This window comes from Emys orbicularis, chromosome 2, assembly GCF_028017835.1.
Source record: "Emys orbicularis isolate rEmyOrb1 chromosome 2, rEmyOrb1.hap1, whole genome shotgun sequence".
In the NCBI taxonomy this organism is placed as follows: Eukaryota; Metazoa; Chordata; order Testudines; family Emydidae; genus Emys; species Emys orbicularis.
In genome coordinates, this window is record NC_088684.1 from 41,013,931 (window position 1) to 41,086,019 (window position 72,089).

At 40.8% G+C, this 72,089-nt stretch overlaps 2 protein-coding genes across 2 annotated transcripts; one reads left to right on the top strand and one right to left on the bottom strand.

The window, feature by feature from the left end:
* Positions 1-3,903: 3,903 nt before the first annotated feature.
* POP1 (POP1 homolog, ribonuclease P/MRP subunit) lies at positions 3,904-44,173 on the bottom strand. Its single transcript, XM_065398292.1, has 16 exons — positions 44,104-44,173; positions 41,201-41,347; positions 39,327-39,497; positions 33,046-33,221; positions 31,938-32,186; positions 31,296-31,383; positions 30,714-30,901; positions 28,140-28,390; positions 27,898-27,991; positions 26,830-26,941; positions 26,211-26,330; positions 13,227-13,342; positions 11,468-11,659; positions 10,361-10,515; positions 5,561-5,857; positions 3,904-4,584 (listed from the first exon to the last, which is right to left on the bottom strand). Exons 2-16 carry the CDS (start codon positions 41,343-41,345, stop codon positions 3,930-3,932), a joined length of 3,009 nt encoding a protein of 1,002 aa, XP_065254364.1. The 5' UTR covers positions 41,346-41,347; positions 44,104-44,173; the 3' UTR covers positions 3,904-3,929.
* Positions 44,174-44,406: 233 nt separating this feature from the next.
* Positions 44,407-54,245, top strand: RIDA (reactive intermediate imine deaminase A homolog). Its single transcript, XM_065399485.1, has 6 exons — positions 44,407-44,526; positions 48,116-48,221; positions 49,006-49,060; positions 50,096-50,164; positions 52,758-52,813; positions 53,276-54,245. The coding sequence occupies exons 1-6, from the start codon at positions 44,462-44,464 to the stop codon at positions 53,336-53,338; spliced, it is 414 nt and encodes a 137-aa protein (XP_065255557.1). The 5' UTR covers positions 44,407-44,461; the 3' UTR covers positions 53,339-54,245.
* The last annotated feature ends 17,844 nt before the right edge of the window (positions 54,246-72,089 follow it).

A 72,089-nucleotide genomic window follows, 5' to 3' on the forward strand; every position in this document is an offset into this window, starting at 1 on the left:
AGCAGTACTTTGTGTATCCAGTCTGCAGACCAAGCAAGAGAGCAACAACCTTCAAATCGCCACAAAGCTGCCACTGATGTTGGTCATAGTTTATGCACCTCAAAAGTTGTTTCATGTTGTCATAGGTTTCCTTCATATGGACTGCATGACCAACTGGAATTGACGGCAAAACATTGCCATTATGCAGTAAAACAGCTTTAAGACTCGTCTTCGATGAATCAATGAACAGTCTCCACTCATCTGGATCGTGAACGATGTTGAGGGCTGCCATCACACCATGGATGTTGTTGCAGGCTACAAGATCACCTTCCATGAAGAAGAATGGGACAAGATCCTTTTGACTGTCACGGAACATGGAAACCCTAACCTCACCTGCCAGGAGATTCCACTGCTGTAGTCTGGAGCCCAACAGCTCTGCCTTACTCTTGGGTAGTTCCAAATCCCTGACAAGGTCATTCAGTTCACCTTGTGTTATGAGGTGTGGTTCAGAGGAGAAGGATGGGAGAAAATGTGGATCCTGTGACATTGATGGATCAGGACCAGAAGTTTCATCCTCTTCTCTTCCTCGTCTGACTCAAGTGAGAATGATTCTGGTGCATCAGGAACCGGCAGTCCTTCTCCGTGGGGTACTGGGCGTATAGCTGATGGAATGTTTGGATAATGCACAGTCCACTTTTTCTTCTTTGACACACCTTTCCCAACTGGAGGCACCATGCAGAAGTAACAATTGCTGGTATGATCTGTTGGCTCTCTCCAAATCATTGGCACTGCAAAAGGCATAGATTTCCTTTTCCTGTTCAACCACTGGCGAAGATTTGTTGCACAAGTGTTGCAGCATATGTGTGGGGCCCACCTCTTGTCCTGATCTCCAATTTTGCAGCCAAAATAAAGGTGATAGGCTTTCTTAACCATAGTGGTTATACTGCGCTTTTGTGATGCAAAAGTCACTTCACCACAAACATAGCAGAAGTTATCTGCACTGTTCACACAAGTACGAGGCATCTCTGCTCACTTTGGCTAAACAGAAATGTGTCCCTTTGCAAAATCAAATACTGAGAAATAAGAGAGCACGACACTGTATGATTTCTAGAGCTGATATAGGGCAATTTGTTCAGCAGAGTGATGTAAGCTTCGTTATGATTGCATCATCCATGACTTCTAGGAATAACATGATGCAATTCATATCATGTATGATGCAATACCAGCTTCAGATTGCATCATTCATTGTTTTGCCTAAAAAGCAAGTACTGTTCAAACCCAGTCATAGATTTATTCATAGATCCAGTCAAAGATGTATTTTAGTCATTTCTGGTTTAAATTGAGATCCCTTCCCTTTATAACTCACTTATCCTCCGCCATTCCCAAGTCAAGGGTCGTATATACTGACCCAATAGCATATCTTGAAAACTAGAGCCAATCAACAATTTTAAGCATCATTTTTGTTCTCAGTGACCCAGAATTAGTAAAGTTTGACTACATTTATTTCAGAAGCATTTTGGCTGTAGAGCAGTGTAATCATACTGTGATCAATCAATACGTTCAGGTCTCAATTTATTCTGTTGTTCCCAAGTGATACATACCCAGCTTATAGCAAAAATTCGTTAGTCCCTAAGTGCATGACCTTGCACTTTGCACGATTCCACCCTGGACCCCGCATCCCCCTAGGGATGGCCCTACATATTGGCAATACCTCTCGTCTTTGTGTCATCTACAAATTTTATTAGCACACTCCTACATGATTGTCCATCTTACAATTGTCAGAGCTCCGTAACTCAAGAATGGCTGGAAGTTTAAGGCTGTCATTTTTAAAGGTGAACTGTAATGCCTTAAAAATTTTTCTGTGTGTGTGTATATATATATATATATATATATATAAAAAAATGCTGAAGAGTATAGTGATGCTCATACTGCAAACTTTCCATGCACAACTGCAGGTTCCAGCACATTTCACAGACTAAATTCACATTAAAAGGAACCATCAGAAATCCCAAACTAGCAAAAGAAAAGAGGTATAAAATACAATTATTTGTTATTGGGGCTAAAGATGAACTGAAGACTTTTTAACTTCCAATTGTTGAGTTCAGGGTTCTATTTCTCTCCTGCAACAGCTGATACCCCTTACACTTAGAGCAGCTCTTCAACTATTTAAGGTGTTAAATAAGTTAAATGAAAAAACACAACTCTTTTCTAGGCAGGTGAGTAAAAAACTGATTTTCAGCTAGTGTTTGAAAGTACATTTACTTATTTTTAAGTGTAACCCATGTATTCTCTTTATAGTGGTCATACTAGGTCAGACCACTGGTCCATCTAGCCTAAGGTCCAGTCTTCCAAGAGTGGCCAGATGCTTAAGAGTGAGTTATCCATCCTGTCATCCAGTCCCAGCTTCTCACAGTCAGAGAATTAGACACCCCAGACCATGAGGTTGCGTCCCTGAGCATCTTGGCTAATAGTCACAGATAGATCTATCCTCAATGAGCTTCTCTAAATCTTTTTTTTAAAACTCTGTTATGTTTTCGGCCTTCACAATATCTCCTGGCACAGAGTGCCACACGTTGACTGTGTGTTGTGAAGAAACACTTCCTTAGGTTTCTTTTAAACCTGCTGCCTATTAATTTCATTGGGTGACCCCCTAGGTCTTGTGTTACATGCAAGGGTAACTAACATTTCGTTAATTCACTTTCTCCACACCATTCATGATTTTATAGACCTCTATCATACGCCCCTTGTCATCTCTTTTCTAAGATGAACAGTTCGTCTTTTTAATCTCTCCTCATATGAAAGCTGTTCCATACCCCTAATCATTTTTGTTGCCCATCTCTGTACTTTTTCCAATTCTAATAACTTTTTTTTCAGATGGGGTGACGAGAACTGCATGCAGTATTCAAGGTGTGGGCATACCATGGATTTATATAGTGGCATTATATTTTCTGTCTTATTATCTATTCCTGTCCTAATGGTTCCTAACACTGTTAGCTGTTTTGACTGATATTGGACACGTGTTTTCAAACAACTATCCACAATGTCAACATCTCTTTCTTGAGCGGTAACCACTAATTTGCATTATTTCACACTAAGTGTAGGATCCTAAGTGTCTCATTTAAAGCATTTCAGTGCACCTTTAAATAACATAGTTGAGATTCCAAAGAGTTCTCTTCACACGGTAGGCCAAACCCACTTTTCTTGATAATGAAAAAAATTTTATTCTGAAAAGAAAATGCCTTTTTAATAAGTTCACACTGACCCAGAAAGAAAAAAAAGTTAGCGCTTTGGATGATACAGGTTCCAACACATGCTGCAGTCAGTGTTTCACAGCCTTTAAATGTAGAAAGTTATTATTTATGTTCCATTTAAGCACTGAATTATTTCAATGAAAACAAGTCATCTACACTGTCTAGGCTAGAGGTGGTTACAGAACTTTACTTTGCAGCAGCCAGACCTGTTCAGCTGCAAGACTGAATGGGCCCTGAAAAACTGATTGCTATATACACAGGCCCAGATGGCATGCATGTACCAGAAGCATGAACTGTAATCAGAGTCCAGCAGCCATATGACCAGAAGTCTTTTGAAGTGGAAACACTGTAAAAGTGAAAAAGATCTTTGATATCGTTGGCTTCAACTACATTGGCACAACAACAACAAAATAGTATGCCCATTAGAAAAACCAATATCAGCATAAAGAAAGAAAGTGTTTCTGGATGCAAAAGCCAACGTATGTTTTAAAACAGAAACTGATATAGACATTCAGAAGAAAATAAAACATTTGAGCTATACAAACATTATAAATGATCAATAGCTTAGTTCATTAACAGATTAGTTTGATGGAAAATAAACTGCCCATTGCCGACATGGGGTACACAAGCATTTCTTGAGATTCGAAGGAATAATTTCTTTGGTAATATCTGTACATTATTTCATTACAAATATGATGCTTATACCTCAATATTAAGTCTAGCAAATCTGTACTGCAGAGATGCTGGAGTTCTTAACAAAACAAGCCCTTTTTTATCGGTTGGTTGACTGGATAACATATGTAGTAATCCTGTCAAATTAACAAATCCCAGTGCTTCTCCACAGCCAGCAGCTAATGAAAAATCCCCTTGAGTGACAAACCCTAAAAGAATTCTAGAGCAATGTGAAGTAACATCTGGTAGAGGGTCAGGCCATAAGCCAAGTATTAGTTCTTTAGGCTCCTCAACTGCCTTTGCCTCCAGGGCATCAGAAGCACCACTTTCTAGAGCGTTCCCATTGTTCTTTTTCTTTTTTCTCTCTTTTAGTTTCAGTATCGTGTGTTTGAATATGTCGCTGTGTTTGGGCTCTTGAGGACCACAGAAGAGCTGGTCTTTGTTAAGCTGTAGAAAATCCTCCTGTGTTGGAATACATATCATGGCATGTAATTCAGGGCTACCCTTTCTTAGCAGGGACAAGCTGACCCACACCAGCACCCTTGGGTAGCACTTAAAGATCGATAAGAGGGCATCTTCAGTCATTTCCTTCTGTCCAAGTTTTGAAGCAGGGCGTACTCTCTGACCTTTTCCACAGGTAGGCCGGCACCTCGCTGATAACTGCTTTAATAGTTTTCTGTTCCTGTTTGAAGTTTAAAAGATGCATTAGGGATGCTCAACAAAGTACAATAAAAATTCAGAAGTGTCATTGTAAACTAATGATTAAAAAAAAAAACACACACCTTGGACAGCCTTTGTAAAGCTCTCAAAATTAAAAAAAAAAAACCTACAACAAACACAAACATAAGTATAGAACTGTTCACTGAAAAGGGCACAATCCACTTAAAAATCAGTTACATTATCAGCGCTTTTGGCTTCAAATTTGTTTGAAGCCAGATTTGCTTTTCTTCAGTTTTATCATTATTTTCATATGCTGCGATACAAAATGAGACACCCCCACCCAGGCACTTCTCTTCATGTGTGCTAGCATGGCTTTATCTTGCTTAATCAGTGTTCTACAAGTCATGCGAGATCTCCATTCACTCTATAGAAACATGAGTAGTGAGAGGAACTGTCCATATCCATGCATTAGAGATGGGAATACAAGTAAATGCATCAAGAGTTTTTAAACTGGAGCTTTTAAAATTAAATTAAAATTTAAATCCTTTTTAGATAGGAGCTTTGTAGGTGCATGTTTCCTTTTCTTTTTAATCATTTATACATTTATTAAAATATGCCACTTTCGCCCTACCAATGGCTCTCTGAGCCCTCCAAATATCCTTCCCACTGGAGGCAGGCAATATAGGGCCACTTCAAAGCAAGTACCAACCCAAACTGCTTACTAAAAGAGGCTCCCCACTGCAGTCAGTCACTCTCCATTGAGGAAGGGTAGGAGAATGGCTTACTTCCTATCACAGCAGGTTCTTCTCCCCCCCCCCCCCCCCCCCGAGGGCTTTTTATCTCATCCGCCCACCTGGGTAGAGAGCCACCAGATCAGAATTCACTTCCCATCCCCTCCGGGAGCTGGGGGACACAATTAGACTCATGGCTTGCCAGTAAGTCATCCCCTCTTAACAAGCATGCAGGACAGTACTTACTGTTAAGTCACTCCTACATACCTGAGAACAAAGAACCCACTACTTGTTGCAGCTCCATCTTCTTTGCATAAATTTTGAATCTTTGCCATTTCTTCCATGATGTCACCCTGAGAATCCTCTATAATCAGTCCAGGTTTGGGCTCACAAGGAACCTGTCTTTCAGTTGCACCGCTCTTACTGTCTGCAGATGAAGTAACCACAGATTCTTCCTGAGCTTTGTTTCTTACTTCCCAGTCCCTGGTTAGTTGCCCCCATGGGCAGAGGAAAGGTGCCAGGGTGCCAAGTTTGACATAGTTTGCCCTTTTTGCAGGTGGGCGTCTAAAAGAAAGAAGGAAACAGAAAAAATGTCCCATAACTTGGAAGCAATGAAACAAATGTTCATTACAGTGCACCTCAAGAATAAAGAAAAATTATGATGCCGAAATACTGGATAAAGGAGACTAATCTATTCAGCAACTTGCAAATCATTAGAAAAAATTAAGTGACAGGGCCCAGTTTACCAAATAACTAATAACCGAGCATCTTTTTTCCTTGTATTTTAACATTAAAAAAAAAAAAAAAAAAAAAAAGATGGGCAGTTAACTCTTTAATCTTGTTAAGCAGGAATTCTGAATCTCTGGAAATTTGAGTTCCATACAAAAGTGCCATGTATCTGTACTTCTGGAGTGCAAGGGTTCTGCATTGCAAGAGGTCTACTTTGTTGGCACCAGGGTGGATAAAAATCAATGATTTAAAAATAAATAAAATCGATCGTATTTTTTGGATAAAATGCTTTTTGAGGAAAAAACCTATCAAAAGATAGTTTTAATTAAGATACCTTTGAGCTATAATGTATCTCATCATGGAATAGGGATTATAAATTCTAATCATGAGACAAATTCATGTAATGTTTAAGAAAAGTGGGTAAATGAGTTCCAATAGTTTAGGGACCCAATCTTATGGGGTTCCAGCGGCTTCTGTATAGACTTAGAAAGATTAACTTATCTACTCAATGCTCTGTCTAGAAGATACCATCAGAGATGCTTAGTTTTTCAGTTCTCAAACTGTGGATTTGTGTCTCCAGAGATAACATGCTTGTTAACAGCAAAAATGTTTTAAATAAATAAATATTTAGAGGTGAGAAATAACAGACCTCAACCCTATTGTCCCTCTGCAAATTTGTGTACACAAAGTCAATCCCTTACCTCTCCCTAAAAGTGCAAAGTTTCAAAAAGTTTAATGAACAGAAGATTGTTGGGGGTGGAGTAGATCTGGACAAGGAGAAGAAGTCTGGAGATGAATGTGGGAAGGGAGGGACAGGCAGTAGAAACAAAAGTGAAACTGTTTGTGCAGCGTATTCCAGAAGTCTTGAGGTCTTTCTGAGTGTAGCCTTCTTTGATTTGAGATCTACCATACCATTCTCTCACTAGAAGGGAAAACCTATAATGGCAGCAGGCTGTAAAAGAGACCCAGTTTGGGAATATTTTAATGAAGTTCCTCTACCTGTGGGTAAGACAGGCATGTGTGCAAAATGCAAACAGTGCAACAAAGAAATGCAAGGCCTGGTTGCCTGAATGAAACAACATCATGAGAAGTGTTCCTTCTCAGGAGGAAGCTGCATTGAAGATGATGAAAGGAACATGTCTGAACATGCAGGATCTTCAGGTTGGTAAACTTTTTTATTTCATACTTCTTTCTTAAGGAATGCTAGTCGTCCTGTTGGACTATTCCTGAATTCTCATGTTTGAGCAAAAAAAATAGAGTTGTTACTCTATGGTACTATCATTTTAGATGCAGTTGTGATAAAAAAATTAAATAGCTGAAATAGGCAGATCTTCCTTTTACAATTTGACCTTTAAAGTAGTACTGAGTGTCAGTGAATGCAATGAGTAATACTAAATGAGTAGTATGGTAATAAGAAGTCAATGCAGTTATTTATTTTGTTTAGGAGACTCCATCCTCAACATACAGGATTCTGAAGACTATCCACCTTCAAGATCACCATCATTTTCTATAGTTTCAGAGTTATCTGTCAATGATAGTGTTTCAGTCACATCATGTATGTCACATAGCCACAGTATATAGCCACCAGTAGCAAAAAGAAAAAGAAAAAAACCTCCATTATCCAGAAACAACCACAGGTAAGTTTGTGATAAAAACCAGATTACAAAAAGAGGTAATTGATGAAAAAATGCCCGGTTTGTTTATGCAACAAACTCTCCTTTCTATACGATTGAAAACCCATACTTAATTAACATGGTTCAGTCATTAAGACCAGGATACAGTCCACCCAGCAGAGCTGATGTCGCAGGCAAATTGCTGGATAAAGCGTATGAAAGAAAATGAGCAGTGTGCAAAAGAACTAGAGGGTGAAATTGTTAACCTGAGTCTTGATGGGTTGAGCAATGTCCACAATGATCCTGTTGTATGTGCTTGTGTGACAACAGAAGAAGGGAATGTCTTTCTCATAGAAACAATTGATACATCAGGAAATGCACACACAGCAGAATACTTACAAGAAGTAGCAGTAAAAGCTATAACAAACGGTGAAAAAAAAATTCAAATGTCTAGTATGCAGCTTGGTCACAGACAATGCTGCAAATGTATCCAAGATTAGAAGAAATTTAGACGAGAGTCCCAAGCTAATAACATACGGTTGCAGTTCTCATTTGATGCACTTCCTAGCCAAAGACTTCAGTGTTCCAGAAATAAAGGCTAATGTTGAAATTGCAAAATACTTCTGTAACAACCACTTTGCAGCAGCTGCTCTGAAAAAAGTGGGAGGAACCAAGCTAAATCTCCCACAAGACATGCAATGGAACTCAGAAGTGGGCTGTTTTGAGCACTATATCAAGAACTGGCCTAATCTGATGACAGTTTATCAACAAAATCGTGAAAAAAATAGATGGCACTGTCACAGCCAAAGTTCTCAACATTGGGCTTAAGAGAAATGTTGAACACATGCTGAGTACCCTGAAGCCTATTTCTGTAGCCTTGAACAAAATGCAGGGAAATAGCTGTTTTATTGCTGACACTGTTGAATTTGGAAGGCACTGAGTGAGATCTTAAAAAGAGAAATATGCAGTGACAGAGTTAAATTACAAGCATTACAAAAACCAAATGGGACAAGCACTCTCTCCAGTTCATTTTCTTGCAAATATTCTCATAACTCGGTACCAGGTTCAAACCTTAACTGCTGAAGAAGAGGAATTAGCTATGACATGACATGGTCTATGACATGGACATTCAGCAATCATCCCTCCATAATAAACTTCAGAGCTAAGGGTGAACCATTCAAGAAATATATGTTTGCTGATGCTGTTTCAAAGAAAGTCACACCAATGAACTGGGGGAAAGTCACTTAAGCACATGGATTCAGAGACTGTTGAAGTGACAATTTCACTTTTAACAGCAGTAGCTTCTTCTGCCAGTGTAGAAAGAATATTTTCTTCCTTTGGACTAATTCATTCCAAATTGAGAAATTGTTTGGGACCTGAAAAAGCAGGAAAGCTTGTTCTTCTTTTCCAGATTATGAACAAACAGGAAAATGAAGGTGAAGACGACTGAGTTAGCTGCAGAAGCCAATAGTTTAAGTTTCTCATGTTGACCTGGCTGACATAAGTCTATTTAATTGATGGGTTTTTAAAAAAAAATATTTCATTTAACTATTTTAGTTAAAAACAATTTCAACAAAAACAAACCTGTTTTAAAAAAAATTGAATGTTTAACTAAATTCAAAAATTCATGTGCTTGTTTTGTTAAAATATTATATGTTTGCTGTTAAAGAAAAAAAATCCAGAATACAGTAGTAGTTTTACTTAAATAAAACAATTTAAATGTCTGTCTGGTGATGTTCTCCTCCTAATACAGCATGGCAAGAAAATCCTCCAAATATTAATGATTAACCTGTTGAATTGGAGCTAGTTCACCTCCCAATGACTTCATAAATACCTGCTTCCGTTATCTTTGGTAAATGAAATAACCAAACAATCATTCATTCTCTGATAGAGCTGTAAACCTAATCTGAAAAGTTTTCAAAATGAATCTCAGTTTAAAAATGGATAGTGTGTACCTTCTAAAAATGAAACCTACATCCATCTCGGAGCAGTGGAAGACTATGTATTAAGGTTATAACAACCAAGAAGAATGCACTTTTATGTAGAAATTCATGATTAAATCAAGTCTTCCTACCTAGTGATTTAAATCAATTTGATTTAAATCAAATCCACCCTGGTTGGCGCTGTTGTGCCTGATATTACTCAGTCTTTTCCCTAGCCTCTCATCCCCGGCAGCAGGCAAAACATCTGACAATTATTTGCCCAGAAAGAACTTCTGCTTGTCCCACATTCCGAAGCAAAGAATTAGAATATAAGCATTCATTTACTTGGGAAAATAAATATACTCAAGTGCTTTAATGGGCTTAATTGTTGTGCTCTCTATAGATCCTTGCACCCTATTTAATAGATGATACCAAAATGTCTTGTCACCAATTTTATCCTTCTCCATTTGGCGGACACTGGTTTTCCCCTACAAGTTGCTAATGGAACTTGAAATGTATGGCTTTATTTACTTTGATGTATTATGCACAATTATATTACAGCTTTTTTCTGAACAGAACTCTGGAAATAGGGTTTTAGTTAATTTATGCACCCTATTCAGGGGAGAGCACTTAGTCTACATAACATGGATTTTTGTTTTTTATTATAGTGGGGATTTAAAACACTAATAAAACTCTACCACAAATCACAAGTCTAGAAAATGAACTGAGCAACAGATAATTTTAAGGCATATCAAGTTTCGATTAAAGTGGCAATCAATCAATCTTGGAGAAATTAACTTCACCTCTTGAATTTTTCAAGAAGAACGTTTTCTAGTTCTTTGGCAAACTGGATTCCAGCAGGACAGTCTGGGAAGTCATTTGGAATGTGAGGTGTTCTTTTATATTCGGAATGTTTCAAACCCTCTTGCAAGCCGCCTACTCGTGCACCTCGATATATCTGTAAGGTAAGAACATTAGTATTTTTCTAATGTTCCTAACTGAAGTATCTTGGAGAACCCCTTAGGCGACACTGTCAGAGTACTGAGCTTCTATCACCTTAGTTCTGAAGATGTGATTGAAGTATGGCTATCACATTCTAAAGAGTCATTTGAATGAAATGCTAGTTATGCTTTATTAGTTTAATTCTCAAAAGCCATCAACAAATCTAGAGAATGATTTCAAAAAATTTTACTACAAGTATTGGCACAAGTGTTAGAATATCTCTGCAAAGCTGTTGTTCAATTACCTTTTATTATACAACAGATCACCACAATTGTTCCGTCCATAAGCACAGAACTATATAGCGAACTGCAGACAAGCATAATAAACCATCCTCTTTAAATTATAAGAGCAGAATGTTCCAAACAGCAAGGTAAGAGCATTCAGCATAATTTAAACTTTGCTCTCCTGTTTCAGGTCCCATGAAATCAGAGATTGCCAACCTGTGTTCAGCAAGACCCCTCAGCAGGCAGCATGCTGGTGAGGTCGACCTAGGGCTAGTCTATATGGATGGCAGTAAGAGCCAAATAAGAACATTTTTCCTTAAAATTTTGTGTTTATTTTATCTTTTAAAGAAATATACCCTTAGAAACATGAAAGCTGAAAAACTATAAAGCAGCACTGGCCTGCTCACTCTGCCCCCATATAAAGCTTCATTTCATGCTCTGTCAAATGTCCATTATTGGTGCAATAACTGAAGTGGACACAATGGTGGGTTGTTTTAAATATTTTTAAACACACACCAAGTCACTTTCATGACAATATTCATCTGCTCTCTTTAAACTGAAATTTTGACCCAGTAGTTGTAAGTGGGTTGCACAAGGACAAGTTTTCCCCAATATGTATGTATCAGAGTAAATGAATTTATAACCTGTCATATTTGCCTGCAATTTGTAATGAAAGCCACTTACGAAAGGAATCCAGAAAGCCATGCCCCAGCCCTTTGGGAGATAGATATCCCAGCCACTTCCCCATCCTGGTCGATCTTCACCAGCCACTTTCCCTGGCTGCTGAACCAAGAGTATAGGAATCTTGGATTCACAAGGACCCAAGTCAAGCTGTGAGCCAGGTACCAATAGTTCACCTCTCATATGGTTTAAATCCTGAGATGGGATAAAAGCAGTTGGAAAAATGCTCAAATGAATAGTCATTTTTCTTTTTTCTACAAGTTATTACAGTTACACACACACACACACACAAAGTGATTTCCTTATAATAGGCAGTGAAAGTAGGTAATCTGAATTCTGCACAGGTTATTCATGCTATTGTATTGCAGAGCAGGTACCGAAGCCGAAGGTAACAAAGTAGAAATGCCGACTTCTGAAGAAACCCCATTAGTAAACAAGTTGTGAAAATCTGACTACCAGACAGCTTGTATGAGGGAGAGAAATACTGTACCATAATTTAATATTTAAGGGCTTTTCCCATGAGTGTTTAAATTTTTGCTGTGTAACAGACTAGCTGTTTTCAGACAATTTCTCACTCACTACACCGAGCAACATCTGAGTTGTATCATTTTTAGGATTCAATAGCTACAAGAAAAAGGAATCTTTGGTTCCAAGCATTGCTTTATAACCAATTTCACAACCAGTGGCATAAACGTAAATCAAAATGGCACCCAAGAATTCTCAATCATCTCTTGCTAGAACCCCTTGTTTCCAAAGGTCAAGGAACGAAAGGTATACTTAAGCCATTTTCAAAAACATGTAAGGCTACAATCTGTTGACATTTCCTTTCTGCTTTAATAGCTCTACAGAGTAGTTAGCACTCAAGTTCATGGCAGCATGCAGAAGGTCACCAGGTTCATAATGGTTATTCTGTTTTGCCTATATGCAGTTATTTCTATTTGGCTACACAGGTCATGCTTTAGAAGAGCTTTGATTATTTACACAAAGGTAGTCATCTGAAGGAATATGATGCCAATTCACACAGAAATTAGTCACAAATATTTTTACATTTCAAAAAGGAGGAGGAGTCCAGAAGTTGCAGCCCAGAGGGAGTGGGAGCTAATGTGACTTTAAGCCACCTTTTTGCCCTCCAGATCCTGGGCTGTTCTACAGCCCCTGGAATGAGAGCCTAAATTATGGCAGTTTATCCCCAGCTGTCTGAAGATTACAGCACTGCCCAGAATCTCCACAGCACTGGTGCTATCAATATCACCGAAGCGTGTTCCCTCCGTATTTTGAGGAGTACCTTGTGAATGAGCAAAATGGGTGGAAATGTGTAAAGGAGATGGTCAACCCTGCTTCAGGCATGACCCTCCAGTCTCCAGAACGCCCCTACACCAGGGTGAGAGAGGCAAAGCCTTGGAAGGCAGCCTTAGAGCTATCTTGCTTAGTTCCTGCACCCTGGGAATCCTCGCCCAACCAGATCGGAGGCTTTTAGAGCCTCTGACCCTTTTACCTAGTGTAAAGGCACCAGAACAAGAGTAAGATATTGAATTATTTTATCCTAATCACAAGCCAGCAAAACTATATTTCAAAGCATAAATTAAGTAATGAAAATGCATTACTGTAATGGTTGTGCAAGAAAATTGCATACAATGACTCCAGGGAACTGGAGAACAGACTCTTCATCTCAGTAACATAACACTCTTATATACGGATTATAGGGGAGGGCAGTAAGATGTTAACCCACAGTTTCTTTAGAGTAATCCATGCTGTTAGTTACCTGCTCCGGGATTTTATTTTCAGTAACGTTCTTACAGATAGTCTGGTCCCAGATAAAGCTGTGAGCACATTCCACAGGCACACCTTCCAAAAGCAGCTGCCTAACTTTCTCATTATCTGTAAGAGAGAGAACCTTCATACAAAACCTACATTTCTCAGCTTAAGCTACATAAAGGAAATAGACAATTAATATGAGCAAAATAAGTGGACAGACTATAGCTATGGAAATGGACATATTAAAGCCTTTGATTTTTCATATTAAGGCTTCCAAAAGAACTCAGGTACCTTTTACTTTGTGCCAACAGCATCCACATGGGGCAGTTACAGTGCAACACTTTGGTGTGTGCATTTCACAGTCCCGCAGTCTGAACTGTGGGGCCACATAGACAAGTCCTAAGGCTCCTTTAATTCTGAAGGCATCCACACAGAGGTTTAATGCGGTTTAACTAATCCGCTTTACATTCACACCTTTAGTTAATTCGAATGAACTTTCATCCCTTTGTAAACAAACCCTTAAGTATTTTAGCTATATTATTGATTTAAAAATCTGTTTGTAGTTTGTCTGAAAAACCATTTTAGAGGATTGAACAAGCGGTCTCATCAAAAGCAGTTTCATAGCATGAATTAGGTAAGCATATGTTTCTAAATTTGGCAAAATCAATCCTACAGATCTGTAGTATATAACCTGTAGCTCTTTATAATTGGTTTGTGGAATCATCCATTAAGTGAAATTTACTGGGCTTGGGAAGTCGGCAGAAGCAATGTTACCATGAAGCCTACAAGCTGCTACACATCCCATGTCAACAAACTTGTATGACAACTGGGGATGATCTTGATAATATTTTAATAACGTATTTTAAAGTTATCAGTACCAAATCAACCACCACCTGGCCACTTACTTTGTTGTTCCCATGCACCCCTCAGTCTCTCTTTTTAGAGCTCGTAGGGGCAGGGACCGTGCCTTTTCCAGGTTTGTAGTTTCTAGATAGCTGTGGGTGCCACCAGAAACAAACATAATATTTTTAGCTCTGCCATGGACTTATTGTGACACCTTGGGCAACTCACTCAACATTTTTATGTTTCAGTTACTCCCATTTGCAAAATGGGGATAACTATGTTTGTGCACCTTTCTAAATCACCAGAGGAAAAGCAATGTACAAGTACTATTATTAAATAAATACATAATACTGGTGCACAAGTTGCAATGTATTATCCTACCAAAACAAGATGGTCTCAATATAGTGAGGCTATCAATTGTTCTCTGACAAACAAAGCAGACCACTGCTCTAGGTTTTCTATCTATGGCACCACATCTTAAGATGAAGATCAGTTAAAGGAGCATTCAACATGAACCTTTTTAAATTGCTTAGTTTACAAAATTCTGATAGAATACACTCAATTTTTGAAGAAATCCTTCAAATGTTAATGATTTCCTGCTATTCATATTTATAAGTGTCTTTTCAGTAAAGGAGAAACTGACTATTTAGAGGAAAACTGTAGCACAGCCTATATACAAAACGCTGTCAAGTAAAGGTTTTTTAATTGCGTGCATTTTTCAGCTATAGTCATTTTAAGATGCTACTTGTAACCACAGGAGTTAAAAAATTCTCAGACAAATGTGATTCCCCACCCCAAACTTGACAGTGTCCCTTGAATACCTACAGAGCTATCAAGAGGATACCTCCAAAGCACTCCTGAAGTTAGGTTTTCATATAATCACAGAAGGCAGACACAAAAAATAATGATTAGATCTTCCAGAAGTTAGGATTCCTTAAACTTGAGAGCATAAATCTAGAGGATTCTGTTCTAGATGTAAAAAGCGAATATCCACAGGGATTTGAGAAAATAATTTTAGTAACAGATACATTTATTTCTTTCATCTGGTGATGATGCTGAAATAGGAACAGTATTCAACTATGATCACATAAGAATGACAAAGATAAGCAGCTAAATACAAGATTAGATAGTTTAGCACAGTGGTTCTCAACCAGGGGTCCAGGGCTCCCTGGGGAGCCACAAGTAGGTTTCAGGGGGTCCGCCAAGCAGGACCAGTGTTAGACTCACTGGGGCCCAGGACAGAAAGCCTAAGCCCTGCCATGCAGGGCTGAATCCCGGGGCCCTGAGCCCCACTGCCCGGGGCTGAAGCAGAAGCCTGAGCAACTTAGCGTTGCGTGGGCTCCTGTGGCATGGAGCCCCAGGCAATTGCCCTGCTTGCTACTCCTTAACGCCAGCCCTGGCTTTTATATGCAGAAGACAGTTGTTGTGGCACAGGTGGGCCGTGGAGTTTTTATAGCATGTTTGGGGCGCCTCAGGAAAAAAAAAAAAAAAAAAAAAAAGGTTGAGAACCCCTGGTTTAGCATAAGTAATTAGTGCACATTCTAAGGAACCATTCAAGTGAAGTGGCCCATTAACACCCCTGTAGTCAGAGGACTAAAAGGGGGTTTAGTGAGTTACACTGTTGTAATAAGCCATAAATCTTGTCTCTCTCACCAACAGAAGTTGGTCCAATAAAAGATATTACTTCACCCATCTTGTCTCTCCAGTATCCTGGAACTGACATGGCTGTAACAGCATACAAGAATAAGCAGACTGTCTCCCTCCATATCCAGTCTCTCTATAATCTGCTTCTCTCTATATTATCCAAATGTGTCCTAGTTAACCCCTTTGCTCCATTACTGTAACTTTCTCTTCTTTGGCCTCTCCTCTTTAATTGCTCAGTTAAAGGCATGAGAGCTCAAGCAGTTACATCCATGCCCCATCCTTGAAACTCTTCACAACTTTCTATATTCTACAAGAAGTTAAAGTTTCTCATGTCATTTTCAGGGAGCTATCACTACTGCTGCCTATGTCTGTAGTGTTAATTCCCTCTACTCCCGCCCTACACGCCTTCCAATCTTCTCCTCACTGACCCATACCGCTTTCTGCTCCTGGCTTTGTGCAGACTCTCTCATTGTTCCCTATGTCTGGAAGAATCCTATTTGTCTGCCAAATATCCCAAACCTAAATCTCCTCAGCAATGACCTCTTTATAACCACCCTCTCCTGAAGGGTTCTCCCTTGCGGTTTTGTCTAGAGTCTGTAAGGTCACAAAGGAAGGGATCATGTCCTAAACTATGTTCTTGTAAAGCACTGTGCACATTCAATTCAATGGCACTTGGGCCCCTAATTCCCATGTGGCCCTTTGGAAAAATCCCATCTTAAGTCTTCTGTCCCTGTCCCCGAAAGTCAGTAGACAAACCCTAAATGTACAGGGAGATATAGGAAAAAAATAATTTCCTTCAATATAATTAGCATGTTTACAGGTGTGTGAGTGTATTCAATATAGTTTTATAACAAAGTTGTGGTGCTAGCCAAAGTCAGTCAGTCAAGCAAAGGAGACAAGAGAAGGGGGAAAAGATTGGACATTTTACTAGGGGCCAACAGTTCAAAAGCTAGGTCCTTTTGATAAAATCTATGTGCAGAATCAAATCAAAACCTTTAGAATGGGCTCAAGTTACTGTACTTCACAGGAAGCCAAGTTTCAAGAACAATCTGGTCAGCAGTTGTGTTTCTTGGGCAAGCACAGATAGTAAGCCAGGAGACTTAGGGTTGGCCAGGGGAAAGGTACTACATTCTGTGGCTCTCTTCAATATCTACTACAGGGCAACAACTGCTGCTGGAAGAAAACAGAATTTTAAAAGGAAACATGGAATCCATTTAATAAGGTAGAGGATAGCACTCACTCAACAAGCCTAGACTTCCCTGGAGTCCATCCCTTTGGGGATCACTCCCTGGGTCCTCTCCTTTTATTGGAATGATGGCAGAAGTCACCTCTACAGGAAGGAAAGTATCTAAACACAGGTAGTTTTGAAAGGATCAAGTTATTCTCAATGTGTTCACACATCACCTACAGGGAAGAACTAGTCAAGAGCTATTCAAAACATACTCTGTTGACAAATAAATGGACAGACATGCACCATACCCACTTCATAACACAACACATTAATCCACAAATAAAGACTAAGACAAGAAACGCTACTTATTTACACTATTTACCTTGGAGAGACTGCAGAGTCTTTATGAATTCAAAGACTTGCTAAAAATGTGAATAAGATCTTAATACAAAGTTAGAGGATGAAAGACTAAAACAAACATGACTTCTGTTAGGATATCATTTCAAACACTTACAAATATCTCCTTCATTGGGGCTGGAGTTTCCAAGAGAAGTCAAAACGCATGTGACAAGTAAAGCAAGTGTTTCCTTACTGTTAAGGTGACACCAGGTGCCATTAATCAGCACAAATCAATATGACCACAATAGTCCCTAAACAAGGAAGGGTTTGTCAAATCCCAAAAGTTAAAATATCTGGCTACTAATATAAAGATCAGGACTTAGACACAGATTTGCTCTTACCTATGTGGTTCTAGGACTTGTATTAGACAATTATGGTTTATTTAGGATGCTATCTTATAGAAGGAGAAAATGCAGATGATCATGGGGCATTCGTAACTTTGACCTAGATTAAAAGATCACAGCTTTATACTCAGCATTGCAAAGTCCTGAAAGGAAAAGTGTTAAAAAGTACTACATGCTCCAAATTGTGAATGTTGCTTTGGGAACACTCAAAGCACCTTTAGCGCAGGATGTTCCACAGTGGGGTTGGCTGAAAAGGGCTCACTGCTTCACTAGTAATAAAATTATAATAGCTTTGGGGCTTCTTTCATGGGTTGCTCCTGTTGAGATGGGCAGAAGCACATTTCTGTTGCCCACTGGTGTGAGGTAGGTATGGGCATTCAGCACTTCTCTTTTGGAATTTAATGTACTCACCCTGAACCCACCTACATCATATATCATTTGAAAGCTTATTTTATGTACGTTTAGATGAGTTCTGACGTGGAGCTGTCCAGTGATGCCATAAGTCTGTAGACAAGGTGAAACAATGGTACCCAAAATAAGAAAGTTTCATTTTTTGCACAGTTCTAGAAACATTGAAAACATGACTATAACCACAGTTTTTACTGTTTAAGTTAATTTCAACACCTTAATGTACTGTTTATTGGTCAAAGTTATAAAACAACCATATACTAAAAGATTTATCATCTGTTTTCATGGGTATTTTTTTTTCCAGAAATGATGAAGCTATTTAGCATGTGGCAAAAATGGAAATATCAACATTTTTCAGTATACTAACATGAAACGTTTAACAAGTCGGAATATGCAAAGTGAAAAAGTACCTCACAAGTTTTAGTTATAATAGTTTTCAATTGAAATTTGCTGACCAGATTAGCCTCTCACTGAAGGTTTGCACCAGTAATAGTAGATTGCATGCGCACAGTTTGTACTGTATAGTGATGAGAATGTACATGAATTCCTAAGGTAGAGTTTCTCCATGTGTAAGCTTTTGTATATACAATGTAGCATCTAGTCTGCTTGGAAAAAGGTTTTAATTTGTAATTGCCTATAAATGCAGTACGAGCCTTTGAAATATTCTAGAAACTAGCTTTTTAATTCAGTGACACGTATGCACAGGTCAGTATTAGTGTTAGAAATGACAATACACAGCTTCACATTATGAATATGCAAAAGCTATGAGAAGAAAAGTGTCCTAACAAGAAGTAGTGAAGACAAAGTCCACAAACAAGTTCTTGCCTCTGAAATGAAGAGGAATGAAGAGCACGTTACAGCTCTTACCAACCAAAGTCATCAACAACAGGACAAACACATATGACCCTGAATCACAGCCAGAGGTCCTGTAGGTATGGTCCTGTTGAGCACTATGTACAGATGTACAAGAGTCTCTGCTGAAAATAGCAGATGTTGGTGAAGAACAAATGGAGAGATTTGTGAGAGGTCTTCTGGATTCAGACGACATAGTTCTTCAGCCCAGTCAAGAAATCTAGCATGAAAACATTTGCTGACATGGCCAAGACCATCAAATTTAAGTCTGGCAAGGGAGGGAAAAAAATCAGAGCAGCTATCAGTCCAGAAACTGTTTTCTGCAGAGCCCTATTCTTAAGGAGAGGCAGACATTATGTCTCAATGGCAACTGTTCTTAGCCACCCAATAGGACCTGTTCCTATGTCCCTTTTCCATGATGATGGAACAATGAGAAGAACAGAGAAAGGTGAATTAGGGTATCAACTGGAAGCTCAAGCTAAAAGAATTCATGACCTAAGAGCATGCAACAAAGACACGAAAGCGTACATCTGAAATGCCAGGGCTATCATACAAACGATGGCTGGAGACAAATTCCACACATTTGATGAACTGGCTGCTGAATAGCTGAGACAGGTCCTAAAAAGATCTGACAAAGCTAATTCTATAATCCAAGTGATCGACAGATATGATAACAGTAACTCCGTGAAAACCACCGAAAGACAGCGCTGGACAGGATCAAATGTTGGATGCAAGAAATACCAGATGATTGGTGCACGCATTGTGCATCCATGGAAAATGTTTCTAAACGTGGCATCCAACAGGCAGTCACTTATAAACACATGGTTCAAAATGCACCTGAGAGTGTAGGAGCACACCCAGCACAAACATTCCATCTTGCTTGAGGTTTTTCCAATGATGAAGGAACAAAGTCCATCACCAGCAGAGGTGTTGAAGAAGCCCAAGGCTTGGACAGTACTCAAGAGAAAGTGGACACAAGGATGCTTCTACATGTCAAGTATCAGAGGGGTAGCCGCGTTAGTCTGGATCTGTAAAAAGCAACAGAGTCTCCTGTGGCACCTTTAAGACTAACAGATGTATTGGAGCATAAGCTTTCATGGGTGAATACCCACTTCGTCAGACGCATGTGTATGTATCTACATGCTGTATGTGCCAATATGACTTTTGGGTAATTTGGGATATGTCTATACAACAAAGAAAAACTCCACAGTCGCCAGCCGACTTGGGATCACGGGGCTACAGGGCTGTTTCACTGCTGTATAGACTTCCAGGCTCGGGCTGGAGCCCAAACTCTGGGACCCTCCCACCCCGCAGGGTCCCACAGCTCTGAAGTCTACACAGCAATGAAACAGCCCTGCAGCCCAAGCCTGAGTCAGTTAGCATGGACCAGCAGCCGGTGTCTAGTTGCTGTGTAGACATACCCTCTGTATCAAAGGAACCCTAACAATTAGGTCACCTGACACAAATGTTTTAGTCCTTGCTGTTCACTACTTTCCAAAAACGGAACACAGAGATAATGGTGCCTGTTTCAATCCACATGTTATCAGCACAACTGAAGAGCATTGCTTCAGATCTGTGCATGCAATTTGTGATGCATACACTCCTGACTTCTGCAACATACTTCCTGCCGTACACACTAACAGGAGGTGACTATCATCCCTATTTGGTATTGAGGGAAAAATGTGTGTAAAAATGCTGTCAAAACAAAGTGAGTTTAGTGCTTCAGAGATCTTCCCAAACTGGGAGAGCACACCAGAAAAGCTGCAATTTCTGAAGCAAGGAAGTTGGTACCAATACTGTATGATCAGAGCATGAAAAAAGTAGACCCACAGAAACCTGAATTGCTTGCCCTTTAATTTAGCTATCAAAGAGGACAAATCACTGGCCAAACTCCCACCATGTGAGGACAGTTTTGAAGAGCATGTCAAAAAAGCATCTTAGCAAACATTTGGATGTCTTTGCACGCAGGTAAACCAGATATTCTATCACCATGGATAGAAAAAAAAAAAAAAAAACGTGGATGATGAACTACTTTCTGTATGCAAGAGCTCAATGACATGTGAGCTTCTACAAGATCTTATAAGTGCCTATACTTGTATGGGTTATTGCATAATCAACTGTGTCTGTAGTCAAAACAATCTTCCCTGCACAGAACTGGGTGCATGGCAAGGCAATGAAGATTGTGGTAGCCCACACACTTGACAGATCATAATGATGAATGAGAGGATAATGATAAGAAATGTTACCTGTGCTACTACATTTCAACAATAACCTGTACAACTGTATTAGATTTTATTTTACCCTTTAGATTGTTTTGAGGGTTTGAAGTCAAAGAAATCCAATTTTATGTCTTGAAATAGAGTAATTACATTAACAGAACTGATTGCAAATATTTCAAAGTGGTCATTTTAACATGATGGTGTAATTGTTTATCCCCATTTCCGTGGTGATAGCACCTCTTAACAACTACACATCATACTTCAGCTTAAAGAGGACATAATAAGTTTTCAAATGATGTATGACATGAATGTGTGGAGAGAGGGTACAGTAAGTCAACCAAATTGGTGTCTGCTGCTCATCTAATATGCCCACAGAATGCTCCACTGAAGGGGACTTCAGATGTGGCAGCAATCATAGGACCACTGTAGATTGCCATTGGCGTGCCCCTATCTGCAAAGGCTTCTGTACAATTAATAGGGTGGGGAAGGGACAGTAATTCTTTTACATTTTTGGCACATGCTTCTGTTTTCAGTGGGCTAAGGGGAATCTAAATGTTTATATAAATATGTGTTTTGTGACAAGTGAATTAGAGGTAGTGATGTTTTGCCTCCAATTCAAGCTGGGGGTAGAAAAGAGATTCAATGTTCACACTTGGGGAGCTGGTAGAGAAAAAAACTTGTTGCGTTAAAGATGCTGGGAGTCATCTTTTGCCATTGCTCCTCAGAAAGGCATTAAAGAGACACTTAAACTTCAAAGTTGCTGGTTTGTCTCAAAGCTATGATTGCCATTATTTCTTTAAGTGGATTTTTTGGAATTACATTTTACCTATACATAATCCTAAATTACCTTTGAAAAATGGTCGTAAACCCTTTGTTGGGGAACAAGTATGGAGCCCGTTATTTAGGGTAATTTAAATTTACAATCAGACAGAGACCTGTTAGCAAATGCACTTTTTAGTGTCTGTATTTATCCACACCAATATGGCCTACCGGGTTAAAATATATTAAGGACTTTTTTTTTTTTTTTTTTAAATCAGTGTTATAGAGGGTGAACAAGTTATGAGTTTACCCTGTATAAGCTTTATTTGAGCTTATTGGAAGCTGGGCATCTGAGTGCTGGAGACAGGAGCACTTCTTAAGCTGTTTTCAGTTAAGCCTGCGGCTTTTGGGGGACTGTAGTGAGGCGGTGTGGCTCCCCGCCGCCCCAGAGGGGGAAGAGCCCATCTGGAGGCCAGAGTGGGCGGAGCTAGGGAGCGCCGAGCCCGCCCCTCAGAGGGTCAGGCGGCGACCCGGAAGTATAAAAGCTCGCCCCTCTCAGCTCAGTCAGGCCCCCGCCGCCAGAGAGACCAGATGTCTCCAGCATAGCTCGTGACTGGGAAGACCCCACGGCCCAAGGCAGCTGCCAGGACTGGCCAGGCCTGCCCTGTGCCCGCTATCCGGAGGAGCCGCCGGGCCTGCCCTGTGCCCGCTATCCGGAGGAGCCGCCGGCCCGGCCGATCAACCCCTGCCCTGACGAACCCATGGTCTTGGATCCCCCAGAGGCCGACACCAGGACCCAGATAGGCCCCGAGGGGGAGTGTGGAAGTAGCCCGGGGGCAGCCGACCCCAGTCTGGCTGCAGCACTGCCAGAGTCTATGTCAGTGTGTTGTGGCCAGGATCCCCACTGACTAAGCAGCGGGCCTTCTGCCGCTGCTAGGGCCCCGGGCTGGGACGCAGTGGAGTGGGAGGGCCTGCGTCCCTCCTGCCACCCAACCCGTGGGTGGCAGTCTCCCCCTCTCCCAGGCCTTTTGAGGCTTGGGCCTACTATTGTTGCTCAGCCCTGACTGAGGGTCTGAGCTTCTGACAGTCTTATTGCCCGCCCTGAGCAGGGCCAGGCTTACCGTGTTCTTCCAGCTACAGCAAGAGCTGCCGAGGGAGATCCACGGCCTGACAAGTTTCCCCAGCTCACCGGTATGTAGTGAGCTGGTGTGGCTCCCCGCTGCCCTGGAGAGGGTCGAGCCCCGGCAAACTCTTGTACAGGGACGTAGTTCAGACCTGGGTCTGTGTTTGTAGCAGGCTAGCATGTCTGGCTCGAACCAGGCAGGGCACTGAAGTCCCAAGCTACCAGGGAAAACAGGCTCAGAGGTAGTCTCAGCACATCAGTTGGCAGTTCCCAAGGGGTTTTCTGTGATCCAACCCATCACAGGGGGCTCAGAAGGTTAGTTAGTGGGATGGAAGGGTGGAACACAAGGTTAGAGGTAGAGCTGGTTGTAAGTTTGAGGGAATGTTTTTCTGTTGGAAAATGCTGATTTGTCAACATGGAGATGTTCCAGGGGAAGGTGTCTATTTTGACAAATTTAGGGCACCAAACTGGCTGGCCTGGCTTCCTGCCTGCCTGCTAGCACGCCAACCAGCCAACCCGAAGCCGCTGGTGTGTGCTGCAATGATCTCAGCCTATAGAAGCAACTAAACATGTTTTTTCCTAGTAGTAGTAGTAATAGTAGTAATAATAATAAATAGAAAGACAAGATCCAAGCTACAAGGAGAACACAAACTAACTTAAGTAGAACACAATTTGACAACATATGTTGTTTGTGTGCAAACAGAACATATAAGATGCTGTATTTTGATATAACTGGATTATGTTCTGTATTCTTTTCCATCACACACGTAACATTCTTATTTTGAAGAATTATCAATTAAAGACTTCCATGAAAGAGGTGGTGAGTCCAGCAACTATAATCCCAAACATATGTATTTTCTAAAAAGGAGTGTTAGTGGGAGGATTTGGATTGTCCACCTCTATTTCAATAAGAGGCCCAGTTCTTTATAAGGGAGGCCCACCATGGCAGAAAAAAAAAAAAATAGGTAGCAAGAGGTACCCATAGCTGCTGCAGAGAAAAGCTCTTCAGCATCTACAGGGTAGGGTTGGGATAGTAATAATGTCCCCTACAGCTATCTTAGGGGTAAGGATCAACAGTTCCCTCCCTAACCCAATGTCTAGCCAACAACTGGTGGAGAGGCAGGAGGGATACCAGTGACTATTACTCCAGTCTTGAGTAACCCAGACAAGGGAGGAACAGGAATCTCTGGGGTTTCCCTTTCACAGCCACAACAGACAAGCCAACAGAGGCTGCAAACAGCTCCTCAGATCTGCCTGTCTATGGAGTGTGCCTGTCCCAGTCATTCAGGATGGGGAGCAGGAAAGCAACAACCATTTTCACTGCCTAGCATTGAATATTCCCCATTCCCTCCTTAGTGCTACTGGCAGGATTGCCACTGGCCTCTCTGCCCCTTGCTGGGATGACCTTTCTGTCTTCTCCCAAGAGAAGAGCGCTGTATCTGGCTACCTCCTCTGTTCCCGAGTCTACTCCCCTTTATTGGCATGGAATTGTTTGTGTGGCCATAGGGCGGGTAGTGAAATCCTTTGAGTGTGGTCTGGGGGGGGATCAAAAGGGCTTACCAGATACAGGTTACCTTCTCCTCAGCAGATAAAGGACAATCCCCAACAGGGGACAGAGGCCAACTGCATTAAGAAGTGGGTGGAAAGAATAATCAGGAGCAAAGAAAGCAGCATCTGTTTTCCTGACTTCCTACGTGACCGTGACTTTTTTGGGGAGAAACTGGCTCACCTACTAGGGAGGTGAAGAGGGATAGGGACCTTTCTTCTGCCTCCTTTCCAATTTGTGGGGGCAGGAGGTGCTCCTTAACCCTTCACATTATGCTGGTCCCTGACTCTCCTTCCTGGGCAGGGAAGGGCTCTAGTTCTAGTCTCCCTTACCTTGTAACTGATGAACTTCTCTTCAGCAGTGGGATGGTGTCCCACTGCTCCTGCCATCTGGAGAGCACCCTCTCAGACATTGTAAGCAAGATGCAAGCCTTATTCCTGGTGACAGGCATGGTGGTGGGGGTGGCCACTCAGAACAACTAAATCCCTTGCCTTTCCAAACCAATTTTTTGTTAATTGATCCATATTGGGTTATAGCTGACTTGGTTTCACTTTTTTAAATATAGTAAGGGTCAGGGATACAGCACATATTAAAAAGGGATGTGAATGAAAAAAAAAAAGGTGGACAAAATGGTAAACGAGGTAGACTGTTCCAGGCACACGAGGTAGAAAGGAAGACGGATACAAAGGGGAGGCTTGTGGAATGAAGACAGCAGACATAGGTAGGAAGGGAGTTTTGTACAGCCCTGACAGGAACCAGATGAAGACTGAATTTTCCATGGAAGGTTTGTGGATGGAATAGGTAACAGTCTAAGCAACAGGAAGGGAAGATTGTTTTAGCAATATTCTGGAGGAAGTCCATCAAAGAAAAGATTTCCAAGTCTCTGGGGCCTTATAGTTTTCCTATTCTCTGCTATTAGCTAGCTTACTGCTATGTTCCCCTAAGTGGACAGAACAACCATGGCAATATTATATTATTCCTTAACTCAACATGCCTACATATTACTAAACTTATATAGTTCCCATTGTATGCAACTGCTTTCATTTTGAGATACTCAGATTAGTCTATACTGGACTACTGTGACGTCATTTTAATAAACTTGTGAAGACAGATACATTAGATTATAAAGTGTGCTTTGTGTTTTTCCTGTCTAACTTCATTAGTTCCCCTTTCTCAAGTAATAAGCTTTTGCAGTTAAGTTTTAACCTCCAGCAGACAGGGAGTTTAAAGTGGAAACACTAGATCTTTTCTTGTACAGATACAAGCAGTGCCACTATGATCAAAGCAGAACAGAAACTGGCAGTGTTACATCTTAACTTTTAGCACCTGGTTGGCCTTGCCAGGATTCGAACCTGGATCATCTGTATCGTTAGACAGAGGCTTCCACTGAGCACAAGACCAGCTTCGGTGCAAGTCCCTTCCTTACAACTGCTATCCTTAAAGCTAAATAGTTTTCAAGCAGTTTCTGTTCTCACATGCAGCAGCAAAAAAAAAAAAAAAAAAAAAAAAAAAAAAAAAAAAAAAAAAGTGTTTGGAATTTGAGTGTCATCAGGAAAGAATGACAACAACATGCAATACACAGAAGGGTGGACTAAGTGGAAATAACAGAAAGTGCAGGGGATAAATTGGATCTCATACTCTATTTTGTTTCATTACAGTCACAATATGAATTAAACTCTTTACCTTGATATTTTTCTGGATTTGGCATGGCTTTTGACCTCTTTTTTGGCAAATTCACTCGAGGATCCCCAACAGTCAGGCCCAGTATTGTACCTGCCGCAATTTCTGATGGAGAGTTTATGCCTTTAAAATACACAAATGCACATCACCGTGAAACAGACATTACCAACAGGAAAAAACAATGAACTGAAACAGTCTTCTCTGTATTCTTTACTTGATATATTTTTGCCTTGGGATCGGATAACTTTGCAAGCCTCAGAGGCAACATACAGTTTAATATATATTTTTGAAGAATCACTAATAGTTTAATAGACACCCAGTATTGTGGATAGACAACAGTAGCAATGTTAGTTAAGGTTACATCAAGATTTGCAGTTAGTGCAGAAATGAAGTAACTGTTTCACACTTTAATGACTGAATTTATTCTCCAATTTTGGCACAGTAACTCTAGAGGACAACTGAATTTTCCATGTGCTTTTTTTTTTTTAAACATACAAAATGTCAATCAACTTTTTCAGAGGAAATAAAAGGCACGAGACCTTTCTACAGAGTTCAAAGCGTTACTAAACTGTATCATAGTTTGAAGATTTCTGTTTCCTTCCTCAAATCCCCTACTACATACCTTGCAACAACTCGAAGATGGCTTCTTGACGTTGATGAAGAGACGCCTTCTCAGAATTCTTGCAGTTTTCAACCCACCAGTTGTTAAGTTCTGTTTCTGCATCTGCCATCTCCTGGAAAACAATGATTTCCTGTGAGGGACGCTAAGTGGCCCCTGAAGGGTTTTGTAGATCCAAATGCCGACTTAATTTTCCATAGTGTTTGTATGTATATGTACATCAGATAATTGTCACAAAACATGCTTTTCCTCCTCCTCAAATTTTGAATGGAAACTCCATTTTTACTGATATCTAAACTGGAAACTGGAGTTTAATTCCTATAATACTGCATTTTCCAGTCTTCTTTCAGCAAAAAAACAGCCAGCTTAATTCTTTGACCCAAAACTGAAGAATTAGTAACAGTCTACAGTGTTTCTCAAACCTTTTTAGGTTGGTGACCCGTTATTCATGTCAGAGATTTGTGACCCCCCTTTATGTTTACTATAAAAAAAAGTATGTTAAAAATAAGAGAAAAACAGTAAGCCTGTTTGTGTGTTTCAAGAAAATACTTGACCTTAAAGGGTAAGGGTGTGCATGAAAACATATTTTTTGCTTTAGATTGTAACAATTTTTCAATGGCTCGCAACCCCTTTGATTGCCTTTCATGACATCCTCTAGGGGTGGTAACCTGCTGGTTGAGAAACACTAGTCTACAGTATGACAGAGTGAACCTCGAATCTGCCTGGCCAGCTTATGAATGTTGTAATACACGACTATTCTCAAAACTTGAGTGCTTGCTCCACAGCAATGCAGTTTTGTTGGCTTTATTTTTTTACTCTTGATTTCTTCAGGAGCCCCCAAATAAGACACTTGAATGGAAAGTATGCTTTAGTCAAATACAAGTTATTGGGCTCAATACAGGGATAGTAACTGGATGAAATGTAATGACCTGTGATAGGAAGGAGAAGGTCAGACTAGATAATCTAATGGTCCCTTCTGGTCTTAAAAAGTCTAAGTATGAATTACTGGTATTACTATTCTAGTGGTATAGCTTGTGCATCACAAGACGTGTAAATTGCTGATTTCCTTACAGTTTGGATAGAAGCAGTTTTCAGTGCCTCTGTAAGGACACAGTGCGAGAGCGGGCCAATCAACCGATATCGGAGAATCTCCATGGTCAAATCACTGAAAAAGATAAAAATACAGAAGTGAAACTTTAAGTGTTCATTCATGCAGTTTGTATGAATAGCACATCAGTAAACAGGATTTTAAATCAGAGATTCTAGCTAATTTCAAGTTCTAAGGTTAATAATTTCTGGTACTACGGATGTACCTGATCACAACGCCAGTAGTCTGTGATGTCCAGCAGTATGACTGAAGTGGAACTCTGGTTCCATCACCAATGATTTTTTTCACTGGCACAGCTTTTTCTCCTTCATTGTCTTCCCTCTTCCTTTTCTTGCCAACAATCATAGCTACATCTGTTTGTTTTTCTTCTTGAAGCAATGTGACAATTGGTTCAGGGGAACAGGTTTCTACAGGCTCTGAACACTGAAAGACTGTTTTTAGCTCAGTCAGTATGTCCTAAGGAAAAAATTAATATTGAGTTTGCATTAGCAAAATTAGCAATTTATTTGTAAGATACAAATCTAAGATACAGTTTTATAATTATGATGTGCTGCTTTACTTTCCTTATAAGGGCTATATTCACCTCACTGCCATTTTACATGTCCAAATCCCAGAATCAGGCCCCACTGGAATTCATAAAGCCCCTGCTCAGCTGCCCTCAAACCCTGTAGGCACTTAAACTCACTTGGCGCTGCCTACATTTTTGCAGTGAAAGTTCCCTGGGTACCTATGTTTCTGCCTCCGAGCACATGCACTGCATGGCCACACCAGGTGTCCAGATACCTAAGCCTCAGAGCAATGCACAAACTGAGAGAAGACAGGTGTTCTTCCACCTAACTTGCCTGTGGGGCCTGATCTGGAAGCAGGTTCAGACCTCAACTACTGGATCAGGCTGCTGTAGAGAAGCATACATAAAATGCTGGGTTGGGGTAAGAAAGAAGAAAACCTCCATCATAATGTTTAGCCCAGTGGTTAGGGTACCGATGTGAGAGATCCCTGGTTCAAGTCTCCTCTCCACCAGTGGGGGGAAAAAGGGACCTGAACTGGGATTGGCCACCATTAAGGTAAGCGCTTTAGCCACTGGGCTTTGCGACAGTCTGAAGTGGGACTCCCTGTCTCTCTTGTTGAAGCTGTTCCAGTCTGGATAAATAAATGAATTGCTCTTTTTCCCCCCCCAGTAAGCATGAGAACAACTCTATAGTCTGGTGGCTAGAACACACCTTTGAGAGGTGAAAGATTCAGGATCCAGTCCCTCTGCTCCAATGACTTTTTGGACAAAGAATGTGTGCTAATTACAGAATTTTAAGTTATGTAGTTAAATGCCAGACCACAAAAATCTACAATAAAGATGTTCCTAGCTCAGCTTGTTACAGGCGGGGAAAAACAGTCTTCAAGCATACAATTAACCATTGCATTAGGAGACACTGCAACAAGCCAGAAGGAATAGAGAAAATAATTCTAGTAAGAACTTAGGTTTTGTGCAAGATCAGCAACATTTATAATTCGTAATAATAGGGTAGTAATTATAGGGTTTTCAGGACCTGAGTCAAATGCTTAATTGATATTTAAAGTCAATTTAATTAAGGTTGTTTTTAAGCCTCACTGCCACTTAAAAAAAACCAAACAAACACAAAACAACTTTGTTTTATGGCTTTTATTCAACAGCAAACCCATCTACAAGGTTAATTAATGTATTGTACTTCCCTAAAGTACTACACAATATGAAAATTGAGATTACAGTTTAAATTAAGTTATTTTAACTCCTTGGTTTGACTAATACAAATTACAATTGATTAACTAAAAAGAGAACAACTTGAGATCAACAATTGGTAAAATCATTGCATGAACACAGTCAGCAATCGAATCACAAGTTAACATAACACCAATGATTAAATAGCTTATTTATAGTCTCTATGTAGTTTACTTAGCAGTTTATATTTTCCTTTCTGGAAACAATGGGAAGTTTAGAATATTTATGTACCCAAGATTACCACAGATCATTAGAGGTGAGATTTGCATTGAATCTGTACTAGGGGCTTATGCACACATGCTATTACTATCTCTCTCACACACACACACACACACACACACACACACACACACACACACACCCCTCCCCAGCAATCCTTACCCACAGGACCTCCCCAACAATCTTCTGATTTGAATCAGGGGAACACAAGTTTCACACCCCCAACCGCATTGTCCAATCCTGGTCAAGTGAGGTCAGTCTGACCTTTGGTCCATTCTTGCAGCCCTCCTTCCTTGGGTACTGGTTCTTTGTCACAGCCACAAGTTCAGATGCTTTTCCAACAGGAAATGGCTACACCACCAAAATGATTCTGACTCCCTTAATTTAAGTCAACAGCTAGGGCTCCCAAATGGCTTCTTGGCCATTAGGGCCTGGCCATTTCCCTGCACATGACTTATGATCCATTGTTCCCTACCCATACACACATCTCATGATTATACTTTCTCAAGACCTGAGACCTCATGACCACAGTAAGAAATTATAGAACTGTCATCCTGTCTGGGAAACTCTGGGAAAGTTTATTTCACTATCAAAGCTCAAAGCCCAAGCTGCTTCAAAAGCTACTTATTAAATCCCATTAATGTAATTGTTTTACTTTTTCTTTGTGTGCCCATATACCACATCCAGCTTTCCCAAATGTTACTGCATTTCAGATTTCCCCAAGAGAAGATTGCAGAGAGATAAGAAGCCTGAAGTTCAACTATGAAGGGGGAAAAAAAAAAAAAAAAAAAAAAAAAAAATCAGATATACCTGCTTAAGGGATGGATGTGTCCAGATCCACAGCTGTCTAGTTTCAGAAGTAATACCAGACCCATCCTTGGGTTTCCAAATGAAAGTAATAGGACCAAGCAAATCCTCAGGGTAGCGATCAGCACGGTAAAGGACCAGAGAGCCCTGGAGCCTTCCAGACAGACAAGGCACAGCTGCAAAAGTTGGTCCTGGAGAAAAACATATGCACATAAAAACAAAAAACAAACAAAACCCACACGAAACATCTTCTATTTCAAAACCTTTCTACAAATGGACCACCAGCAAGAAGCTGCAACCCAGAAGGCCTGATCCTGGTGTAAAAAGACAAACTCTCCCAACTGACAGCTGAGATTCTAACAAGACTCTTATAAGCTATCCCAGCTCTAGTACCCACTACTTTCCTCCAATCATCTCCACAGAATGATTTTTCAAGTACTTAATATAACCAGAGCTCTGTAGTAGCTTTGTTACAAGGATTCAGTTTATACTGTATTTTTATTGTACTGCATTTTTCTGCACCATGAGTCAAATTTTAGTCTCTATAAGCCTAGTTTCATTTTAAAATATTTATGGAAGTTTTACCTGTATCTATACTACACATCCGAGCAAGCACCTTCAGAAGCACTTCCTCTTTTCCATTCAGCTCCAGGCAACAGTAATATGATAAATCCTGAAATAACAGAAGATACTGAAGTTAGAATAGGTTTAAAAACAAACTCTGATAAGGAGATGCTACATAGATAACTTTCAAGACTTTGATCAGACACAAGAGCTTAAATAATTAACATTAAAGTCAAAGACACATAGTAATTTGAATTTTGCTTACTCTGTATTGTTTATTTAAAAGAAAAGGTTTGACCTCCTTTGCTAAATTGCCAGTTTTGATTCCGCCAGCATTTCTTATGTAAGGCCCAAATGGTCTGAGGTTAGACCAACAGAAGAAACAAATCCCGTGACAATGTTTGCCATTGAGAACACCCTGTTTGAGATGCTATCCTAGGAATTAGTTTCCTAGCTTTTATGGTGACAAAGTCTGTTTGCCTCATTCTCTTTCCCACCAATCATTCTCCACCTCACAGACATTTTGTAACATCAAATATTAATAGCTAGTAAATCGTTATACATGCTTCCCTACAAGAGTGCTCTAGTGAGATATATTATAATTTAAAGGTAAACTGCTTAATCATCTTGGCAAGGTAAGTGAAACTGTTGCAATCATGATACCTGAAGAAGGCAGTGTTTTGTCATGGCTCGGTAGCAAGCCCTATAGCTCTTAGTTGTGGGTCTGTCTCCTAAGCAATATCCCCATTTCTTCACCATATGAAATCTCTTTGCATGCCAAATATGTGTTTCCAACCAAATATTCTTCTTCTGCCTGCGGTTAAACTCCACCACCAGGTTTACGTGACGCCTTCGAGCTTTTCGGCACTTGTTCTTCGAATGCTCTTTTTTCTGATGCACAGCTTTCTCTGCCTATGTTTTCAGGAGAATGGAGGATATTTTCAGTGGCAAGCTTGAAAGCACAAGTAAGTTTCTATAGAAGAGAATGGCTGTTCTAGATTAGAGGACATTGAACACTGCTAACACATTTATAGCTTAAACATATGGTATATAATATGATTTATTGTTCATCATTAAGATTTTTTTAATTTTGGGGAGAGAAATCTCATTTTACACACTTACAAAAAAACCAAAGCCTGCTAGTCTTCACCCAAGAATATCGAGGTTAAAAGTTAATTTTAGAATTTTATCAGGGAAAAAAAAAAAAAAAAGGCGTTTGATTGCCTATTGTCCAAATTTTTGCACAAAAATTCAAATATACTGCACATTGATAACTAATATACAGAAAGACCGAGGGTGTTGAAAATCAGTCTTCAAGTGCACCAGCAGAGTTGAACAGAGAGTCCTGCACTATTCAGGACTGTGTATTTAATACAACATAATAAATTAGTATAAACATTTGTATTTTGGAAAAAAATTACTTGAAATTATATTCAGAGTTCAGAATCTTTGCAGTGACAAGATCTTTTGATTTCAGAACCAGTCATTTTATCAAATACAGATTTGTTTAAAGAAATAATTGATTGCTTTAAAGCAATTGCTGAGGGCTACCGTGCATTTCACTGCCGTTTAGTCAGTCACCCTTACATTACACAGAATACACATTAGGAATACTAGGCTTGGCAGTGGTAGTAACAACAAGTTTGAGGAACCATGCACACACTTAAGAGCAGGAAGGGAAAAAACAGACAAAACAATATTTAAAATTAACCGAACGATGGTTTGTAGATCAGTCATATTTAGACACCAAATGCTATAAGTGACCTTGTACCTCTTTTCTGGCAATCTCACGGAGCCGTCTAGGTAGGCGCTTAATATTGTGACTCATGGCTCGTCTTCGCATGTGCCTAGGCAGAGTCTGAAAAACTAACGAATTGGAAGACTTCTGTGTAACTGCCTTCAACATAGCATTGATTTCAGCAGCACGGGCTTGAGCAAAGGTAGATGCTGAAATGAAGGGAAAAAAAACAAAAACCATGCAGAGGTGCTATAATGGAAACAGAATTAAATGAGAGGCTCATCTTTTGCTTATTTTGTTTTATAACACAAGCAGATACAAAAGTTTTGCATCAATAAAGTTTGCACTTTTAAAATTGTGTAACTATGGAATTTTAGTATATTGTTGCCATAACTCCCTAATGACTCTTACAATATTAACTTTTGTTTTGTTTAGTAAACTACTCAAATAGTTGTACCCTATTACTGAAATAGTTTGTTATTTCAGTATTTTGATGTTCTCAGCAGAAACCAAACAGTCATGCAGCACATGATTCTAAAAGCCTTGCTGAATATTTTCCTGAGATCACATTTAATTGAAAATAGAATTTATATAATTTGTTTTGAGTGTTCAGAGCCAAAAAAAAAAAAAAAAAAAAAACTAGCGATGGAGATAGCCAAAAGGGCAGCAATTATGGTATTGAAGAATGTTTAAAAATTCATTGACAACAATCATGCGTGGCTAACTGATAGCTCTGATTTAAGTTTACCAATTGACGCACTATTGCCAAATCATGTAAATTAATGTGTTTTATTTGCCCCTTTGCTTCCATATACGAAGGTACCTTGTCAAAAGATTTTCAGAAAGCCAAGTACACTATATCCACTGGATCCCCCTTGTCCACATTACTGTTGACCCCCTCAAAGAAATCTAATAAATTGGTTAGGAATGATTTCCCTTTACAAAAACCATGTTGACTTCCCCAACATATGTTCATCTGTGTCTGACAATTCTGCTCTTTACTATAGTTTCAACCAATTTGCATGGTACAGAAGTCAGGCTTACTGACCCGTAACTGCCAGGATCGCCTCTGGAGCCCTTTTAAAAAAATTGGCGGCACATTAGCTATCCTCCAGTCATTTGGTACAGAAGCTGATTTAAATGCTAGGTTACAAATCACAGTCAGTAGGTCTGCAATTTCACATTTGAGTTCCTTCAGAACTCTTGGGTGAATACCATCTGGTCCTGATGACTTATTACTGTCTAATTTATCAATTTGTTCCAAAACCACCTCTAACATCTCAATCCAAGACAGTTCCTCAGATTTGTCACATAAAAAGAATGGCTCAGGTTTGGGAATCTCCCTCACATCCTCAGCCGTGAAGACCGATGCAAAAAATTCATTTAGTTTCTCCACAATGGCCTTATTGTCTTTGAGTGCTCCCTTAGCATCTCAATCATCCAGTGGCCCCACTGGCTGTTTAGCAGGCTTCCTGCATCTGATGTACTTAGCAATTTTTTATTTAATTATTTTGAGAGTCTTTGGCTAGCTGTTCTTCAAATTCTTTTTTGGTCTTCCTAGTTATATTTTTACACTTCATTTGCCAGAGTTTATGCTCCTTTCTATTTTCCTCACTAGGATTTCACTTCCACTTTTTAAAGGATGCCTTTTTGCCTCTCACTGCTTCTTTTACTTTGTTGTTTAGACACGATAGCACTTTTTTGGTTCTGTTTTTTTTAAATTTGGGGTATACATTTAAGTTGAGCCTCTATTATGGTGTCTTTAAAAAGTTTCCATGCAGCTTGCAGGGATTTCACTTTTTGCACTGTCTTTTAATTTCTGTTTAACTAACTTCCTCATTTTTGTGCAGTCCCCCTTTCTGAAATTAAATGCTACCATGTTGGGCTGCTGTGGTGTTTTCTCCGCCACAAGTTAAATTTAATTATATTATGGTCACTATTACCAAGCAGTCCAGCTATATTCACCTCTTGGACCAGGTCCTGTGCTCCACTTAAGACTAAATCAAGAATTGCCTCTCCTCTTGTGGGTTCCAGGACTAGCTGCTCCAAGAAGCAGTCATTTAAGGTGCCAAGAAACTTTCATCTCTGCATCCTGTCCTGAGGTGATATGTACCCAATCAATATGGGGATAGATGAAATCCCCCATTATTGAGTTTTATTTTTATAGCCTCTCTAATCTCCCCGAGCATTTCACAGTCACTATTACCATCCTGGTCAGGTGGTCGGTAGCATATCCCTACTGCTGTTTTCTTATTTGAGCATGGAATTACTATCCATAGAGATGCTATGGTACAGTTTGGTTCATTTAAGATTTTTACTTCATTTTATTTTATGCTTTCTTTCACACACAGTGCTACTCCCCCACCAGCATGACTTGCTCTGTCCTCCTGATATATATTGTACCCTGGTATTACTGTGTCCCATTGTTTATCCTCATTCTACCTAGTTTCTATGATGCCTATTATATCAATATCCTCATTTAATACAAGGCACTCTAGTTCACTCATATTTAGACTTCTAGCATTTGAATATGAGCACTTTAAAAACATGTCACTTTTTAGCTGTCTGCCATTACTTGATGTAATTGAATGGGACACTCATATCAGATCCTACCCGTATTTTTTCCATTTTCCATCCTCTCCTCCTTACTAGGACACAGAGAATCTCCATTAATAGTTCCTTCCCTAAGGGATGTCTCTGTCCAAACCATGGGCTCCTTCACACCCGTGAGCTTCCCCGCAGCCCTCAGTTTAAAAACTACTCTACAACCTTTTTAATTTTAAGTGCCAGCAATCTGGTTCCATTTTGGTTTAGGTGGAGCCCATCCTTCCTGTATAGGCTCCCCCTTTCCCAAAAGTTTCTCCAGATCCTAATAAATCTAAACCCCTCCTCCCTACACCATTGTCTCATCCATGCATTGAGACCCCGCAGTTCTGTCTAACTAGCCCAGCACGTGGAACTGGAAGCATTTCAGAGAATGCTACCATGGAGGTTCTGGACTTCAATCTTACCTAGCAGCCTAAATTTAGCCTTCAGGACCTCTCTCCTATCCTTCCCTATGTCATTGGTACCTACATGTACCACACCTACCAGCTCCTCCCCAGCACTACACATAAGTCTATCTAGATGTCTCGAGAGACCTGCAACCTTCGCACCAGGCAGGCAAGCCACTGGACATCGCAAACCCAGCTAACTATTACCGGTCTCTTCCTAATAACTGGAGTTCCCTTCCCCAGAGAGGTATCCTCAGTGCGAGAGGATACCACATCATCATCTGGAAGGAGGGTCCCAACTTTGGGATTGTTTCCCTCAGCTCCAGTTGGATGTTCTCCCTCAGACTTTCATCCTCCTCAACAGCAGAGACTGTCAGACTCAGGGTGGGATCATTCTACTGTGTCCTGGAAAGTCTCATCTATGTACTTCTCTGTCTCCCTTAGCTCCTCCAGTTCAGCCAATCTGGCCACCAAAGCCCATACACAGTCTCTGAGGGCCAGGAGCTCCTTGTACCGAATGCACACATACGCCACCTGCCCACGTGATAAGCATAATAAACAGACTCGCTGATTACATTAAGGCAACGTTTACACTGTACACCACTGGCAGAACCTCACAGGGTATGTGTAGCTATCTTCTTCAGCTATCCCCCGATGCAAGGATGATGTCTGCCAAGGGGGTTCATTGGGGTGGGTTTTTAAGTGGCTGAGGAGCCCAATTCATGCCCTGCAGATTTCCCCCCAGAAGTGACAGGTGTAATCTTGGAGGAGACAGTTGTTGGCTGGACTGTTGTGCCCTTTCTTTCCTCCTTTGCTTCTCTGTCTCACAAGCACGTCTGTTCTCAAAGTGAGCTGTGGCTTGGTGTATGGCATGGCGCCACGGTGTTCTGTTCTGCACCAAATCCTCCCAGTTTGTTGGGTTGATGCCTCCCTTTTTAAGGAGTACTTTCAGTATGTCTTTGAAGTGCTTCCGCTGGAGCCCTTCTTCCCTGATTTAACTGAGAGAAGAGTACTTGCTTTGGGAGGCGAGCGTCAGGCATACACACACAGTGGAGTTGGTGTTTCATGACCTGCGCTTCTATACTGCTGATGTTGGCTGCAGAGAGAACACATTAGTGTGTCGGTCTTCCCAGCTAATCCTCCTGAGGTAGTGCTTTTGGAACCACTCAAGCCATTTAAGATGTTGTCTGTAAGTTACCCAGGTCCATCCCTCTCTGATGGGCTGCAACCTTGTTATGGTGGAGAGGTTTGTGTGTGCTAGAGACCCTCAGAGCTACATTGTCCGGAGCTTTCATATTCCTGGTAGGGTCCCTCTTGGCAAGCAGGTCTGAGGCGAGGCTCCTGACTAACCACAGTCCAAACTTCACAAGACCCTAATGGTGGATCAGGCGCATATAGAGGACCTTTTAGTACTCTGTGACTGTGAAGACGGATGAGAACTGCAGCAGAAGGGAGGCCCCCCTGGTTGTCTTGGATCTCCTTGCCACTGGGTCAGGGTTTTCCTCCTGTCAAGTTTCATGTGGTTACCGTCTGCACATGGGTTTCCCCATGTTAAAGATTTCATACGCAGGCCTCTGCCAAAGGACTCTCACCCGCACAAAGCCCTGAGGTGATGGACGAGTGATCTCTTGGAGTGTTTAGTCACAAATCTGCACGCAGGCGACAGCCATGTGACGGTCGTCTTGTGCTTGGATGAGACAGAAGTGCATTTTGGCAGCAGCGGCTGTGACTAAGCAGGCCTTTTTAGGATCCCCTCTGCTCACCCCAAATGGGGAGGGAGCTAGAAAAGGTGTCCCAAACATAGGCGGTCTCACACTCCTCTGACTGGATGGCCGCATACAGTGGGATCACTCAACTCTGCGGCCGAAACAGGAGATATAAGACAATGAATTTCGCCACCTGGAAAGTCAGTATCCTTACGGACTCTCAGCACAGTGAATGTTCAGAAAGAACTGCCATAATTGCCAGAGAACTGGCAAGACTCAACATTGACATTGCTGCTCTTAGTGAGACCCGCCAGGCCGCTGAGGGCCAATTAAAAGAGGATGGAGGTGGCTGCACCTTCTTTTGGAAAGAAAAGCCACCCTAAGAGACGCATTCATGGGATTGGCTTTGCCATCAAAAATAAGATCACCAGTCAGCTTTTGGAGTCTCCCATGGGGATCAACAAGTGCCTCATGACTCTTCAGCTTAAGCTCTGCAACAATCAATCCACCATGGTCATCGGTATATACACCCCCAAGAGCAGTTTTATACATCGGTATATACACTAAGAGCAGTTTTATAGCACTCTTGATGCAGTCCTCACAGCCACACCTAAGGCAGACAAACATCCTCCTGGGAGATTTCAATGCCAGATCGAACGGGACTCCCAATTCTGGAGTGGCACAATAGGCAAAGAAGGGGTGGGAAATGTAAACCCCAATGGTATTCTCCTCCTCAACAAACAAGTGGAGCATGACCTGCTCTTCACAAATACCACCTTCAGGCAGAGTAACAAATTTAAGACCACCTGGAAACATCCTCGGTCCAAACACTGGCACCTACTTTGTTATAATCAGAGCCCAAGATTATGCCGACATCTGTATAGCATGAACCATGAGAGATACAGCTCACTGTTGGACAGACCATTGATTAGCAAGATCAATCATGTACCTTAGGTGTAGCTATACGTCACAGTGAAAAAACAGGCTGTATGTGTAGCTACACATGTCAGTGAAAGGTACCCGCTGCTGGGGCCTTTCCCTGCTGCTGCAGGGAAAGATTACAGCAGCAGGGAAGAAGCAGGACACTACACTGCTAAAAAGAGCAGCATAGACGGGGAAGGTACTGCTTGGATAAGTAGGGTATGCACCTACAGGGTTCAGGCATGTTCTTACTCTACGTGCCTAAGCAGTGCCTCCCTATCTACACTGCTGTTTATATCAGCGCTAGAGGATGTGTAGTGTATGTCTTCTACATACTGCCGAAAGTGTGCAGTGCAGACATCTTAAAAATGTAGGTCCATTGACAGCATTCATTTTTCTAACCTACAAAAATCCAGAATATGTACATCTTTGTGACTAAGTATGTTTAAATCCACAATACTGAAAAAAGTGGCTTAAAGATTTAATGTTAGTTTCAATCCAGAAGAGTACTTCTACTGAGGGGGGGCGGGGGGGGGAACCTGATAAAACGGAAGTCCATAAGTGTATATCAAATAAGGTCTCAGTTCTTCCAGATTTTACTATCATTTAAAAACAAAAAGCCATGGACCTGAACTATCAGTCCATGGTAACTTCTAGCAAAAATTTCTCTGGACACTTCTCTATGGACACTTACCTGTTACGTATTTAGGCATTTCTTGAGAAATATTTTGGCGTCCTCCTCTCCAGCCTCCTCTTCCTCTACCTTGCCCCTTAGAAAAATATTGTTCTTTCCTGTACGAAGGTCCAGGAGACTGATGTTGATGTCTCTGCTGCTGAAACTCCTGTGAACTATCAGGATGGAGATCTGCTAGCATGTTGAAAAAAGAAACAGAGGAAGTGAAAATGCTATTAGACCAGCCTGAATAAATGAGCAAATAACGTTTTTCTAGCATTTGACTAGATTTTGTATTGTTTTAAATATTAAGTTATCTACCCTATCAGTTTCTATTTTAAAGAAGTCAACAATGGCATAAAAGTGTTCAAATATATATATATATATATATATATATATATATATATATATATATATATATATATATATATATATATATATATATATATAAAAAAAATACTGAAGAACCTTATGAAAACAATGCACTATATGTACGAAGGTAAAGGGCTGCAAAAAAACCTTGCTCTGTTCAACAGCAAGCCTCCAGCAGATTAAGAAGCTGTTTTTACAGGATAAAAGTGGAGTCCAGCCCATTCTTTGGCCTCAATACCACATTAAATATGCCAGCATGGAACCTTCTGCCCAGTCCCATTGACTAGAATAAGATTGTGCAGGGGGTCTGCGGTGATGGCTCCCAATGCAAGATCCAGGCATCTGACTGGATGAACTGGTGTTTTTCATACATGGGGTTCTAGAAAGACAAACAAATAGTATTTTCCCCTTAAACCCATGATTGTGTGCTATGTAAATTAACTGGGTTTCCTCACATAAGCTATGGAGATACATAAAGGTACTTTTCTAGGTTCTTTTGTCTACCTTAAATATATTGTTACACCTGTGTTTCTGTTAAAAGTACTTGTGTTTCACATATACAGTCTTATTATTTTTAAGAAAGGTATTAATTTCGTGCAACAAGTTAAAGCATGTTTTCGACGCTGGAGATCCGAGCCAAGATTTTTCAGTAATGGGTGTCTGAAATTAGGATCCTAAGACACAGGTGCACAAATAAGTGGCCTGAGTTTTCAAGTGAGCTGATCACACAATAGTATCCACTGAATGTTTCAATATGCCTTCAACTCAGGAGACTAATTTAAAAAAAAAAAAAAAATCTTGGCTATGGTTATAAGCACATCTTAGGTCTCAACTGGCTAAGAGTTGAGCGCTTTCAGCATAACCCTCCGTGATCATTTACTTACATCAAACATTCCTCTTACAATTAGCTGCCTCCAAAGAGACCTAGCAATGAAGCAGCAAGAAATCAAGAATGAGGAACATTAAGATGACACCAACAACTTGAAACCTAGTCAGTTTCTAAAGAAAATTAGAAGTTGCTTCAGGTACTACTTCGGACCATAAGGCCCTCTATTAAGGTTTGTGGTTTTACAATCACAGCTTTCTTTTTTTTGAAGAAGTGTTTCTCTCTTCTCTGTGAAAGGCCTATTCAAACAGGAACATCTGAAAGCAACAAAGCCAACTACACAAAACAAAATGAAAAAGAGAAAAGTCATTTTTCTATTCAGATCCAGTTTCCGTAAGCTTATGTGATCTCTTTAAGAAGCAGTGTGTTAAAAAAAGAAATCAGAACTCTCACTTCTTAAGTTGATGGTATCCCTTTAAAGAAGTGCACGAAACCTTGCACAAAGCTGGCCCTAAAAACCATAATGCGATCAGTTCATCTGTTTAAAAACATTTAAATTTACCTAATTAGGTGAAGAGAGGAAGTAGTACCATTGGTTCCAAAGCACTAAACACTGATCCACATACAAAAAGATGACAGTCGGGAAAAAGTTTATTTGTATTCAATAAATGTTGAACGAAATTCACACATTTCACACCTTGTTTTGGAGTTTGAAAAGATCTACTTCCCCCATTATGGTGCTGTATTCCACTAGGACATGGTCCACAATCAGAAGATAAGGTGACACTGGCAGGCTGATTTCTCATTTTCTTGGCACGTTTCTTCTCTCTTGCATTAGACATTTCTGACAAAAACGAAACAAAAAAAATTCAAAAAGGAGATCAGCACATGTACTCTTCCACTTGGCATCACAAAGCAATACCCAAGACCTTGTCTATGCACACAAATTGTACCACTTCACCTATACACCAGTACAGTTAAGTGGTACAACTTCCCCACATGTTGCTGCAGTTCTGTTGTTATAAAAGTGCTTTACACTGGAATAGCTAATCCTGTAAGTCAGGAGAAAAGCAACAGGCTACAGTGGTATAAATAGGCTGAGCAGAATTCAATTTTTTAAAGTATTTCAATAGATAACATCCATGTTAATTTTTAAGCATTTTTAAATTTTATCAATAAGTTTTCAGTTAAACGAAATTATGGAGGGGGGGGGGTAAGAGACAATAATGTAATAAAAGTTAAAGCTTTATAGCCGTTAAAACACAAAATAATCGCCACCACCAACACCACACGTCAAAATAAATATTCTTAAATCAAAATAATAAGTTCTCAATCATCATTTTTCTAGCTTTTGCTATCTATAAATTTCAGTTATCAATGGAAATATTTTTTCTCCATTTGTGTGTGTATGGTAAAATCAACACTTACTGACATTTACAGATATATCTAAGCTTGGAAGGATTAGTTTTCTAACGCACCTTTACACAGAGAAATGCATCCACACCAGAAGTTAGACCAATTTAATTATCAAACCCTAGCAGAATAGTTTCACTAGCACAAAACCAGTGCACACCCAAGGCATTAAGGAAATAAATAAATTAAATGGAAAACTGCAAGTAGATTCCTTAAAACAATCCAGGGTAGTGCTCAATGGCTCCATGTCTAGTTGGCAGCCGGTTTCAAGCGGAGTGCCCCAAGGGTCGGTCCTGGGGCCGGTTTTGTTTAATATGTTTATTAATGATCTGGAGGATGGTGTGGACTGCACTCTCAGCAAGTTTGCAGATGACACTAAACTGGGAGGCGTGGTAGATACCCTGGAGGGTAGGGATCGGATACAGAGGGACCTAGACAAACTAGAGGATTAGGCCAAAAAAAACCTGATGAGGTTCAACAAGGACAAGTGCAGAGTCCTGCACTTAGGACGGAAGAATCCTATGCACTGCTACAGACTAGGGACCGAATGGCTAGGTAGCAGTTCTGCAGAAAAGGACCTAGGGGTCACAGTGGACGAGAAGCTGGATATGAGTCAACAGTGTGCTCTTGTTGCCAAGAAGGCTAATGGCATTTTGGGCTGTATAAGTAGGGACATTGCCAGCAGATCGAGGAACGTGATCATTCCCCTTTATTCGACATTGGTGAGGCCTCATCTGGAGTACTGTGTCCAGTTTTGGGCCCCACACTACAAGAAGGATGTGGGAAAATTGGAAAAAGTCCAGCGGAGGGCAACAAAAATGATTAGGGATCTGGAGCACATGACTTATGAGGAGAGGCTGAGGGAACTGGGATTGTTTAGTCTCCAGAAGAGAAGAATGAGGGGGGATTTGATAGCTGCTTTCAACTACCTGAATGGGGGGTTCCAAAGAGGATGGAGCTCAGCTGTTCTCAATGGTGGCAGATGACAGAACAAGGAGCAATGGTCTCAAGTTGCAGTGGGGGAGGTCTAGGTTGGATATTAGGAAACACTATTTCACTAGGAGGGTGGTGAAGCACTGGAATGCGTTACCTAGGGAGGTGGTGGAATCTCCTTCCTTGGAGGTTTTTAAGGCCCAGCTATACAAAGCCCTGGCTGGGATGATTTAGTTGGAAATTGGTCCTGCTTTGAGCAGGGGGTTGGACTAGATGACCTCCTGAGGTCCCTTCCAACCCTGATATTCTATGATTCTATGAATCCAGCCATTGCACAAAATATTTATTGACAGGTTTGACTGCATGCTATATAGAAACTGATTTACAATCTATGCCAATCCAATCCAGATCCCAAACTGAACTTCATCTGCTGCTGAAATGGCTGAAGCAAGGCACAAGGCGTTTAACAGATGTGTTTCCCATGGAGTGAACTTACTGAAAGGGGTAAGGGGAGGGGGGCACAAAATGCAGGTGTCTGACCTTCGCTTCCTGACTCAGCATGTCGGATGGTACAGCGCACAGCCCGCGGGCGGGATGACTGCTAGGGAGCCGGCTACTGCCACATCCCTTCAGGGGCTAGCGCTGCAATGCAGGGACAGGATGCCCAGGGAGGGTCCACAGTACCAGCATACAGCCAGGGTTGGGGTGATCGGCACAGGGCCAGGGCAGCCAGGCACCCCCCAGGGAGAGCCGGGCCGGGCACCAGCACGCGGAGGGATGGGAGGGCCAGGCACCCCCCTAGGGAGAGCCGGGCAGGGCACCAGCACGCAGGGGGGGGGGGGATGGCCAGGCACCCCCCCCAGGGAGAGCCGGGCAGGGCACCAGCACGCAGGGGGGGGGGATGGCCAGGCACCCCCCCAGGGAGAGCCGGGCAGGGCACCAGCACGCAGGGGGGGGGATGGCCAGGCACCCCCCCAGGGAGAGCCGGGCAGGGCACCAGCACGCGGGGGAGGGGGATGGCCAGGCACCCCCCCAGGGAGAGCCGGGCAGGGCACCAGCACGCGGGGGAGGGGGATGGCCAGGCACCCCCCCAGGGAGAGCCGGGCAGGGCACCAGCACGCGGGGGAGGGGGATGGCCAGGCACCCCCCCAGGGACAGCCGGGCAGGGCACCAGCACGCGGGGGGAGGGGCGGCCAGGCACCCCCCAGGGAGAGTGGGGCACAGCGCTGAGGCCCCCATGCCCCCTGGCATTACCTGAAAACGGATTGGTGCGGATACCCCGCGTGAGAACAGGCTTCTTCGGCCTCTGTCCTACCAGGCTCTGCCCCTCTCCCCGAGAGCGGAGCTGCGTCCCGGCCTCTCAACTCACCGAAACCATGCCGGACACGCTGCCACTGTAAGAACCGCGCACGCGCATAAGACCCTTTCAGGAAAGACTACATCCCCCAGCATCCTCCTTGGCAGGCGGGCCTGTCCCCTCCGGAGACGCATGCGCAGTTCGGTGCCGTGCCCACACGTGGGATTGGGGGGTGGAGCCCTTATCCTTGGGTAAAAGAGCGAGACTGGGCGCAGGGAGCAAAGTGCAGAACCTCGCGAGCGACAAAGGACAGCTATGGCCACCCTGATAAAGAGAATAATCAGCACCCCGATGGCACCGGCTGCAATGGGCCCCTACAGGTAACGTGCCAGCCTCATTCGCTCATCTAGCGGGGGCTCTCTCTGCCTTGTAGAGCGATGGCCTCGATGCTGCAAAGAGAACCACACGGATACCTCCGTGACTGCGGTGGGCTTCCAAGTCCGTGATCCGTATGGAGCTCGTTTTATGAGTGGGGCCTGTAGACTAGTCAAGGCAGAACATACTTGGGAGGCTAAAAGGCGAACAACGTGGAGGAACTTTACATTGAAATTGGCAGCTCGTGTGGTCCTTGCAGAACAAGTGAGACTAGGATGGACTTGAAGGAAAAGATGGTTGAGGCTTAGTGAAGTGGGATAAGGTGAGATTCCACACGTTGGGAGTTGTGGGGGACAGACACGGAGATGGGAAAATTGCAGTGCCTGTGTACTGTAGACATCTTGCAATGAGGAAGTGTCCATAATATTCTTTGAATTTAAAAAAAAGTAGAATTATCACTGAAGAGATGTTAATCGTGGCTGTGTAATGATAGGTTTGTCAACCTGCATTATGAAATTCTGTTTAAATTTTCAATCTCTTTATTGCAGTGAATAGAAGCATTATTACTGGGCAACTCTATTCCAGTAAATTTTCTTTTGGTATTTACATAATGTTTTGCAATTGGCTTTGAAGTCTTTAATTGTATGCTGTCCAAAATGACTGGGTGTTGTGCCAGCAGCCGTACTGTCAGTCAATGGCAATCAAAATATACTGAGAATGGAGCATAAAGGTCTAAAGTTAGCCCATCAGCACATTTCAGCAATACAGCCAGAGAGCAGGTGTGCAGATTTTTAACCTCGCAACTGTAACCAACTTGTAGCTGATTTGTCAAGCAATGGCCAACTGGTGACTAAAAATGTGGATTTAATTGACTGTTTTAGATTTTTTCCATTACTTATATTACTGTTGAATGTTAAAGGCACTTCTTTTTAAAGCTCCTAGGTCACCAACATTAACAAACCCACGCACTCTTATAATAAAGAAAAATAATCCAGGAAGTTTCTAGAAGTCTTCCATGATCTATGTATTTTTGGAATGACATATTCTTAACAATTCCATGTTGAAGTCATGTGGCTTTAAGTAATCTAAACCCTTGGTGTGTCCAGTAAAAATTAAAAAGATATCAGCTGTCTTAGTCTACTTTTTGTAAATCTTTGGCTTGGCATTTTATTTGTATCACTAATATCTATGAGATTTTTAATAAGAATAGTTATATTTTAGTAACTGCATATTTTATTATAGCTTTTTATTTCTTACCTCATTTTGAATAGGAGGGAGGGAAACAAATTCCAGTTCAGGCAATTACAATCCTCCAGTCTTAATTCATCTTGATCGATCAGTCCTTCAGCCCTCATATAGATTATGCTGATCACAACACGTCTTCCATTCTTCTCTTATTCTGGCCTTCCTTCTCCATGTGCGGCCATATCTTTTCACAATGAAATCTCCCCATCTCTTTGGAGGTCGGCCATGGTGCTAGTACCAGTTGGCAACAGCTGCAGTCCATTCTCAGTGAGCCTCGCTATATGCCCGACCCATCACTTTTTACTGTACCTGCTTTCAACAACAACGGCCTGCACTCCACTCTGCTGGTTGATCACTTCATTGGGGACTCAGTTGTGGATTGAAATCCCCAGAATTCTTCTTTCCATCGCCCTCTCCATGACAGACAGTTGCTGCTCCTCTGTCTTCATTAGCATCCATGTTTCACTGCTGTATAACATTGCTGGCAGTATTGAGTTGAAGAGGTTGGTGCATGTTGCCTTGTTGACTTTTTTTTTTTCCCCCTTGGCAGACATCCTTGATAGAATTGATGTGCGCCAACCAGCTTTCTTTCTTTGTGAGAATTCACCTTCCTGATCGTGGCACATGTTAATTTCTTGGCCCAAATAGACGTATTGCTCAACTTCTTTTTTTCTTCTCCCTTGTCTGTTATTTGGGCCTTTTGGCAAGGCATCAGACCGCATACATTTTGTTTTGGAGCGGTTCATTTTCAGTCTGACTTGGCTGCTTTTTGTGTTGAATTCTCGCAGTATTTTCTGTAGTTTGATAGTATTTTCGGCAATCAACATGATATCATCCACGAATCTCAGAGGTTTAACTGGTCATCTGCCTCATTACCATTTCGAGGCAGGCTGTGAAGAGTTTCAGTGAAACAGGGTCTCCTTGTTTCTCACTTTTTTTTTTTTTTTTTTAACTGGAATGCAAAGGGGATGTCAAACAGAGTTATATCTCTAGTGTAGTCAGAATTTGCTTCCTTTAGTAGTTTGATGTAGTTTGTGTCAATGCCCTGCTCTGCAAGAGCTTTTAACACTGTTTTGATCTCTACGCTGTTGAACGCTTTTTCATAATTGACGAAGGCAATGCATAAAGGAAATTTTGTATTCCCTTAAGCATTCCCATAGCTGGTTTATAGTGAAAATATGGTCCATTCTGCTGAAATTCCTTTGAAAACTTACCTGCTCTCTCGGCTGCTGCTCGTCCAGACTCTGTGAGAGTCGGTTTGTTATTATTTTGGTGAACAACTTGTAGACATGTGAGAGCAGGTATATTGGACAATAGTTCTTCAGATCTTCACAATCCCCCTTCTTGTACAGCAAAATGGTGTTGGACTTCTTCCAGCTAGACGGTATCTTCTGCATTTCCAAGTAATGGCTAAACCTCTGAGCAAGGGTTTCCCAGAGGTCTTGGCCTCCAGCTCTTATCATTTCAGTTGTCAGTCTGTCTTTTCCTGGGGTTTTTCCTTCCTTCATTTGGTAAACTGCATGTCGAACTTCGCAGACAAGGACTGGGAGTCTAAATTACCCTTTTATTTTCAAAGGGATAAAGTAGTCTTCATTTCCTGCCCTAATCTTTTCTGTACTGTGTCTGTGCACTATTAAACAGCTCTTGTGTTTCGCTTCAGTGACTGGTGAAGTGAGCTTTATAATAACACTTGTAGATCTCAAAACTTCTTACAAAGGAAAGCATAATATCCATTTTAAAAATGTTAAAACTGAGCCACAGAGACATGGAGTAACTTGCCCAAGGTCACAGTGCTGATAGTGGCAGAGAAGAAAATAGAATCCAGGTCTCTTGAGTCATAATTTAACACTAGACCACTGGTCCAAGCTGCCAGTAATGTATCTCTTACCTGAATCTTGGTGGTGTTGAGACATAACAATGTTTGTAAAAGAACTTGGAGAGCTTGGGATGTAAAGCACCACTTTAATTATTATGGGCAAGACTTTCGAAAGTGAGTAGGGGGGTTGTTGACAGTAGAAATATATCTTTTTAGAAGCTTGAAAGTGACATTCTCTTTGTTACCAGGTTAACTTTTCTCTTTTCAGTAAACTCTGACTCTGCCTTTTCTACTACTAAAAATAACTGGCCCTATGATTCTTACACAGTACTTTACTTTCCAACGAGGTGGTATAGTCTGTTGCCACCTTCCCAGTCTGAGTTTTCTACCCCCATAAAATGTTATAAATTAATGGGGGGGGAGGGAGGTGAAATATTTCTTCAAGAGGTTTGCTCAAAATAGTTCTGAGTGGTTGGATGGAAACAAGATTTTTCTGGATGAACTGTAAATATATGTATGACTTACAATTGCAGTCAAGCAGTGCTGATAGACCGGACCATGTATATCGCAGGACAGCTAGGCATGGATCCTTCTAGTGGTCAGCTTGTGCCTGGAGGGGCAAAAGAAGAAGCTAAACAGGTAAGAAGTTATCCAAAGTCTCCTAGCAATAAACTTAATATTTGAGTGTCTTAATCTTTGGCTTGTTTAGGCCCTGGAGCTACTGTATTCACAGAGAACAGAGGCCCAAACATGGAGGCTGGAGTATTGGAGACCATCCCGCACAGCAATCCAGGGAGCTGGGGGAAGATTAAAGAAGAGTGCCTCCTCTCCATCCTTGCCTTCCCCCACCCAAATAATGGGAGGTTGGGTAGAAAAATAGTGAGAAATCCTTATTTCCAGCAGGGTGGGGGAAATGGTGCTTTAAATTTAATTGGACAATTGCTGACTGTTTGCAGTGTTGTCGCCTGAAGAAGAGCTCAAAAGCTTGTCCCTTCCACCAGCAAAAGTTGGTCCATTAAAAGATATTACCTCACCTACCTTGTTACTCATTCATTAGACACTTATAACAAAGACTGAGCCTCCAAGCAGACCCCAGGGAGGGGATCTAAGTAAGAATCCTAGGGCCAGCTGGCCTACTTGTCAGGGCATTGCCTCTGGACCTTGCTGTTGCGCAGTGGGGAATCCCTCATCTTACGTATGTGCCTTTTCCTGAGTTAAATCAGGAATAAAAATGGAAGCCCTGCTGGAAGTGCAGTCACTGTGGAAGATGATTCGTAACCTACCTTGTCTAATGAAAAGGTTGGCTACCATCTGAAGTTGTCTGGAGTAAACTTTGATAGCTACATCTTGTGGTGCTGGTATGTAGAGAAGCTATAACTTTAACAATGTCAGTACCTCAAGGCTCTGTTTTTCTTCTCGATAGGCACTAAAAAATATAGGGGAAATCCTGAAGGCTGCAGGCTGTGACTACTGCAATGGTGAGTGCCTACATAACAATAGTAGAGATGTCCAAGTACTTTATTTAGAGAAGAAAATAAAGTGACTTTTTTAAGAGAAACTTTTGTTGAATACACAATTGGTGCTTATAGCTGTGATACAAAAGAAAATATGATCCTAGACCCAAGGATTTTAAAATTGAAAAAGACAACCCAGTACACCTGGGAAACCCAGGGAAAGACTTTTATTTGAGGGATGTGTACACTAGGCTGTCCTTGCCCCAAATTTCTGAATAGTGATGCTACTGTTTTCAGCCCCATCTGTAGAGAGGGCTCCAAATGGTGGCTGTCACTTTAAGCATCCTGTCCTCTAACCCAACTCCGAGCAGGTCTACAGGAACTGGGGTGAGATTCAGAAAGGTATTTAGGTTCCTATTTCCCATTGGCTTCAAGCTGCCTAAATACCTTTGTGAATCCCACCCTTGGGGCTTATAATGCTGCCAGCACTAGTGCTATAACTGTGGAGCTGAGACAGCAGTAGCAATGGGAAAGGCGAGGGAGGGCTTAAAAGGGGGTTTAACAAAAAATCATAGTGTAGACAATGCCTTGGAAAGGCAGTGGCTTAGGGTACAGTAACACGTGCGCTTCATGGAAGAAATGAGCTTTGCAAAGGAATTTAAGGTTACGATTTTCAAAGCTGCTTTAGGGACACCCAGTTCCCATTAATTTCCCTTAGGTGGCATTGAAAGCATGAAGTGAGTCTATAGGTGTGTGCCCCTTTGAAAATTCCTGACACTGCACTTAATTAGGAAAAAAAATGTTGTGAAAGCAGTAGTGCATGCTGCGTTTCAGGGCACTTCACTGTTTCTAAAATGTCATGATCTAGTGTAATAAGTTGGTATGAGTGGATCTAACTTCATTTTTATTTTAATAATAGATGTCAGTGTTCAGAGTGGGTGAGGTTTATCACTTGAGGTAAAATGAAGTATATGAACTGAATATTAAAGAAATGCACTGGGATTTTCATGCTGCATACAACCCAGCGCTCCATAATATCTGTATTTGTGTAACTTCTAGTTGTAAAGACTACTGTGTTGATGGCTGACATGAAGGACTTCAGTGATATTAATGAAATCTACAAGCAGTGTAAGTGGATGTTTTGTTTCCATTTTAGCAGTATCTTGTACAGTTTTATTGCTCACTAAGAGCAAAACTTAATGACAATCTATTTTGACATTCTTTAAGGTATGGGTTGAAACTGGATAGTCAAAACAAAAAGGAAAGTGACTTAGAAATAAGCATAGTTCATATGTAACTTTAGTAGGAATATTAGTCCTTCAGAAAAAGATGTCTGTTTCCCAATGACTCAGGTGTTCAGATTATTCCTGCTAGCTAAATCTCTGCCTTTCTCAGTTTAATGTGCTCTTAATAGTCCATAAGTAAAAAGGACTATGAATAGGATTCAAATTCCATACCTACGTTACACAAATCATAGGGCCAGATGACAGTGTCAGTCATACTGTAGCTCCACAAAACTTGGTGTATGAGAAGGGCAGCTTCAGCGTTTAACTGACACTGCTATACTACTTCATCCTTCAGTGAGGCAGATCTCCCAATGTACATGTCTTCCATGCTTTGTAGAGCCCCCCCTCCCCCGAGGGGTATGGCTTTATCAAAAGTGGATGAAATTGGAACTGTATACTTACTTTCATATGACAGCCAAAACAGATGGATCAGAAGGGAAACTTGCACTCTGAACCTGCTCACATATGTAGTTGATAGGGTGTCTGGTCTTACAGTTCTCTCAGATAAACTGTATCAGAGGGGTAGCCGTGTTAGTCTGGATCCGTAAAAAGCGAGAGAGTCCTGTGGCACCTTATAGACTAACAGAAGTACTGGAGCATAAGCTTTCGTGGGTGAATACGAAAGCTTAATACTCACCCACGAAAGCTTATGCTCCAATACTTCTGTTAGTCTATAAGGTGCCACAGGACTCTTTCTGGATTACCAGTTTATCTGAAAAAAGCGAGAAACAAAATTTAGCACTCACTAACGTTGTGGGATTCTAACACTCTGTGCATAAATTGTTTTTTATAGACTCAACAAGATAAAAAAAAAAAAAATAGCCCTCACATAACACTTTAGACTTCAGCTAATTCTTCTTACAACACCACTCTGAGATGGGCAAATACAATATTGTCTGTGATATAAACTTGTAAAGAGGGGCTCTCTCAGAACAGAGAGCTCAGTTCAATGTGGCTGAATAATAAATATGAAAATTAATTTGGTATGTTCTTGGCTTTCTCTCTCTCAGCAATTTAGAATCCATATGAGAGGAGGAGATGGGGACTGTATATCTTGTACCAAATGAGAACTAGCAGTGTTTGAGCATAGCTTAATGGTTTACCAGAGCCCAAAATGGTATGCCTCTTAAACACTGCAAAGGCTAGTAAAAATCAGGTCCTTTGTATTGCTGGACTCATAGAGCCAAATATGTGCAGACTTTTTACAATTCTACATGCACACCATTGTATTTTCCCTAATGTTATGCTGCTGTAGGCAGCCTTCAAAAGATTAATTTGTCGGGTTATCTGGGGTTGTGCATGTTTATCTGTTGCTGTCTTGAAATAATCTGTTGAATTCTTCGGTGGGAGGCTGGTTGTTTAGTACAAGTATTACAGATGACACCATTCCTATTTGAGAACATAAAGGATAGTTGGTAAAATTTAGAGTACATTGAGGTAGGAGATTCTTAAGGGCCCAATTCTGCATTTTGAAACAGGAACGTGGGACCCTGAATACTTATCTATATAATCCAAATATGTGTTGACTCAATTTTTAAATCAATAGCAGCTTCTGGCCTCAAATAACTGTTTTTCTTTTATGGTAGATGTGGTTTCTGAATCTGAAGTAGTCTCTCTTTTGTATGTCAGAATGCAATTCCATGGGCATATGTACAGTATGCAGAACAGTTAAATACCTAGTTGCTCATTACCAGGCTCCCATGTAGCTGTAATTCATTAACACATTTGGTGTTTGCTCTTTCATTGTGACTTATTAACCTGATTCAGTAACAAGACCTTGTTATCAGGTGCTGATCATAGAATTAAAACTTACTAGTAAAAGCTGTCTACAACAGCTGAATTTGCACAGTATTATACCTTACTCAGATCTCTTACTCTGTTAGCTAGGTATCCTCAAAGTAGGAGCCTAATCATGGAGTTCAATTAAACTGCATGGAGTGCAAGTTAGAGCATACTGTATAAAGGTGGCTGAAAACTCCCCTTTGCTCTCCATTGATCCTGGTGCTGCTCTGTGCAGGGCTGGCTCCTATGCTGGGTGAGTTTGTGTGTGTAATGCAATGCCATGCCCATCCTTTGGCTGGGCCCCTTTTCCTTGCTCATCTGGATATAAGAGCCCCCACATCAACTATGTCTCTGGAAGATCACCCATATACTGTGGTGACCTTTCCTGGGGCAAGTAAGCTGGTGCTCAGGGCCATTCTGTGCCAGTGGTATAAACAGTGGCTGCATCATACAAGAGAAGCTGATCTATGTTTCTTCTTGATCATGAAAAAGTGAATTACTGAGATTGTATAACAGGCAAAAAAAAAACCCCAGCAATTTTTGTCTCCTAGCTATTAAACTGTAAATGTTCTAATGTGTATATGTATCTCTATAGATAATTCTGAACTGTGTATTGCAGGGCAAAGTTAAACTATTTATCTTTTAAACTGTAGTTTTCAGGAGTAACTTCCCAGCCAGAGCCGCCTACCAGGTTGTTGCTTTGCCAAAAGTGAGTGGCAATTGTTCTTCTATAAATATTCATTCTCTCTCTTTCAACTTCCTGCAGCTGGAGGATTTTCATTCATAGCTAACTCCTCTGAATAGTTTGTTTTTAGTGAAAGATTTTTTTCTTATGTAGTTAAAATATGTAATCTTTCTCTCACTCACACACACACACACACACACACACACACACACACTGTAACATTAAAGGGGAGGAAACGTCTCTTCAGGGATAAGGGATTATTCTGTGTGGAAGAATGATTAAAAGAGAGCTTTCAATTTTCATTAACATTGCTGAAGAAATTACTAATACAAAAAAATTAATCAAGATTTGTAGAATAAACCTCTTTGCAAAAGCAAAATCCATGGTTTTCCAAGGTGTTTTTTTCTAAAGGGCACTATGCTCAATAAAAATTTTTTAAAATGTAGGTCTCTAAATTCCTGTTCTGCTTCAATGTTTTCTCCACAGGATGCACGAGTTGAGATTGAAGCTGTAGCCATCCAGGGACCAATCCAAGAGGCATCCGCATGACTATAAATACAATACTCTAATACCCTACTAATTGTGTCTGAGGCTTAGGCCCTGTTCCTGCAACTGGCTGCCTGTGGGCTCACCCTCATGGAAGCTCCATGAAGATGCACCTTGCACAGTCAATTGCAGGATCTTATGTTCTCTAAAACGCCAATCATGTAATGAATTCTATGCAGGCAGATCCCTGTGCCCTTGTGTTGCTCCATTATCAATGGGGCTCTGCTGGTTTCAGGGTTTGTCTGTGCTCATTGCAGGACTGGGGCCTTAGTCTGTAGTGGTGGCTGGGTATTGTTAACTTCCTAAATGGTTGTTTCAGGTAAGGTTATCCAATAATGAACAAACTCTCAAAATATATGGAGGCAGGGAATTACATTGGTGGTAACTTGCAGAACTGACAGCATATGCTGTTACTTTTAGAAATCCTGCTAGCACTCTAGCTATAAATCATAGACCTGGGCTTTTAATACATCACTTAATATTTTTATAAATGAGGTGGAGTTCATGCATTTCTAACTATAAAACCTGATTTGCTGCAGCACAGAGGTGAAAATACATATTTGGGGATTCACTGTATGAACTTTGAACACCTGAAGTGTTGATTTAGATCCTGGACCTATATATCTAGATCTGATTTATCTTGGAAGTGACTCTTTAGAAAAAAACTAACACACACTATGTTGCAGAAGTATGAGTAACTCATGTAAATCAGTTGAAAATTAATTTGTTTGAACTTTAGCACAGCTTCAAGTATCTGAAAGCTTACAAGTATAATTTTGAATGACCTTGTTTTAATTAAAGATAATTAGTACATATTTCCCCCAAAGCTAGATTTTGTCTATCTAAGGGGAATAAACCATAATTTCATGTATTAAATATGGTGGTCTCTGATTTTTGGGAATAAATCTGTTTTTTTCATTTAAAAATAAATGCTTATCTTTCTTGGTATGACAACATGATGTCCGGGGAGGTGTGCTGCCTGCCTCCAAGATGTTATGGATAGGTTGCTGAAGCATATCTGTCCCGTTCACTACTAACCCATGCTGCTCATCCAGTTGGGCACTAGTGATATTGCCAGGTCTCACTCCGAGCAGATCAGCAGCGACTTCAGGGCTCTGAGAGCTAGGGTGAAGAAGTCAGGGGCACAGGTTCTGTTCTCCATCTCCAGACTGAAGTTAAGGGTGCAGGCAGGGACATGTGCATCCTGGAGATGAATGCATGACTGCACACCTGGTGTTGGTAGGAGGGCTTTTGCTTCATTGACCATGGAATGCTGTTGGAGAAGAAAGTCTGCTGGGAAGAGATGGGGTCCACCTGACCAGGCAGAGGAAGAACATCTTCATGTACCAACTTGCCAACCTAGTGAGCAGGTATTAAACGAGGTTGAAAGGGGGCAGGTAACAGCCCACTGGTAACCATAACAAAAGACTACCTTAACATGTCTACAGATTGGGAGGGACATGGGAAATTATAATAGAGTCATAGGAGCAACAAGAGGGAAGGCTGAGGGGGGGAGTCTGCTCGACATCTAAGATGTCTCTACACAAATGTACGGAGTATGGGGAATAAAAGGAAGAACTTTTAGTTAAATTTTATTAAAGCTCATGTTAAAAAAAAATTAGAGTACACAGGTTAAGAAAAGAGTGTCTGTTCATCTGGGTATAGGACTTAGCTTATCCATAATACAAAATTTGTTTTAAAAAGTCATAAGATACATATAGTGCTTAATCAGCAATAACCCAAATTAAGGTGAATACATTTAACAATACAGTTTAGATATTAGAATCCGAATACTTGGGTACATCACTCATGAAAAGTTATACAGAGAGTTGGTTGTAGAAAGCAAAATATAGGAATGAGTGTAGATTGTCCCTCAGTAATTGAGCATTTAGAGTAGATTGTCCATTTGGAAAATACAATCCATGAGGAAAGTATTTCAGTTACTTTTATTACTTAATTGGCAACAGCAAGAGAGAAATCTCATGATTGGACTATTGGTATGAAAGGGTAGAGCTTGTTCAAGGGGGGGAAAGGGAAGTGCTTATCACCCACTGGCAGCCAGCTCTCCTCCCCCACAGCACCTCCTATCCACCAGCACCCCTGCTGATCAACTATTCCCCCTCCCTCCCAGCACCTCATGCCTGCCATGATCAGCTGTTCCACAGCATGCAGGAGGCACTGGGGGAGGAGTGGGGATGGGGTGGGAACAGGTGGAGTGGGAACTTGGAGGAAGGAGTCAGGCAGGGACTTGGGAAAAGGGGTGCAGACAGGGTGGAAGCTTGGAGGAGGGGGTTGGGGTTGAACACTTCCAGGCCTGGAGGAAGCTGATGCCTGTGTATTGCATTATACATCAGGAATATGTACATTTATTCTGAGATCCAAAAGGAGATGAGTGGCAGCCCAGTTTAAAGTTGCTGGGTAAAGAAAAAAAGTGGGGGGAAATGGGATTGGTCATGATAGGGTTTACCATAGACCATCAACTCTAGAAGAGAATGAGGCATTTCTAGAACATAACAAATATCCAAAACACAAGACCTGCTACTAATGGGGAATTTTAACTACCCAGGTATCTGTTGGAAAAGCAATATGGCAAAACAACATTTCCTGTAAGTTCTTGGAATGTATTGGGGACAATTTTGTTTCAAAAAGTGGAGGAAGTAGCCAGGGGGACAGCCATTTTAGACTTGATTCTAACCACTAGGGAAAATTGGTTGTAACTCTGAAAGTAGAAGGTACTTTAGGTGAAAGTCACCATGAAATGATTTCAGGGAAACCATGATTTTAAGGAAAAGAGAGAGAGAGCAGCAGAATAAGGACAATGGACTCCAAAAAAAGCCAACTATAACCAACTCAGAGAACAGGTAAGTAAGGGCTCATGAAAAGAAAATCTAACAGCTAAAGGAGTCTAGGAGAGCTGGCAGTTTCTCATAGTTTGTAGCTGTGCCTTTAATAATCTCAGTGCAAATGAAAGGTAGGAAGAATAGTAAGAGGCCAGTATGGCTCTGGCAGGAGTTCTTTAATGACCTGAAAATCCGAATGAATCCCACAAGAAGTGGAAACAGACAACTTGCTAAGAGCATGAAAGAAGGTACACATATGTAAGGATGAAATCAGAAAGGCTTAGGCACAAAGTGAGTTACACCTAGCAAGGGATATTAAAGGCAAGAAGAAGAGGGTCTATAAATACATTAGGAGCAAGAGAAAGATGAAAGAAAGTGTAGGTCCTCAACTTAATGGGAAGGAGAGCTAATAAGTGATTACATCAGGAAGGCTGAGGAGTTTAATGCCTGTTTTGCTACCATCTTCACTAAAAAGGTTAATGGTGACCAGAGACTCAATACAATTAATATTAAACAAGGGGGGAGGAATGCAAGCCAAAATAGGGAAAGAACGGGTTAAAGTATGTTTAGATAAGTTAGATGTATTTCATTAGGCCCTGCTGACTTTAACTAGTTCCTTAAGTACCACGGGGTAAGTTTAAGCAATCTCAGAACCACTAGCAATTATTTTCAAGAACTCATGGAGGACAGGTGAGGTCCCAATGAGTATTTATCTTTAAAGTGGGAACCAGGGAACCCAGAGAATTACAGACCAGTCAGCATAACTTCAATAAATGAAAAGATACTGGAACAATTAAACAAACAATACTATATCCCAGTGGTTCTCAACGAGGGGGTACACGTACCTCTGGGGGTACACAGAGGCATGGGTGCTGACTCCGTGGGTGCTCCGGGGCTGAAGCACCCATGGGGAAAAATTGGTGGGTGCTTAACACCCACCGGCAGCTCCCTGCCCTGCTCACCTCTGCCTCTGCTCTGCCTCCACCTCCTCCCCTGAGCGTGCTGCGAGCCCGCTTTTTCCACCTAGCTCCCAGTGCTTGCGGCACGAAACAGCTGTTTTGCGGGGCAAGCGCTGGGAGGGGGGTGGAGGGGGAACGCGGCGCACTCGGGGAAGAGGCGGGCCAGGGCAGGGATTTGGGGAAGGGGTCCAATAGGGTAGGGAGGGGGTGGAGTTAGGGCGATGTCTCTGGGGAAGGGGTGGGATTGGGGGTGGGGCAAGGGTGGAGTCAGGGCGTGGCCAGGGCCGGGGGGGCATGAGCACCCATCGGCGCCGGGGAAGGTTGGCGCCTATGCACGGAGGTCTTCCGGGGGTACATCAACTCATTCAGATGTTTGTCTAGTTTTACAACAGGCTACATAAAAAACACTAGCGAAGTCAGTCCAAACTAAAATTTCATACAATGACTTGTTTATACTCCTCTATATACTATACATTGAAATGTAAGTACAATATTAATATTCCAATTGATTTATTTTATAATTATATGGTAATCTAATCCCAATCATTGGAGGTTTTAAAGAACAGGTTGGACAAACATCTGTCAGGGTTGGTCTAGGTTTACTAAGTCCTGCCTCTGCAGAGAGCTGAACTTAATGACCTCTTGACGTCCCTTCCACCAGTCCTACGTTTCTATGAGTCTATGGACATAAAGGCTTTCCAAGGGAGAACTGAAAGGAATATGGTAGCCCTGAGAAAATGGCAGTTGTAATCAATCTTATGTAAACAAATGCTTGTCCCATACAGTGCTTTGATGGCTATAGGCTCAGACTGAGAAAAAGCTTCTATTCTATCCCATAATGGGTGAATGAAAATAATCCTATATGACAGCAAGAATTTACTTAGGTTCCATGTGTATTTTACTATGATGGCATTACAGCTGTTGAGAGTGCTTTGAACTAAGATCAGCTCTTTAGGAGTGGGGGATTTTTTTTAACACCTTTAAATACCCTATTCAGACTGTAACTAGATACTGTCATTAATCCAGTTATGTTGTATCTCTGCACTTTATATCAGTAAAACAAATCATATTGGACTATTGCTTAAAATGTAGCCAAGTGTTTGACTACATTTGTGGTTCATTATAAAAAATGTGCAAGAGACAAAATAACCAAACTTAGCTAATTTTATTGCCTAAAGACAAAAGAATACAGTATGAAAAGGAGAGATACATACTCCTCCTTTAGGAATTCTTATCTCATAGCATATTCACCTTACACAGTAGGTGTGCTTCCAAGCAACACCCCCAAAACTAGCTACGTTTATAGCAGACCTGTTTACAAGTTAAAAGCACTCTATACATCACCCAAGGCTAAAGTTCACCATTCAGCCTTTTATCTTGTTTTCTTGGGACCACGGTGTGCCCCTTAGCTCTTATTTTTGAACACAACATTCCAAACCAGTTTGACCATCAAGGCACTACCTACCTTGTGCCAGGGTAGAACACCCATATATCTTGCTGCTGCAGTGAAGTACCTCCGGGTTGTATATAAATACTGGTTAAGGTTTTAATTTAAGATGCAGCTGCATGAAAGAATATGCACTAGAGGCCAGTGATGATGCATGTCAAACCCTTTGTAAGAAATGTGTTAAGTATTTTTATGTACTTGGTGAATTACCATTTCTACAGGAAGTCTGGGGGAAAAAAATCCAAATGCTGGAAGTAACATTTTGTTTTAACCCACAAAAGAGGTTTAGCTTTGCACAACTCCTTGCAAATTCAGGGCCCAAATTTGTATCTCTACAGCAAAAGAAATCTAATTTAAAATAAAGATTTTGATTTACTATTAAAGTAGTTCTTCAAAAAACAGTCAGTCTTAAATGTGTTTAAACATTTTATTTTTAAAATTAAATTACAATATACTTAACATCACCTCATTTTATTTTTACAGAAGGCAAAAAGAGCAAGAACACTTCTATTATGTTTTAATCCAAAATTCTTCAGTATGAAAAATGGGTATCATAAGTAGATCATTTTGTCATTTTTAGGCCTTAATCCAGCAAAGTACATAAACACAGGAGTAGTCATATTGATTTCAATGGGATTATTATTAATGTGTTTAAAGCTGAGCACTCACATAAGGGCATTCCTGGTTTGGGGCCATAACATGCACAATATTAACAATTCAGTTTGCAATATGTAGTTATAACACATCATTTACCATTTTAACACTAGTTAAATCTTTTTTTTAAAAAGTGCTTAAATGTGATTGAGCTATAAGATTGGGAGGATTAGATTTTTATTGGTGAATGTCAGTAAAGGTCAATTTCATTGTACACACAGAAACTGATGGGAAAATATTTCCATCAGTGATAATGAACATTTACAGATAGGCAAAGTAAGAAAAAATACTACTTGGGAACTTATTAGAGTTTGATTTTAGGAGATTTCCTGTGATGCTGACAATTTGTGTTTTAACAGTTATAAAGCTTTAACTTTTTGAATCAACATCTACTGTCATTAAATAATTATTGTCTGACCTGCCCTATCAGCTGATACTCCCATCCCATAATTTCTCACAACTGTGAAAATTTAAAAATCAATAAAAATATAAAATGTCAAAATTATATATATTAAAAAAAAAATCAAATTCTGCCAAGCCTACTTATCTAATAAATTAATTTGAAGGTAAAACAAATTTTAAATAAGTTTCTGCAACAGTGTGTTCTTTAATATTTCCCCCAAATAGTTAAATTCCCTAGAGCTTGAACAAAGCAGAAATAAAAATCCATATACATAATCTAACTTTCATAAAACTACCATCCTTGTCAAAATTACTAACTAATCCTCAACTGAGAGCACCTATATGCTTAGAGCAGCGGTTCTCAAACTGAGGGTTGAGACCGCAAAGTGGGTCGCGACCCTGTTTTAATGGGGTCGCCAGGGCTAACAGACTTGCTGGGACCCGGGGCCGAAGCCAAAGCCTCAGCGCCACGGCCTGAGGCCCAAGTCTTAGGGCTTCAGCCCTGGGCGGCAAGGATCAGGCTTTGGCTTCAGCCCTGGGCAGCAGGGCTCACGGTACAGGCCCCCTTCCTGGGGCTGAAGCCTCCAGGCTTTGGCTTTGCGCCCCCTGCCCAGGGCAGTGAAGCTCAGGCTCCGGTGGGCTCAGGCTTCAGTCCCCCCTCCAGGGGTGGTGTAGTAATTTTTGTCAGAAAGGGGTTGCGGTGCAATGAAGTTTGAGAACCCTGGGCTTAGAGCACCTCACCCTTCTTGATATCAACAGCAACTACCATATTTATTTGAAAAGACATTATATGAAATATCAGAATCTGGCTAAGCAGACTGCAAAATAGTTCTGTAAGCAAGGGACATTCTCATTGTGTTCCTAAGACGGTATATGCATGCGCACACATAGTGGATAAGGTCCAAACTTAACAATAAAGGACACCCAGGAAGAGGCTAAATGAACAATCTTCCTACCAGATCTTGCTCATGAAGGTGGATATTCCTAAGGTTACCCTTGCTGACCTGTCCCTGACCCTCATTCCCTCTGGCATGAAGTGATACACAAACCCTTGGTTGGAGCGAATAGGACTCATTAGATCTGTCTGTCAGCATGAGTCAATTTTATGCCAAGTCCAAGGACCTGACACTAGCTCTTTCTACAAATGTTTCTGAAAATGGCTTTTCAGACTGAAATAGACAAAAATAATAATCTCCTTTAAGGTGCACAGGCATAACTCCGTAGGTAGGCCTTGTAAACATATCACACCAGCAAATATGAACGTTAACCTTTAACATGGTGTAATTACTATTTGATCCAAGAACCAATATCTGTCCTCAGTAACCCCCTTGATTTCACTGTGATTGCAGAGGTGTATGTCAGGACATAATTTGGCCCTCTGGGCCTTAGCTGTGCATAGATGCTTGTAAGGTAACAGTGTATACATTGGTATCTTACAGAACATTGGCATTACTAGCACTAGAATGTTAGTGCTTGTCTTATTTCTGGAGGTAGCGATAGAGTAATTTGGACAGTAAAAATATTTTTTGTGGCAGTTTATTGTTTTCCACATACAATCAGAAAAGCTCTTCTGCTTTTAGAATGGATGGGATGAAGTAACATCTATGCTAACTGTAATCATGAAGTACACAAGGAAGTGACTGTGTTTGAGGAAGGCAAGTATTGCTGAGACATTGGCAGGCTCACAGTCCTTTTTCTTCCAATTAAAAATTGCTAAATGATTTCAAAAAAGTTGTGTGGTGTGATGTATATGGATGTTTTCACTTGTTTCTTTGAAGAGGCCACTGATATGCAGTTAGTGCCATGGTAATGAGATTGTGCAGTCTATAGGTTATCTTAATTATTTATAAAGTTACATTTAAAAAGCTAATGAAGCTGCTGCTGCTACTATTTCTGGTCTTGCTGACTGGAATGCCTACTATTAATTACTATTAGTATATTTAAATCCTTTAAAATGTTTAATATTTCTGTGCCAATATTGGAACTGTGTATCAGAAAAAAGTAACGAGGGGCAGTTGCTTTGATTTGATTTTAGTCCAATATTAGAGAAATAGTAAAAAGGCCCCAGCAACATCGAACCACAGAAATTAAAAAAAAAAAAAAAAAAAAAAGACATGCATTTTAGCTGTGTTTTGTAAAAGCTGCAGCATTTTAAAAACAGCAGCATATTCAGTAGAAAATTTAACTGATTACATTTGTTTCATCTATGGAATTGCAAAGAACATAGAACCCCATAAAATAACTGTGACTTGATACAACATATAGGCTGCAGATAAGGAAAATGGGTATTTCCAACCTAAAATTGGTGTTGTTTCCTATCTTAATCAAAACATAGTTAATTTCAATAGTCTGAACAGGACATTAAGAAATAGAAGACTGTAAGAAATAACACAGCAAACATGACCAATATTAGCTGAAGTGAAAAATTAAAAGGCAATGGATATAAATCTAAATATTTAACACAAACCAAAGCCAGCTAGAGTCAGATGTGCACACACAATGCAGACTTTGTCTCTAAGTATTTTATAAATTGTGTTTATCTTTAACACTTATGTGAAGACCTCCTAAATGGAGCCAATAAGTGCTCACCCATTCTGAAAAACCTCACCCTTCCTCCCCGACTGCAGTCCTCTGATTTCTTATGCCGAAGAGTTTTGCCAACACAGTCCCAGCGATAATCAGTAGTGCCTTTCTTCCTGTTCAGTATCAGGACAGATTTATCCTCTATCACATCCATGAAATCAGCTGTTTCAAGGCTTGTTTCCACAGGAAGTTTATGTTGAAAGGCTTCATTGTTCAACTTCAGCTTCAGGAGCAGTATTTAGCATGTTGTAAACCAAGTAAGAATCCACACAGTATAATTTTTTTTTTTTTTTTAAGATAACACTATCAGGAAAATGTGGCTAGAATGTTTATAATTATTTTATTTTATAATTATTTTAGAAACTATACAGTGTCTAAATGTAATTTTATTAATAATTTGTATCCATCTGAGCTTTAGTAATTGCAAAGTTTCTTTTTGTACTTCCTTAGGTGTGCCAGGACTGATACTATGAGCATAAAATATATAATAAAATATAAAATATTTTAAATGCTTTCTTCCACTGCAATAGTTCTTCCACTGCAATAGTTACCAAGTGTATGTGCTACTGCTATCCTATCGGTAACTTTTTTTTAAAGTCACCAAAAGACATTTGTCATCAGACGGTGTCACACGCTATGTATTCTTTATCTTCTTGAAAAACTGATTGTTGCATCTAGCCAGGTCCTGTTAAATGGGTGCTCTCAGGTCCTAATCCTGTATATATCTATGCACTTGAGCAACTTGATAAACATGAGTAGTCCATGCACTCATTGAAACTACTCACCTGTGTAAGGTTTGGGATCAGGACTGGACCTATGTTTCTGATCTCAATCTAGCACTAACATTGAAAAAACATGCAGTACACGCGAGTCTCATCTTACGCGCATTTAACATGCGCGAATTCAGCTTTGCGCGGTCGGCAAAAACCAACAAAAAAAAGAGAAAAATAACAATTTGAATACTGTACCTGTAGTGCAGGCGATTCCGCCTGCCATTACACTCAATGTAATTTTGACTATACGTGATTTTCGCTTTACGCACTGACAGCGGAACGTAACCCCAGCGTAAGATGAGACTCGCCTGTACTGTATTTTTTGCATCCTGTATAATGCTAGTTGATACCAATTATAACAGTGTCCCTCAGATTGATTTTAAGTTACTCATTTTAACCTGGAAAACTCTTAAATGAAGATTGAGCAGATAGACTGTTTTATATGACAATTCTTTCCACTCTATTAGCAGTGTATAGAAGGCACTCTATGGCAGATAAGTAAAAAGTTCATACATTTCAATTACTTGTTGAAGTCTTGGCAACTTGACTTCAGGAAAAATACTTAATTTTTTTTTGGTGCCCTTTGTTAATGCTTGTAGCGAAGTCCATAAAAGCTTTTTAAAAATCCTGATAATTTCCCCCCCAAAAGCCATTAGATTAAAGAATGTTCATTTGAACAGCTGATAGGACCAAGAAGAGGAAGTCCATATAGACCTGACTCTCATTCCTCGTTATTCATTGCCTCTGAAATAGATATATAAAAAAAAGTTAACTTGTGATGCACTGAATATTAAAATATATATTAAAGGGAGACTGTCCTCTTGAGAGCCCCTTTAAATAATACGTCCTGAATAGTTTGCCCCTCTGCTAGTATATTTGGAAGGATCTTTTGGGAGAGCCTGAGAAAACCGCTATCCAACCTCAGCAATCCCCACCTCCTCCATCCCCCCTCCTCTTTGTGCATGTACCTACTGTGATGCTGCACTGCATATGTTCTATGGAAATATGCTTATAGGTGTGAATATGATGTAACAAATATGCTTTATGCAAAAGGTCTCTTGTAAGGTATCATTACAAAGCTTATAATCTACTGAATATATTCCTCCTATTTGTACGTATGTATCGTTCTTGTATCTGAAGCTAGAAATATGAAGTATAACTCTGAGGTCCTATTGTAATTAGGCAAAGTGTGGGCCATTAATGGTGGTTTGGAAGCTTGATGGCTCCCATTGACTAGGACAATTGGTTGTAAATGGTCTGTTTACTTGCAAACCTTCGTGGATGCGTGTGGGCCAGCCCTGGAAGAATGGAGGCTGGGGTCTCACAGGACATGTGAACATGTCACCTGATACTGGAATCCATCTTAAACCTGGTGCTTTTCCCAGTTAGAACGAGGGGTGGGGACCCAGAGAGACAAAAGATTCCTACCTTGTGCCAAAGATATAAAAGGGGGTGGAACAGAACAAAGGGGGCGCCCAATCATGAGAACACCCCTGCATTCCACTTAAGATGTCTGCTTGAACTAACAAGGACTGTACCAGGGGAAAGGATTGGGCCCAGACTAGGAAGGAGTCTAGTCTGTGAAAGAAGCTTATTGGAACATCTCTGAGGGTGAGATTTTACCTGTAATCAGTTTCTTAATGTATTAGGCTTAGACTTGCATGTTTTTGCTTTATTTTGCTTGGTAACTTACTTTGTTCTGTCTGTTATTACTTTAATCCTACTTTTTATACTTAATAAAATCACTTGTTTATTAATTAACCCAGAGTAAGTGATTAATTACCTGGGGGAGCAAACAGCTGTGCATATCTCTCTATCAGTGTTATAGAGGGTGGACAATTTATGAGTTTACCCTGTATAAGCTTTATACAGAGCAAAACGGATTTATTTGGGGTTTGGATCCCATTGGAAACTGGGTGTCTGGGTGCTGGAGATAGGTGACCTGCTGAGCAATTTTTGGTTAAAGTTTGCAGCTTTGGGGGTGTGGCCCAGACCTGGGTCTGTGTTGCAGCAGGCTAGCGTGTCTAGCTCAACAAGGCAGGGTTCTGAAGTCCCAAGCTGGCAGGGAAAACGGGCTCAGAGGTAATTCCAGCACATCAGGTGACAGTCCCAAGGGGGTCTCTGTGACTGAACCCATCACACCTACATTCTCAATTTTAGTTGCACTGCTGCTGTTACTAGCAAATACCCTCCTGCAAAGATTGGGAAAGAACATGTATGTGAAAGGTGCTTTTAGATCACTATATGAAATAGACCATAAACAAACCAGTGACCATAAACAAACCAGCGACACTGGTCACACACAAATGAGTAGCTCGAGGGGGAGTTCATGTGGGTACACTGTTGTGTACTGCACCAACCACAATCTGAGCTTGCTATTTTAGATCTCAAAAAAAAATTATCCCTATCTTTCTAAAAAACAATTTATTTTTAAAGACATTATAACTATCCATGACGTTGCTGTCATATATTGGGACTACATGTTGCTAATGCCTTTGAGATATTGGATTGGTCCTGTATACTGGTTGCTAGTCAAGCCAGAGAACTGAAGGCAATTATCGAAAATTATCAGAGGAACATAGGAATTCACATACTGCATCAGACTCAAGGGTCATCTAGTCCAGTATCGTGTCTCTGACATTGGCTTATTATAGCCATATAAATGTCTAATCTCTTTTTGAACCTTGCCAAATTCTTGGTCTCAATGACTTCCTGTGGCAGTGAGTTCCACAGTTTAATTACACATTGTACAACAAAGTATTACCTTTTACAAGTTTTGAATTTCCCACCTTTTAATTTCATGGAATATTCCCTTGGTTTTGTGTTATGAGAGAGGGAAAACAGACGTTCTCACTCTACCTTTTCTAGATCATTCATTATTTTATAAACTTTCATCACGTCCCCTCTTATTCATATCCTAAGGTAACAATCCCTATCTTTTTTAACTCTTCATATGAGATTTTTCAATACCCTTGATCATTCTTGTCACCCTTCTCTGAATCCCCTCTGATTCTGCAATATCCTTGTTGAAATGAGGTGATCAGTGCCACACACAGTATTCCAGATAAAGCCACACCATGCACTGATTCAGATAACAGCATTATATTCTTTGTACTATTCATCATCGCATTCCTTATGCATCCTAACATATTGTTTGCTTTTTTGACCGTAGCTGCACATTGAGCAGAGGTCTTCATTGAACTGTCGTCAATGAAAATGAGGCTTTGCAAAAGCTAAGTGCTATGCTGAAACGCATAGCACGAAAGGCAACTTCTGGCCACTTTGTCCAAAAACGTATCCTTAGAGATGACATATTTGAAGTAGAAAACATTTCTGGACCTTTAGAGGCAAGCTGTCATTGAACACAGATGCCATATTCACCAGACTACAGCAGTCACCACACATATGGTTTCAATGCTTTGGTTCTACACAGTGGCCTAGCTATTTAAAAAAAATGAATTGGCATGTTATGGCATTGTACAAACGGACAATGTACTAGATCACATTACACAGGTGTGAAAGGAAGTGAGTGCCCTATGCCGGAAGTCGCCTCCATAATAGCACTTAAATATCAAATCTGCAACAAATGGCAGTGTTTACGCACATTTACCAAACTTCTTAACCACTATGCTACATGCCTTTCAGGATTTATCGCTCTTGGTGAAAAGCTGTTTTCATTATCCTATAACACTGCAACGTACAAGATGGTCACAGTGAACTTAACTGAAGCAAATCTATGCACATACATGGTTAAACCATGATCCAGAACTTGCTGCAGTTGTGAGTAACATCTTATTCAGCCCACGGAGGCTACTCTCTATTGGCTTGAAGGGGGACCAGTAATCAACACATTCCTGGACATTATCACAATAAGCATTCAACAGCACCAGCAGGTAGCAATATGGGAGGACTGGACCAGTGCTATTCTGCATGATCAGATCTAGATTTTAAGACAGATTGACATTAACCAGATTATTATTTAAGGTGCTAGAATTTTCATGTGAATTTAAAATAAATTATTACATGGTCTCAGTTCTGTTTAGTGACACCCAGACAGGCTAAAACAAAGAGAATAAAAAGGAGAAGCCCTGGCACAATAGTCCAAACCAGGACATGCAGAATGAGAGAAATACCTCTGGAAAATCACAGCAGCAACAATATTACATTTTTAATGTAATTGAGAGAATGAGACCATAGCTCAAATTCAGGCAATCCTGTTTTCTTATCAGACAACCAGATTTAAAGTCTTAACTATATGCAGACAAGTAAACAGAATTGTTTTCCTCCTCTGTGCCTGGAGGACCACGTGGCTTTAGCTTTATGGAAAAGACTAGGCCGTGCTAGTATTTGTACTTGGAATCTGAAGAAGCTAGGAACCTTGAAAATATAGGTTTTCTGCTCAGAGAAAGGATGGTTCAGTGGTTAAGGTGCTAACCTAGGAAGCAGGAGATCTGAGTCCAATTTCCTACTGCACCACCTAGTACACCTCTACCTCGATATAACGCTGTCCTCGGGAGCCAAAAAATCTTACCGCGTTATAGGTGAAACTGCATTATATCGAGCTTGCTTTGATCCGCTGGAGTGTGCAGCCCCGCCCCCCCGGAGCACTGCTTTACCGCATTATATCCGAATTCGTGTTATATCGGGTCGCGTTATATCGGGGTAGAGGTGTATGTGACCTTGGACAAGTCACTTAGTCTCTCTGTGCTTCAGTTCCTCATCTGTAAAATAGAGATAATGGTATTTCCCTGCCTCACGGGGGTATTGCAAGGAGAGTGTGAGATGTTCAGGTAATACAGTACCGGGGGCATATAAGTACCTTAGATTGATATTGCTTGTACACAAGAGGAAGCTACCCTCCCAAACTATTCAATACTCATTCTTTATTCTGGACATACCCACAATTTGAGTTTCTCTACAATATCCTACAGCTGAACAGTCAAAGACCTCATAATAAAGGCTTCAAGAATCACCCTCTTTAAAATAAGAGTAATCTATTGTCTAGTGTGCATATGGCTATTTCTTTTCCACAGTATACTCCTGAGTCCTCTGGCTCCTTTTGATCATATAGATTTCCGTTTTTAGAGAAATTCACTATCATATTCCTAAGGTCTTAGGGTTTGATCCATCAGCTCTTAAACAAGTAGTTCTTAGTCATGTGAGTAGCCCAATCAGAATGATCAGGACTACTCATTTGACTAATAGCTATTTGTGGGAGTAAGAGTTTGCAGGAACAGGTCCTAAGAGCCAGATTTTTAAAGGTATTTAAGCACCTAAAGATACAGACAGGCATGTAGTGGGATTTTAAAAAATCAATGGCAGTTAGGCACCAAAGTGCTTTTGAAAACCCCATGAGGAGCCTATCTGGGTCTTTAGGCACTTAAATACCTCTAAAAATCTGGCCCTACGTGACCGGCTTCCATTAAAGTTAATATGGGACCCTCTGTTTAACAGCAAGGGGGCGGAAATACCTCCCAAGAAGTGCCTGCGCGATGATGGAAATAAAAGATGTATAATTTGAGTGTAAAGTTAAATTCTTCAGGAGTTATGTTCTTATCTCCCTACATTTATTATTTTTCATTTATTTGTTTTTAAACACTCTCTCATCAGCTAATGCTTTCTACTTACTCACATGATTGCACGGACTCTGGAATTTGCACTTATCCTAGTGTTATGTTGCTGAATTCAGCTGCTAATAACAAAAAGTAGGAGAATCTAAAATGAAGGATCATCATGGAAAGGAAATCTCAGAGTTGTGATAATAAACTATTCATAAGAACAAGTCTAGCAAATAGTAACTATGGGATTCATGCTCTTAATGAAACATCTAATTTTCCAGGCCTGTGCATTAGAGAAAGTCTACCATTTTTGCCAAACGGGGAATGATTTACTGGTTATAGGAACATTATATAAATGAGAGCTGATAGAACGCACAACTTACACGTGATTGCTACCAAAAAAAAACCCCAAAAAATCTTTTAAGATAAATATGCCTCACGTGTTAAAATCAAAAGGCACCAGCTGCAAATTGAGAATGCAATGATAATGAAAGATATGTTCATTAACATTGTACACCTTTTCTGTCTCTTAAATGATAATACACATGGTCCTTCACTTCTCTGTCAACATACCTATCTCTGTTGCTGCTGTAGCATCCACAGCTTCTCCTGTTTCTTCTTCTTCTTTTGTTTCAGTCCCCTCACTTACTAGCTCACTGTGCTTCTCAGTTTCCACTTTTTCTCCCGTCTCACCTGGAAACAGTAACCATGGATATCAAATTAGGATACCCTTAACCAGTATTAAGTGCCCCCAGCTCATTTCTGCATGGCTGATCTGGTTTTGTCAGCCCTGCAATAGCTTTTATAGACACAGAAATACATCAACAACTGAATGAATCAATAGATAAGAGACATTCAAATGCAACTTACAATTGTGGAGGTAAAATGCTCCTGCTTCACTTGTTATTCAGAGCACTCTGACCTGAGGCTTGATGTCATATTTAAACTGGTTTTGTTTTCTTATGTAACTATGATTTTTACTGTAAACTTTTAATATAGATATTGTTATCAAGAACATAAATTTATAAACTTAAGTCAACAACACAAATAAAAAAAAGTGGAAGCGTCCAGTTCCGGTTGAAATATAAAACTAATTATTTGACTCACTGTCATCCCTCTTAGTAGTATCAGTGAAATAAGAAAATAAAAAAAACATGCTGTAAATAAATAAAGGAGCCCAATCATCACAAAATACATGGAAAGACCCCTCCTACCTGTGCGTGTGCGAGCACACACACAAATTAACAGTATGTGGAAGAGTACCATTTTGAGACAGACATCAGCAAAACTGTACACAGAGTTTGTCCAAAAAGGAATCCTGCTTTGAGATGAAGGGGAACAACAATGAATAGATGGTCAAAATAACCCCCATATCAGTCCTTCAAACAATCAATCAGTTTCTTGATTTTAAAAATGTCCCAATACAGGATCCATGCTACATGGATTACTAGATGGTGTTCTGCTTCCAATATCATGCCAGTAAGCTAATAAGGGCCAGTTAATGAAATAATCAAGTAATCAACCTAACCAAGTCAGCCATATAACTTTTATGTAACACAAGTATTTTATTCTAGTAATTTAACACGTATAGAGATAAATTACCATCTCATGAAGAAATAGACTCCAAATTCTCTTAAACAAGAATACATAAGAGTGGAGAAGGCAGCACCTGTACCTCAGATATTCCTATGTAAGGTGTAAGGTTCACAACACAGATTCAGGAGAGCCAACACATTTATGGGTGGTGACGCTACATATCCAAGTGTCTGCATGTGCCATTAAGTTCTGCTTGAAGAAGTGACCTTTCCACCTCTTCAGCAGGAATAGAATCATAGATTATTAGGGATGGAAGGGACCTCAGGAGGTCATCTAGTCCAACCCCCTGCTCAAAGCAGGACCAATCCCCAAATGACCCCCTCAAGGATTGAACTCATAACCCTGGGTTTAGGAGGCCAATGCTCAAACCACTAAGCTGAATGTGCAGTGGGAGAGGCTGTTGGTGGCATGCTCTCCTACAGAGAACATGCCTTTTGTGCCACCCATTTGTGCTTCCCTAGGAAACGCCACTCCATGAAGCATCCAATTCTTTAATGAGTAATTGCCACTTATTATTAGACACCTGATCCCTAATTTAAGCTACTCTGCCAGTGAGAAACCCAATCCATGCATGGGATACTCTGCCCTCATGTGTAAACACTCTCTTGAATCTCTGACTCACTGAGCAGCTTTCTCCTGAGATAACTTACCCCACCTTGCACTCTCCCCTTCCATGAGGTCCCCAGGCCCTCAATGCATATTCCACCTTTGTGAGGCACTGCAAATACTCTCTGTTAGGCACCTACACTCCCTGACATGATTTTTCTCCCCAGATATCTACTTTTCCTCTTCTTTGAGAAACCTTACCCCATGCTCCTCCTTTTCTTACACTCATATCTCCTGTGCTTTTCTGCTTCTCTAGCAGCTAGCCCTGTAAAATGGCCCTTCTGCCCATTCCCCCGCCCCCAGCTTGTCTCTTTTTTTTTAATTGGTAGAACACCACCACAATAGAAAGCAGAACTCTGTATTATAAGGCCAAATGCATCCCTGGTGTAACTCCAATAGAGTTACACCAGGGAGAAATATGCCCCACAGTATAATAATTGAGAGCATAGCAAAGACTACTTCTGCTACCCTCTCTCAAAGAGACCCATTGACTCCCTGCAAGGTAAAAGGACTTTCTATGCAGTTAGCTTGATGCCCGTGTTACTTACACTTCTAGAATAACTGCATCCAGCAATCTATAAGTGCTTTACAAATAAACTATACATGGAACGACCCTTCCTTTCTATAGCTTGCTGAGATCCCACTCCCCCCACAAGGATAACACTACAATAATATTTACATCAGCTATGTAGTGAAATGGATATGGCATTTGTGGATATTGAGCAATAATACTTTACAAAGAAACACCCCATAGCATTTAAATGAAGAGTCTAAGGGATGTTTTATCTAACCAGAAAGCACAGTGTGTGAAATGAAGTAGCACAGTCAACAACTGGTAGTGCTGAGAGGCTTTATTACAGTTATTACAATTTTGACTTCTGTGCATGAGGCTTTCCCAACCACATTCTTTCATATAATACAGTGTCAGAACTCTGTGGACTAAATTCTGCCCTCACACACTCATGTGCAACGTTGACTGAAGTCAACAGGACTTGTACACAAGTCTCTGAAGGCAGAATTTGGCCTCCTGAATCTGCAAAAGCACAAATATTACCCTCAATGAGTTGGTCCTCTTCGTTACTTTGTACTTTCCTGACGATTTCTGTTACAGGGCTGACACTTCCCTCTGCCGGTCCGGCAGGCGGCAGTATCCCAGTGCCCTCTGTCGGTCCCGCAGGCGGAGGTATCCCAGTGCCCTCTGCCGGTCCCGCAGGCGGAGGTATCCCAGTGCCCTCTGCCGGTCCCGCAGGCGGCGGTATCCCAGTGCCCTCTGCCGGTCCCGCAGGCGGCGGTATCCCAGTGTGTTCCGCTGGTGGTCCAGTGCCCTCCAGTGGTT

Bases quoted from the DNA above. Each gene is read 5' to 3' on its own strand.
- POP1 (XM_065398292.1), bottom strand. From the start codon at position 41,345: ATGTCTAATGCAAGAGAGAAGAAACGTGCCAAGAAAATGAGAAATCAG. The intron at 28,391-30,713 runs GTATATCTGATT...TTTTTTCCTTAG, and splicing joins CACATCCATCCCTTAAGCAG to GACATACTGACTGAGCTAAA. The intron at 10,516-11,467 runs GTAAGTGGCTTT...CTTACCTTACAG, and splicing joins TGGCTTTCTGGATTCCTTTC to ATATATCGAGGTGCACGAGT.
- RIDA (XM_065399485.1), top strand. From the start codon at position 44,462: ATGGCCACCCTGATAAAGAGAATAATCAGCACCCCGATGGCACCGGCT. The intron at 44,527-48,115 runs GTAACGTGCCAG...TTACAATTGCAG, and splicing joins GCTGCAATGGGCCCCTACAG to TCAAGCAGTGCTGATAGACC. The intron at 49,061-50,095 runs GTGAGTGCCTAC...TGTAACTTCTAG, and splicing joins AGGCTGTGACTACTGCAATG to TTGTAAAGACTACTGTGTTG.